The 63,559-nt window shown below is 39.0% G+C and overlaps 1 protein-coding gene across 1 annotated transcript; it reads left to right on the forward strand.

The window, feature by feature from the left end:
* The first annotated feature begins 42,935 nt into the window (after positions 1-42,935).
* On the forward strand, positions 42,936-59,269 carry TSLIG3A (tRNA splicing ligase complex subunit 3A). Its single transcript, XM_045809094.2, has 8 exons — positions 42,936-43,095; positions 46,138-46,286; positions 48,884-49,018; positions 52,339-52,523; positions 53,537-53,617; positions 54,161-54,277; positions 57,210-57,377; positions 57,466-59,269. The coding sequence occupies exons 1-8, from the start codon at positions 43,043-43,045 to the stop codon at positions 58,129-58,131; spliced, it is 1,554 nt and encodes a 517-aa protein (XP_045665050.1). The 5' UTR covers positions 42,936-43,042; the 3' UTR covers positions 58,132-59,269.
* Positions 59,270-63,559: the final 4,290 nt, after the last annotated feature.

The following is a 63,559-nucleotide window of genomic DNA, read 5'->3' on the forward strand; positions in this document are numbered from 1 at the left end:
TTAAATATAAAGTTACACATGACTTAGCAATTCTACTCCTAGTTATATGCCTAAGAGAAATGAAAACACATGTCCACACAAAAATTTGTTTACAAATGTGCTGTTGAGCATTATTCCTAAAAGCCAAGAAAGTGGAAACAATTCAAATGTCTATCAACTGTTGAATGGATAAACAAAATGTGGTAAATGAATTAATACCTGCTATTAATGTCGATGAAACCAGAAAAGATGATGCTAAGTGAAAGATGAACCCAGAAAGGATCATGCTAAATGAAAGAAGACAGTCACAAAAGATATATCACTTGATTACAGTCATATGAAATGTCCACAATAGGCAAACCCAGAGAGACAGAAAGTAGAGTAATGGTGCCTAGAGCTGGCGGGCTGGAGGTGAGACTGCTAATGGGGCAGAGTTCCTTTTGGGGGGGTGATAAATACTCTAAAATTAAACAGTAGTGATAGTTATACAACACGGTAAACATACTAAAATCCATTGAATTACATACTCTATTCGGGTGACCTTTATGGTAGATAAATTATACCTCAATAAAGCTATTTTTGAAAATGAAAGCATGATAGAAAGATGCACAAGACTCTAAAGGAAATATAGATAAGGAGTATGATAGGTATCAGTAAGGATGATTTCAGCTACAAATAACAAGAAACTCGATCTAAACTGGATTAAACAATAAGGAGATTTATTATCTTCTATATCAAGGAATCTGGCAGGAGGACAGTTCCAGGGTGGTTAAGTCAGCGCCTCAGTTGCATTTTCAGGATTCTAATTGTTTCCATCTTTCTGTTCGTCCATTCTCAAACTATTGGCCTTTGCTCTCAGGCTTGTGCCCTCATGATCACAACATGGTTGCCACAGCCCCACATGTCACTTTCTCACCAGCAACACACTAGAGGAGAGAATATCCCTTTGCTTCCCTTTTGAAAAGTGAGATACATTTTCCCAGAAGCTACAATCAGACTTTCCCTCCTGTGTTACTTGCATCAAGTAATTGCATTACTTGATTATTTCTAAAACAGTCACTGGTAAGATTATTTCTAAAACAGTCACTGGTAAGAATAAAATTATTGCTATTGGCTTAAACCAGTAAAGATTCAACCCCTGGGTCCAGGAAGAAGCCAGCCACCCCTGATGCTAAAAGTAATCAGGGTGTTGCTCAATGGAAAGAAGGGAGGATGTGTAGAAGGAACCAGCATGTGCCACAGTGTGAACCAAGGAAGACATCCTGGAAAAGGCAATGTCTGAGCTAAGTTTTCACATGCTAGCAGAGATGGGGCAGACTGGGTGGGCTCAGCAAGAGTGGCTTAAAGAGCAGGCAGGGGAGAGAGGGCATTCCAGAGAAAGGGGACAGAATGAGAATGAAGACCAAGAAGATGATGGAAAACCACAAGCTAGTCACTGAAATATAAAATGATGAAAGATGGGGTCACGAGCCAGCATGTAAACTAGGTTTGTCTGTCTATGAGCAAGTGTTTATGAAACTAGAAGAGACAGGTCAAACCTGTGTTGGATTTCTCTGTCAGACAGATGTTCAATAAATGGCCATTGCTTCCCTAAGACATCAAAATGAAAAGTGAAACAAAGAAAAAACTCACAAGTTGAGACTGTAACTTTAAATTAATCCTCCTGCTTTTGCAAAACATCCTGCCTGTCTCTATCTCTGTCTCCCTTCCTCCTCTCCCTCTCTCTTTTAGGCACAAAGGCCTGCAAGCTAGGACCAGACCTTTTGGTAGCCTGTGTCCACTGGACTACCCACTCCATGAAGTGGTCTGGGATGGAGTGGAGGCTCTTGCCATAAGAAATCCATTGAATGTGAGCCTCTTCTCCTCTAGAGCATTTTTGACGTAAGGTGTCCTGCATGGATCTATGTTTTTTTCACTCCGAGTGAGTGCTTTGAATGGGAAGGTGGCTTAGAGAAATTCAGAAGGGAGAGATGTGACTACATTCCTAATGGGTAACGTCTGGATTCACAATGCTCCTGTGAAACGTCATCTGTCCTACAATTCATGAATTCAGGGGTGGTCTCCAACTCCCCTCTCCCAACACCTACACAATCTAATAATGTGAGCTGTAACTGGAACCCCACAACTGAACCCAGGGAGGCATCTCTAGCCAACTGTAGCATGCTTCGTATTGAGTCTGGATGTGGCCTCATCACCTTTTAGGCTCAATGCGCCACAAAACCAAAAATAATCTCTCAGACTTAGTATGAAAAATAAAATCAATTTTCTGCCCCACACTAGTCAAAATTAGGCAGTGCCACCTTCAGGAATAGAAAAGATAAAGAGGGCGGAAATCAGCCATGCTTTTATACAGGCCTCCCAGGTAAAAGGAATTTTATTTACTAAGTGCAGACAAAGAGTGATACATTAGTGCCAATGTGGAAGAGCTCTCTTCTGGTTGGGGTGATGAGGAATCACTGCTTTGACAATGATGAAGATGGCTAATCTTTGGATTCTAAGCCAAAAATGCCATTTATACTGATGTAGTAATATGCTGAAACTAATTAATATTATATCCCAGGTCACTCTGGGATATCACCATTGCATCTGAAAAAATAGATATAAAAAGTCATTTCCAAATTCCCCACAAGAGAAGTAAAAACCTATAATCACTGAAAATTTCTAATTTAATAAGGAGAGAAAGCAGATGAAAACATGTTTATAGCTCATATCTGCCAAACAGAATTAACTACTATGCACTTTAAAATTCTTCTTCCAGTGGGGGATTAGGTGCAATAAAGCCCAGCACATTTTGTCTCAACCATGAAATAAAATGATCATCTGCTTATCTATCATTTATTTCACACAGAGGGCTCACACCAATAAAACTCTGATTTTATAGAGCTAGGAAGGAAGATAAAACCCATAAAACATACTGTACACTTTTATAGCTTAAAGATATGTCCCTCAGAAAGGTGAACCAAATATTTACAAACAAGCTTATCTCATTATCTTTTTTTTTTTTCCCAGACTGATTTTTTTCACTATATGGTAATTCCCTGGGTATCTGGAGGTCAGGTTCCAGCAATCCTTTAGGTATCTGAGCATGATCAGTGTAACTAGAATTTCCTTATTAGGAGGAAAATGTTTCTGGCACTATTGTTTAATACCTGTTGGGTGGAGGTGACCCTGAGGTGACAAGGGAAAAAAATTTTAGCTCCTTCCCCTATTCACTGAAGCAGGAAGAAAGGAGGGGACCAGAGGTCATAATCAGGGAGGGAGATGTCAAACAGACAAACAGCCTCTCTTCTGGAATCAGCCCTCATTTAGGGGGATTCTTGCTGAATCTTTGGTCTTTTACCATCTGAATTCTGTCTGTTCAATCTGATAGAAATGTATAGAATAACCTATAATCTGGGCACATGAGAAATAATGAGGCCCCTCAAGGAGCTTATTGTCTACGAGGGAAACAGACAAACAAAACAGATTCTAATATAGTCTGTTATGAGAAAAACAGAAGGAGGCACAAGCAAAGATACAGGATGAGAATGAGGTCAACCCTGTTGGAGACAGGTGGGATACCATGCAAGGGCTCTCAGAAGGTGCTTAAACATAACTGAAATGATATGACTGCATGAAATACTACCATTTTATGTCTGTTAATGAGGCTGTAAAACATATAACCTCATTTAGAAAATAATAGCTAGTATAAGAAACCATATACCTTGGCCCTATTGTCATTATAGACAGGTCTCTGATTCCTTCTCTATTTGCAGGATTCCTACGCTGGAGGAGATAGAGATCAGGAACTGTGCTTCGAATGAGGGCACAGAAAGAATAAAAGTGTCAGGTATAAAGAGAAAAGAAGCAGGCTGTACTCTCCCTTTTCTGACTCACACTTCACATCTCCAGCAGCCTAAGCTGGAGAAAATGAGATTTAACTTTAAGTCAAGATTAAGTATTTAACTATGACATGCAACTGGAAAGCATCTTTGGTTATCTGAAAATGTGAGAAAAGTTATAGGTGTTAAGTTTCATTCAAGGGCAAAGAAAGAACCAGCCCCACAAAATAACAAAAGGAGAGTAGTAGACAAAAATAAACCCCTCATGATTTAACTCCAAAGCAATGCTTGTTCAACATAAGAGATATAGCTGAAGTCCAAGAAGGAAAGAGAAGGATAAGAAGGGAAGGAGGGAGGAAGGGAGGGAGGGAAACAAGGAAGGAAGGGAGGAAGGAAAGAAGAAAATTAGCATGGGAAACGAGTTGAAAACCACAGTAAAGGAAAACTTCCAAAAAGTAGAATAAAAAAGAAAGTCACATGAGAGAAGATAAAAGGTAAGAAAATTAGAGAATCAATCTAAAAATTTTAAGATCCAACTAATAGGATTTCAAAATGAAAAACAAATGAGAGCCATGTGACTCAGAAATCCCACTTCTGGGTATATACACCAAAGCACTGTAAACAAGGACTTCAAGACATAGTTGCACACACAGGTACATGGCAGCATTATTCACAATAGCCAACAGGTGGAAGTAACCCAAATGTCCATAGACAGATGAACAGATAAACAAAAAGTAGTGTGTACACACAATGGAATATTACTGAGCCTTAAAAAGAAAGGAAATTCTGACACATGCCACAACATGGAGGAACCTTGATAATATTATGTTATGTAAAATAAGCCAGTCAGAAAAGGACAAATACTGTATGATTCTATTTATATGACAGTAATGATTAATTTTATAGGTCCACTTAGCTAGGCACAATCCCCAGATACCTGATCAAACATCAGTTTAGATGTTGCTATGAAGGTATTTTTTTTTTTTTAAAGATTTTATTTATTTATTTATTTATTTATTTATTTATTTATTTATTTATTTATTTGACAGAGAGAGAGACAGCCAGCGAGAGAGGCAACACAAGCAGGGTGAGTGGGAAAGGAAGAAGCAGGCTCCCAGCAGAGCAGGGAGCCCAATGCAGGGCTCGATCCCAGAACACTGGGATCACGCCCTGAGCCAAAGACTTAATGACTGAGCCACCCAGGCGCCCCTATGAAGGTATTTTTTAGATGAGATTAACGATTAAATCAGTAGACTTTGAGGAAAGCAGATTACCCTCCAAAATGTGGGTGGGCCTCATCCAATCAGTTGAAGGCCTGAACAGTACACTTAAAAATGGTTAAGAAGGTAAATTTTATGTTAGGAGTCTTTTACCACAATTAAACAAATACACAAAAAAATATGAAAGAACACAGTCACTCATGAAGAACAGGAATCTAGGGATGGGAAAAGGCTACCAAGAACCAGACAAGAAAATGAGGAAAGACCCACAATCAAGGCATACTATCGTGAAATTTCAGAACACCAAGGTTAAAGAGAAGATTATAAAAGCTTTCAGAAAGAACAAAACATATAAAAGGTCACTCATAAAAGGAAACTAGAATAACTAAATTAGACTTCTCAAAAACCACAATGGAATCTGGAAGCAATTTTTTTAAAATTCTGAGAGAAAATCACTTTCAACCTAGATTTCTATACTTAGCCAAAGTATTAATCAAGTACAAGAGTAAATTTAAGGGGCGCCTGTGTGGCTCAGCCGTTAAGCGTCTGCCTTTGGCTCAGGTCATGATCCCAGGGCCCTGGGATGGAGCCCCAGACATCAGGCTCCCTGCTGAGCGGGAAGCCTGCTTCTCCCTCTCTCACTTCCCTTGCTTGTGTTCCCTCTCTCACTGTCTCTCTCTGTCAAATAAATAAAATCCTTAAAAAAAAAAGAGTAAATTTAAGATATTAGACACGTTGAAGAATGTTCTTCATCAAAATAATAACTAAATCAAGAAACAAAGTACCCATGAATTGAATCTAAAATGGTGACAAAGAATATTCCTAGAAGACGACTATGCAATAGGCCTAGAAATAGAGACTGGAAATTTGTGGGTTCAAGAAAAGTCTTCAAAGAAAAAGAGGTCCTGATAAAATATCTGATAAGCCTGTCTATATGTGCAAAATTATATTGAGAAGTTCTCTCTTTCTCCCTCCCTCCCTCCCTTCTCACTCCCTCCTTTACTCTCTTTCTGCTTATTCATATGTATATGTGTATTTATATCTTATTCATATGTATATAAATATGTTTGCATAAATATTTTAATATATTTGTATGTACATATGAAACAAAGCAAATGAAAAAAGCTAGGCAATTATTAACTTCAGGATACACAAAAAACAGTGTACAAAAAATAAACACAAGTAGAGAAAGTGAGCGATGAAGTTAGGCTGAGGAAAAGTATCAGTGTTAAATTATCATCCCTCATAATACGAAATGAACAGGTAATGTATAGAATTAATAAATTAAGACAATACAGTGTTACTTTGAAATATGGAGGCAGATAGCAAAAGAAAAAGGTGAGAGTTAAATGGGAAACAAGACTGGGGATTGGGAAGAAGTGAATACAATAGGTTGATTTTTTTTTCTTAAAAGCCTTCTATTTCATTTAAATGTTAAAACCGTATTAGAAAAAAAAAACCTTAAAAATTATAAGGAACTGTACATCTATTAGATAAATGCATCTATTAGACACCGCCAAATGATAACAAGGATGTGGAACAAGAACTCTCATTCTTTACTGGTGGAAATACAAAGTGGTACAGCCACTTTGGAAGACAGTCTGGCAGTTTCTCACAAAACTAAACATACTCTTCCCATAAATTCCAGCAATTGTACTCCTTGGCATTTATTCAAATGCATTGAAAACTTACTTTCACACAAAATTCTGCACGCGAATATTTGTAGCAGCTTTATTCGTAACTGCCAAATATTGGAAGCAACCAAGATACCCTTCAGCAGGTGAATAAATTTTGAAAACTATGGTACATTCAGATAATGAACTATTATTCAGAGCTAAAAGGAGATGAGTTATCAAGCCATGAAAAGACATGGAAGAACATTAAATGGATAGTACTAAGCAAAAGAAGCCAGCCTGAAAAGACTATGAAGGGTAGCAGAATATCCCATCCAAAGTATGTTACTTTGGCCTAAGGATTATTTTGAGCTAAAGATAACTGAATAGAAGTAGATTCAAGAAAAGTTCTCTGCGAGGAGGAGTTAAGATGGCGGAGGAGTAGGGGACCCCTTTTTCAGCCGGTCCCCTGAGTCGAGCTGGATAGGTACCAGACCAGCCTAAATAACCACGGAATCAGCCTGAGACGCAGGATGATGCATCTGGATCTCTACAAATGAACATCTCCAGCGCTGAGTATTGAGGTACGAAGAGGGGAGCTGTAAACCGTGCATGGATATCAGAAGATAAACGGAAGGGGGAGGGAGCCGCCACGTTTGGGCGCCGGGAAGCGGCAGCCACCTGCACGGGGGAGCGGGCGGACTCACAGAGGGCACCCGCGAGAGAGCGGACTGAGACCGGTGAGCCGTGAATGCGCGCGCCACCAGGCATCTCCCGGAACACCGGAATCCCGGTGTGCTCAGGGGATCCAGACTGAGACCGGGAACTCCCGGAGCGCGCGCGGGGCGGCTGGCGGCTGGCGGGCCACCTGCACGGGTGAGCGGGCGGACTCGCGGTCAGCACCTGCGGAACAGCAGACTGAGACCCTGAACCGGGTGCGCGCGCCACCAGGCTTCTCCCGAAACTCCGGAATCGAGGTGTGCTCACCGGGCATAGACTGAGACCGGGAGACCCAGGAGCCTGCGGGGCGGCCGGTGGCTGGCGGCATTAGAAACACAAAGGACAGAGACGGGGCGGCCGGTGGCTGGCGGCATTAGAAACACAAAGGACAGAGATGAGCCGGCCCTGGAAGTGAGGGCAGGGACGCCGGGTGTGGGGCGCACATCCCGGGACGCTGCAGGGTTGAGCAGCACCAACAGTAACAGAGTTAAAGTGGCCAGAACATCAGTGGAGAACGGGCCGCAATCCCTCTGTTCTGCGACAATGCAGCCTCTGCTGCTCTGACCCTCAGAAGAGGCATAGCCGGCCGCCAGGGAAAGCCGCCAGAGAACAAAAGCCTGGAAATACCGGCTCAGAGAGTGCCCATCCCCATCCTCCCTCGCAGGGGACACGGAGACTCTAACCAAACAGGGTTGCCTGAGTATCGGCGCGGCAGGCCCCTCCCCCAGAACACAGAAGGCAGGCTGAAAAATCAAGAAGCCCACAACCCGGGCGCCTGGGTGGCGCAGTCATTGAGCTCCTGTCTCCGGCTTAGGGCGTGATCCCAGCGTTCCGGAAAGGAGTCCCTCACCGGGCTCCTCCGCTGGGAGCCTGCTTCTTCCTCTCTCACTCCCCTGCTTCTGTTTCGTTCTTGCTGACTGTATGTCTCCCTCTCTCAGATAAGTAAATAAATAAAATCTTTAAAGAAGAAGCCCACATCTCTAAGATCCCTATAAAACAAGGGGCACGGCCTGGGACCCAGTCAATAATTTTGGGCTCTGGAAACCCCGCAACCTCTCTTCATCAGAATGACAAGAAGGAGAAGCCCCCCCCAGCGAAGAAAAGACAGTGAGTCAGTGGCCTCTGCCACAGAAGTAACGGATATGGATGTAACCAAATTATCAGAAATGGAATTCAGAGTAACAATGGTCAAGATAATGAGTAGACTTGAAAAAAGTATTCAGGAAAATATTACTGAGAATATAGAATCCCTAAGGGTGGAAATGAGAGCGAATTTGACAGAAATTAAAAATTCTATGAGCCAAATGCAGGCAAAACTAGAGGCTCTGACGGCCAGGGTCACGGAAGCGGAGGAAAGGGTTAGTGAATTGGAGGATGGGTTAATAGAGGAAAAAATAAAAATAGAAGAAGGTCTTAAAAAAATCCACGCCCACGAATGTTGGCTACGGGAGATTACTGACTCAACGAAACGATCCAATGTTAGAATCATCGGCATCCCCGAGGGGGTGGAGAAAAACAGAGGCCTAGAAGAGATATTTGAACAAATTGTAGCTGAAAACTACCCTAATCTAGCAAGGGAAACAAAAATTCGTGTCCAAGAGGCAGAGAGGACCCCTCCCAAGCTCAACCATGACAGACCTACACCACGTCACGTCATAGTACAATTTGCAAATATGAGATCCAAGGATACAGTATTGAAAGCGGCCAGGGCAAAGAAATTTCTCACGTACCAAGGCAAAGGCATCAGAATTACGTCAGACCTGTCTACACAGACCTGGAATGAGAGAAAGGGTTGGGGGAGCATTTTTAAAGCTCTTTCAGAGAAAAACATGCAGCCAAGGATCCTTTATCCAGCAAGGCTGTCATTCAGAATTGATGGAGAAATAAAGACATTTCAGAATCGACAGTCACTAGCCAATTTCGTAACCACGAAACCAGCCCTACAGGAGGTATTACGGGGGGTTCTATAAAAGTAAAAAGGCCCCAAGAGTGATACAAAACAGAAAGTCACAGCCAATACAAACAAAGACTTTACTGACAACATGGCAGAATTAAAAGCATATCTCTCAGTACTCAGCCTGAACATTAATGGTTTAAATTCTTGCTTTAAACGCCACAGGGTTGCAGATTGGATAAAAAGACATGACCCATCCATTTGCTGTCTACAAGAGACTCATTTCGAACCCAAAGATGCATTCAGACTGAGAGTAAGGGGATGGAGTACCATCTTTCACGCAAATGGACCTCAAAAGAAAGCTGGGGTAGCAATTCTCATATCAGATAAATTGGATTTTAAACTACAGACTATAGTTAGAGATGCAGAAGGGCACTATATTATTCTTAAAGGAAGTATTCAACAAGTGGATATGACAATTATAAATATATATGCCCCCAACAGGGGAGCAGCAAGATACACAAGCCAACTCTTAACCAGAATAAAGAGACATATAGATAAAAATACATTAATAGTAGGGGACCTCAACACTCCACTCTCAGAAATAGACAGAACACCCTGGCAAAAACTAAGCAAAGAATCAAAGGCTTTGAATGCCATACTCGACGAGTTGGACCTCTTAGATATATATAGAACACTACACCCCAGAACCAAAGAATACTCATTCTATTCTAATGCCCATGGAACATTTTCAAGAATAGACCATGTTCTGGGACACAAAACAGGTCTCAGCCGATACCAAAAGATTGAAATTATCCCCTGCATATTCTCAGACCACAACGCTCTGAAATTGGAACTCAACCACAAGGAAAAATTTGGAAGAAACTCAAACACTTGGAGACTAAGAACCATCCTGCTCAGGAATGACTCGATAAACCAGGAAATCAAAAATCAAATTAAACAATTTATGGAGACCAATGAGAATGAAAATACAACAGTCCAAAACCTATGGGATACTGCAAAGGCAGTCCTAAGGGGGAAATACATAGCCATCCAAGCCTCACTCAAAAGAATAGAAAAATCTAAAATGCAGTTTTTATATTCTCACCTCAAGAAGCTGGAACAGCAACAGAGGGACAGGCCTAATCCACGCACAAGGAAGCAGTTGACCAAAATTAAAGCTGAAATCAATCAAGCAGAAACCAGAAGTACAGTAGAGCAGATCAACAGGACTAGAAGCTGGTTCTTGGAGAGAATCAATAAAATTGACAGACCACTGGCAAGACTTATCCAAAAGAAAAGAGAAAGGACCCAGATTATTAAAATTATGAATGAAAAAGGAGAGGTCACGACGAACACCATTGAAATTGGAAGGATTATTAGAAATTTTTATCAACAGCTATATGCCAATAAACTAAGCAATCTGGAAGAGATGGAATCCTTCCTGGAAACCTATAAACTACCAAGATTGAAAAAGGAAGAAATTGATTTCTTAAACAGGCCAATTAATTATGAAGAAATTGAGTCAGTGATAAACAACCTTCCAAATAACAAAACTCCAGGCCCGGACGGTTTTCCTGGGGAATTCTACCAAACATTCAAAGAAGAAATAATACCTATTCTCCTAAAGCTATTTCAAAAAATAGAAACAGAAGGAAAGCTACCAAACTCATTCTATGAGGCCAATATTACCTTGATCCCCAAACCAGGCAAAGACCCCCTCAAAAAGGAGAATTACAGACCGATTTCCCTAATGAATATGGATGCCAAAATCCTCAACAAGATACTTGCTAATAGAATCCAACAGTTCATTAAAAGGATTATCCACCACGATCAAGTGGGATTCATACCTGGGATGCAAGCGTGGTTCAATATTCGCAAATCAATCAGCGTGATACATCATATCAACAAGAAAAGACTCAAGAACCATATGATCCTCTCAATCGATGCCGAAAAAGCATTTGACAAAATACAGCATCCTTTCCTGATTAAAACCCTTCAGAGTGTAGGAATAGAAGGTACATTTCTCAATCTCATAAAAGCCATCTATGAAAAGCCTACTGCAAATATTATTCTCAATGGGGAAAAGCTGGAAGCCTTTCCCTTAAGATCAGGAACACTACAAGGATGCCCACTCTCGCCACTATTATTCAACATAGTACTAGAAGTCCTTGCAACAGCAATCAGACAACAAAAAGGGATCAAAGGTATTCAAATCGGCAAAGAAGAAGTCAAAATGTCTCTCTTCGCAGACGACATGATACTCTATATGGAAAACCCAAAAGAAGCCACTCCCAAACTATTAGAAGTTATAGAGCAATTCAGTAACGTGGCGGGATACAAAATCAATGCTCAGAAATCAGTTGCATTTCTGTACACGAATAACGAGAACGAAGAAAGAGAAATCAGGGAATCCATCCCATTTACAATAGCACCAAAAACCATACGTTACCTTGGAATTAACTTAACCAGAGACGTAAAGGACCTTTATTCTAGAAACTATAAATCACTCTTAAAAGACATTGAGGAAGACATAAAAAGATGGAAAGATATTCCATGCTCATGGATCGGAAGAATTAACATAGTTAAAATGTCCATGCTACCCAGAGCAATCTACACTTTCAATGCTATCCCGATCAAAATACCGAGAATGTTTTTCAAAGAACTGGAACAAATAGTCCTTAAATTTGTATGGAACCAGAAAAGACCCCGAATCTCCAAGGAACTGTTGAAAAGGAAAAACAAAGCTGGGGGCATCACAATGCCGGATTTCGAGCTGTACTACAAAGCTGTGATCACAAAGACAGCATGGTACTGGCACAAAAACAGACACATAGACCAATGGAACAGAATAGAGAGCCCAGAAATGGACCCTCAGCTCTTTGGGCAACTAATATTTGATAAAGCAGGAAAAAACATCCGGTGGGAAAAAGACAGTCTCTTCAATAAATGGTGCTGGGAAAATTGGACAGCTACATGCAAAAGAATGAAACTTGACCACTATCTCACACCACACACAAAAATAAACTCCAAATGGATGAAAGACCTCGATGTGAGACAGGAATCCATCAAAATTCTAGAGGAGAACATAGGCAGCAACCTCTACGACATCGGCCAAAGCAACCTTTTTCATGACACATCCCCAAAGGCAAGAGAAACAAAAGATAAAATGAATTTATGGGACTTCATCAAGATTAAAAGTTTCTGCACATCCAAGGAAACAGTCAGAAAAACTAAGAGGCAGCCCACGGAATGGGAGAATATATTTGCAAATGACACTACAGATTAAGGACTGGTATCCAAGATCTACAAAGAACTTCTCAAACTCAATACACGAGAAACAAATAAACAAATCAAAAAATGGGCAGAAGATATGAACAGACACTTTTCCAATGAAGACATACAAATGGCTAACAGACACATGAAAAAATGTTCAAAATCATTAGCCATCAAGGAAATTCAAATCAAAACCACACTGAGATACCACCTTACGCCAGTTAGAATGGCAAAAATAGACAAGGCAAGAAACAACAATTGTTGGAGAGGATGTGGAGAAAGGGGATCCCTCCTACATTGTTGGTGGGAATGCAAGTTGGTACAGCCACTCTGGAAAACCGTGTGGAGGTCCCTTAAAAAGTTAAAAATTGAGCTACCCTATGATCCAGCCATTGCACTACTGGGTGTTTACCCCAAAGATACAGACGTAGTGAAGAGAAGGGCCATATGCACCCCAATGTTCATAGCAGCAATGTCCACAATAGCTAAATCGTGGAAGGAGCCGAGATGCCCTGCAACAGATGACTGGATTAAGAAGTTGTGGTCCATATATACAATGGAATATTACTCAGCAATCAGAAAGAATGAGTTCTCAACATTTGCTACAACATGGACGGCACTGGAGGAGATAATGCTTAGTGAAATAAGTCAAGCAGAGAAAGACAACTATCATATGATTTCTCTCATCTATGGAACATAAGAACTAGAATGATCAGTAGGGGAAGAAAGGGATAAAGAAAGGGGGGGGTAATCAGAAGGGGGAATGAAACATGAGAGACTATGGACTATGAGAAACAAACTGAGGGCTACAGAGGGGAGGGGGGTGGGGGAATGGGATAGACCGGTGATGGGTAGTAAGGAGGGCACATATTGCATGGTGCACTGGGTGTTATACACAACTAATGAATCATCGAGCCTTACATCGAAAACCGGGGATGTACTGTATGGTGACTAACATAATATAATAAAAAATCATTATTAAAATAAAAAAAAATAAAAATAAAAAAATAAAACTGAGTTATCCACAAAAAAAAAAAAAAAAGAAAAGAAAAGTTCTCTGCCCTTTCCTTATGTGCTTAAAAATAGGACAGAAATTTATAAAGATGCTGTCACCTCCTCCCTAGGAGAAAAGACCCAGGTTAATCACCAGAGACAACTGTATTTGGCAACGAGGAATCTACATAACAAACCTTGCTAAGAGGAGCCTTTATCTTCCATTGATTTCCCCATACATTTGCCCTCCCACAGTTTGCCGCCCTAGAAACTCAAAGTCTTAGTCCTTTGTCTGGTCACTTCTCTTGTTAAGACGGCTGTATAAGCCCAAGTTCTAACCATCCTTTTGAATCACTCACCTCTGAGTGTTCCCTTGTGAATGCAGGATACGTGTATTAATATGCTTCTTTTTGTGTTTTTTTTTTCTTGCTAATTTATCTTTTGTCAGTCTCATTTATAGGTCCTTGCTAGAGAACTAGGAAGGCAGAGGGGGAAAAATTAAGTTTTTCCTCCCCTACAACTACATATCAATTGATTCCAACTATGTGACAATCTGGGCAAAGGCATAGCTATGGAGACAGTAAAGGACCAGTGGCTGCCAGGGTTGCGGGGAAGGAAGGATGAATGAGAAGAGCACAGACGATTTTTAGGGCAGGGAAACTACGCTGTATGATACTAGATGATGTATACATGTCCTTATACATTTATCAAAACCCACAGGATGTACAACACCAAGAGCGAATCCCAATGTAAACAATGGACTTTGGGTGATAACGATGTGTTAACGTGGGTTCATCCATTATAACAAATGTACCATTCTGGTGAGGGAAGTTGATAATAGGGTACGACGTTATACATGTGTGGAGGGGAGGGGGCATATGGGAAATCTCTGAACCATCTGCTCAATTTTGCTATAAACCTAAAACTGCTCTAAAAAATAAAGTTTATTTTAAATGTAGACTGCAAAAAAGCATGAAAAGCACACAGGACCTACTCTAAGAGTGGTCTTCACATAGGAAAGTAAAACCAGGTGGAGCCAGTGTGGAGTCATGGAAAGAACAAAGACATGGGGAGCTTGGTTCCAGCTCTGAGACAGCTCTTCACCATCTAGGTAATCTTAGGAATGCCACTTCTCTCTTCCTGATCCCACTTTCTTCTACTAAAGAACTAAGGAGCCACACTATAACAGCACTTTCCCATGTATGTTTGGCTAAACATGAGCCCCACAAAATGAGATGCTGGGGGAAAATAATTAAATTTGTAGTCAAATAACCTTGGGAAGCACAATAAAACATAATTGTCTCCTGGAGGCTCTAAACCACATTAACATCTTAAAGGAGATGTGAAATCTTAAAGAAAACTTTCCATTTTTTTAACCTGCTTCATAAATCTCTTAGACTGTTTTTTCCTCAAAGTGTTTTTTTCTTTAAAGTTATTGACAGTTCTCTAAACTGCTATTCTGTGGAAAACACAGGGAAACACCACTTGTGCTAGTCAGTTCAGGCTGCTTAACAAAGAACCATAGACTGGATATTTTACAGACAACAGAAATTTGTTTTTCGGAGTTCTGAAGACTAGAAGTCTGAGATCAGGGTTCCAGTGTGGTCAGGTTCTGGAGAGAGGCCTCTTCTGGGCTGCAACTCCTGTCTTGGTATAGCCTCACACAACAGATAAGGGGCAAAAGAGGCCACTCCGGGATCCCTTTTCTGAAGATACAAATGCCATTCATAAGGGTTCTACCCTTGTGACCTAATTACCTCCCAAAGGCCCTACCTTCTCATACCATCACATTAGAGGTTAGGATTTCAACATATGAATAGGGGTAGAGAGGAGACACAAATATTCAGTCTACAACACTACCCCAAGATAACTACTAAGTTGAATATTTTAAGATTTCTTCATTATATATAAAACTCCACGGCAATACCTATACCATGACCCTTGGATTAACGATAGATTTGGGTAAATGCATATATTTAAATCATTTCTTTCTCTGATTTTTCTTCAGTGCTGTGAGATAATTTCATAAGAAGTCATTTAATATCAGGTTATGAATGTCACTTCAGAAATAAAATTCCTATAAAATGATCATTTCAAAGCACAGCTTGGATCTACAGAATTGTTTTATCTAAAACTTTTTTATGTGGCATAAGCTACATAACAGATAAATGTCCTCTTATCTGAAATTGAATAAACACACACAGAGAGGCACTGCCAAAGTGTCATTCAGTGTTCTAGCAAAGAAGAGAACCAATTCAGTCCTTCGCAAGCAAATAGCAAATCTTCCTCTTTTGATAGAAACAAATCTGAATAGGAAAATGTACTGTATTATTTTATAACTGTAAACTAATTTTCTTATGAATTTATGAACAAAACCGATGAGGGCATCAATCTGTCAATGGAAGGATGCAGAAAACACCACTACTTAGAGGCAGGGAAAAGGGAACCTGCTTAAAATGCAGTCGATAAGAAGTGTCCGTCATAGATGATAGAATACCGAGAGGACTCTTGCTTTAATGCCCTGCAAACTGTGGGAGCAGATGCTGTTATTGGCTCAAGAGAGTCATCAAGGAAACATAAATATAAAATAGCATCTATGCAAGAATGTTTAGGGGCCTTGTGGTAGCACAGGGAGAAAGGTCTTCAAAGCGTATCTACCAGGATAAGGCACAAGAGAGAAGTCTGAATTTATAACAGTCATCAGCTACAGAAGAGGCTTGACATCATTAGCAACAATTCCAAGTAGATCTTTCCCCTGTGGGAAGTATTTATTGGCCAACTTACAGTCATGTTTCCTGATTCTTCCAATTAGGATTACATGAAAAATCTAACCTGCCAGAATTAACATTCTACGGAGGCTTGTCTTTCCAAAGTCATCACCACAGCCAAGGAAAAAAAAAAGTATTCCTGTCCAGGCCAATTCAAAATTAAACTGCCATCTGCTACCAGTAGGAAAACCTCATTGGCCACAGAACAAAGAGACTATTCCAAACCCATTGTTCAGTTCCTGCTGTAGCAAAGAGTAAAAACCAAGGGTCCCCACAGGCTCCAGGGCTCAGTTATTGAAACAAAATACAAATACTTTCCACTTCATTAGGGTTTAGTCAACTCATCTTTTGTCTTTTCCAGGTCCACAGGCACACAATTAACTTGAAAATACTTTCTCTATATTTATCTTTCAGATTAAAATATATATATATTGTACATCCAGCCCTCAGTAGAGACTAAACCAATCTGATAAGCAATCAAGTAGAAGTTAGTGACTACACACTTAACATAAAAAAGTAGAAAAATTAAAAGAAACCAAGCTTTTATTGTACACATTGATTGTACTCTCATTCCCTATTCCAGTGTGCCATGTGGGCCACCAGCACCCTCTCCCTTCCTATAGCAAGAGGCAGCATGGAACTGAACAGTGAGAGACACCAGTCAAGGTCCACCAACAATTTAGTCCTGCTACTGGCTGAGGTTTCACAGCAAAGGGAATTCCAAGATCACAGAGCTCCTTTGTCCAAGACCAATTGGAATGAAATATATTTGGTGTTAAAATTAATTATAGTTGTTGGCTTTCCAGGGAGATTAGTGGATATTTGGGTTCTTTTCTAAATTAAACTTTCTTAAAGTGAATTACAATTTTCTTCAAAAGGAACAGGCAACTATCCTTTGTACATTTTAAAAGTTTGTTATTCTTTGTAATGTTCAAATAATTTAGTCCTTTTTGAAGGGGATCAAGACATGCCACCCCAAAATATGCCACTATAGCATAAAAATTATTTTGAGCTGAAGACATTTGAGTTCCTGAAATCCCTCATCTTCCTAAAAGCAGAGTCTCTCAAAAGACTTCAATTGTTATTAATAAATCCTTTCCATGAGGACAACTCTAATTAATCTTCTTGGAGACTAGAACTCAAGAAGTAGGCACTGCATTCCAACAGACTCAAGACTCAAGGCTAGCCTATCTTCCATCTATTCTCCTGGGAGCCCATTTATCTTTCCGAAATGCCATTTATCTTCCATAAATGCCCTTTCTCCCACCCTCCCCCTTCTAAGAAGTCATTTGTTTCCCCACTGCCTTTTTCCCCTTCACCTTCACCATTTAAGATGGTAGATAATCCCCAAAGTCTAACCATGCCCTTTGAGTTACTCATCACTGGGGACCCTCATTTTGGATCCATGGATAAACTGGTTTTTTCTCTTTCTAATGTGTCTTTTGTCAGTTTAATCTGCAGAATCCCAGACACTGAACATGAGAGGGTAGAGAAAAAGTTTTTTCCTCCCCTACATTTTTCAGACAGAGGTCCAATTTGTTTTGGAATACACAAAGAGATTTCTACTCAACAACATGAATTCACGTTGATTCAAAAACTCATATCTCCTTCAGCATACCCTCAAATCACTCCTTTGTGGCTCTATTATTGGCAGCACAGGGCCTTGCATAGGTGTTTGAAGCCTCAGATGAGGAAAAATTTTAAATTATGGCTGCTGCTTCTGGGTCCAAAACTGAGGCACAATTTATTCAGGGGCAGATTGTCTTGTTAAATGAGAAATCACTGGAATGGTAACTGTTCCAGTGGTGCAAATAAAGGAAGACTTGGAGCCATGTTCTGGGGGGAAATGTTAACACAATCCCGTGAGTAAAGTCCCCCATCTAAGACCCCTTTGTATGCAGCACTCAGGAGGAAAGGATGATCACTTTGCTAAGGATCCCAAGATCCCTGGGAGGGAAGATAATTGAAGCCCCCACAGGACCTGGCTTGATCATGATAGCTTAGACAATAGTCCACTGACAGGAAAATTTGTCAGGAACCTCAAAGTAGAATCATAGAGGAATGGAGATTCTAGGCTAGTAGTCCAGGCTCACCCAAAGGTAAAGTGTGGGAACTGACCCTGGTTTAGAGTGGGCTTGAGTGTGGGGCCCCCTGAATCCACTGTGGCACAGTGTCAGAAAAAACAGCTGTGGCCCAACATGTCAACATAACCTCGGAGTATGACATCAGCCTTTGCAAGGATCTATGCCAGGAAGGGCATGACTAAAAGAATGGACATGAGTCCATCAGGCTGTACAACACAGCCAGCAGCTGAACTCAGTAGTACAATCTGAAGCAACAGACAGCTAACAGGCTGACTCGACAGCCCACCTCATTCTCTGCCTGGTGTGTGGAAGGAAGCTTTGGTCCAAACGTTCCTGGACAGTTGGGAAGGGCAGAAAAAACCACAATGGGATTATATTTATATTTTATTTCTTTTCAATTAAAGCATGTGAGGATGAAGTATGAAGTGATATTTTTCTTTAAGCTGGTGAAATGTCATATCAATTTCAGGAAGGTCATTCAAGTTATCTGAGTTAATAAGTGTATATCTAACAACTGCTAATTTAAATAAAACTATTAATAATTTTTAAATGATGGAAACTAGCAGACATAAATACTTCCCCATCCACATGAGGACAAAAGGGCCACTGATTTGAGAAAAGCATCTTACAAATATTTTTTTTTTCTTTTTAGGACTATAGACATGTCAATTTCAATATTATTACCAGGATAAAAATAAATAAATAACAAGTAATAAAAACAACCTGAATTACATGTTTCTTTCTGAAGGTTATTTTCAAAGAACATGGCACTATTTTAAAGTCCTTGGAATCTTACAAGACCCTTTGTTTCAATTTTGCTTCCAAGGCCAGATTTATATTAGTAGGAAACAAGTTAGCAACCATTATGAATATTCACAGAAATCTCTTTACTGCACAGAAAGGCGAGACTGAGAGTCTAATGAATGTTTCCAATGCTTTATCAAATGAGATTATTTGACTGCTTTCTATGGCACAGAAAGCTTCTCTCCCCCAGAAGCCACATGGCTCCTCTTTTTGTGCCTCCTTCATTAAACAGAAAGATTTCCACTCACTAGAATTATAAGCAAAAAGCGGGCTGTAGAGATCAATTTTACTGATAAAATTGGGGTGAGAAATGAATGGAGTCTTATTAATAGTGAAGTAAAAAGAATATAGCAATAATCTTTCATTTTACTAGGTTGGGGTTAGGTAACCCATAAAAATATGTGTTTATGGCCTCTAAGTATTTTGAAAGAAAGAGAAATTGTAGGCCATGAGAAATGGAGACTCTTTTAGAATTTTATTTATTTATTTATTTATTTATTTATTTATTTATTTATTTATTTTTGAGGTGAAAGCAAAGTTTATTGAAGATAGAGAGCAAATACACATAGCATGTCTGGGAGACTCAGAAAGGAAAAAAGGAACATGAGTCCCTTCTAGAATTTTATTTCATTGGTATCGTCCAAGTTGGGTTTTGGGGGGTGTGTTTGATTTAATTTTTATATGGAGAGGAAGATATGAGAAAGCTGTGAGTACAATATACCTTATTAGCTCTTCATGTTTGGATGACTTAACTCAAGCTCTCTGAGCTACAGTTTTATCTATAAAGTCATCTGGATGGCATCCTCACCTCTGCACCTAACTTCAGGCACGTGGCCATGCCACATCCCAGCAGCTCTCCACACATCCCCAGTGGTCATGTGGCTCAATCTCAGTTCCCTGATTTTCCAATTCCAGACTCACCACAAGAAAAATGCTTGGGCAAGTTCATCTTCTCACAGGAGGCTATAAATCTCCAGGAAGAGCATTCTTAAGTCACATATTCTCCTCTCACAGAGTCAACTACAGCTGAGGGGGGATGACACAAGGTCATTTTGTTATTGGTTTAGCAACAGCAGAGAAAATTTCAATAGAGGGGAAGGTGGGGAGAGGGGCAGGCAGTGATCTATAGCTCTGGAATAACAATATTTTTTTCTTAACAACAAAATATTTTAAATTTTCTATTAAAATATCTATCCACAGTGCATTTAGAATAAATGTTTCTGAAGTTTCTTTATCACTTTTCAATACTCAAAAATCTGTACGGTGAGGTGCCTGGGTGGCGGAATCAGTTGAGTGTCTGACTCTTGGTTTCAGCTCAGGTCACGATTTCAGGGTTGTGAGATCCAGCCCCACATTGGGCTTGTGCTCAGCTCGAAGTCTGCTTGAGATTCTCTCTCCCTCTCCCTCTGCCTCTGCCTCTCCCTCTTGCATATGCTTGCTCTCTCTCCCTCTTTCTCTCTCCCAAATAAACAAATAAATCTTTTTGAAAAATTTGTAAGGGATCTTTTTTGTTACAGTGAAATTTAAAAAAATGAAGTTTCATAAAATTAAAACACAAAAATAAAGTCAAGGCAACTCAAAATTTGAGAATTTTAGTCACTTCAGAATACTATAGTTTGAGATCTGATAAATAATATTATCATTGGATAAATAAATCACCAAGACATTTATTGGGACAGATTTTTTTTTTTCAATCTCAACCACCAAATGCTACCCAGTAATTTGTGAGTAATATTCGGTCTCCTTAGTAGACAGCTAGGGAGGGGAGCATGGGAGTAGCTCAGGCCCTGGATCTTCATTAAAAATGATACCACATAATGGGTACTCAGTAAATGTTCGTCAAATGCATTAATGAATCAATGCTTTTGGTTTTCTATTACTTTGGCAGAGTGAAGCAGTTAGGCAGTTTTAACTATGACGGACTCTTTTTCCTTTTTTAAAGATTTATTTATTTATTTTTAGAGAGAGAGAGTTAGCAAGGGGAGGGGCAGATGGCAAGGGAGAAAGGCACACTTCCTGCTGAGCCCAAAGCTGGATGCGGGCTTGATCCCACAACCCTGAGATCATGACCTGAGCCAAAACCAAGAGTCAACAGTTAACCAAATGAGCCACCCAGGTGCCTCTAAGATGGACTCTAATGCAAAGTATTTTTAAAAAAAATAGTTTATAATGCAAACAACAGAAGAGGTGACTTTAACGAGGCAAAATCTGGCCAAGGTGGGGAGAAGCATATGGCAAGCAAAGATCGGAGGTGTGGTCTTGCTAGGGTATTCCCTAGCGTGAATAAATTTACCAAAGACTGATACTTTCAAGGAGAAAGCATATGCCTCAGTTGCTTAGTAAGGTGGTTTCCAGGAACATGGAGCCCAGTTTTGCGGCATCTCTGCATAACCAGCAGAGACACCTAGGCCTTCCAGGCTATCTGCTCTCAACGACAAGAGAATGTCTAAGCAGATGCTGCATCTCAACACTCCCATCTTTTTCTCTTATTTTCACCTTACCCACACCTCCCTTCCCCTATCTCCAAAATTTCTCCTCTAGGACCATTCTGCCCATGGAAAGCAAGGCAGCAGTGTGCTTCTGGAGTCATCTGGCCATGGTTCTTAACACTGGCACTCTCATTTACTGGCTCTGCAAGAAGTTACTTACCTTCCCTATGTCTCAATGTTCTCATTAGTAAAATGTGATAATAATCGTACCAATCTCTTATAGTTGTTGCAGACATGAGTGAGATAATATTTGTAAGGCTCTAAGAAAAGTACCTGGAACACTGTACATGCTCAATACATTAGCTATTGGTATTCTGACATTTGGAACACAGGCTAGCATTGATTGTACAGAATGGAAAAGGCACTTGAGCACCAAGTGTTCATCTTTTTCTTGGCCCCTCAAACAAGGAGCCTCATAGCTCAAAGGTCCAAATTCAATGTATCAGCAGTTTTAACATCACAGACAGTTCACTCTGTGGATAATGAAAGACTGAAAGGCAAGTTTGAACATAATGCCTGTAAGAATAGGAGGTTGCACCTCCATCCATAGAATAAGCTGTCATCTTGAAAGACAACTATGCGTATTCAACCCCTTCCCTCTCCACTGCTATTATTTTTTCTGGCTTACCTCCATATAGCATTTTTATAGATAAAATGCCACCCAATGAGATACCCTATCAATGAACTCTTTCATTGGCCAATCTCTCTAACAAGAAAGTTGGCCAGATGAATTCTCCACACTATTCAAGAGAAATAACCCTTTTAAAAATTTCTATTTTTAGGAAGGCTTACTGATACACTCCGTATAAATTTAGAACAATATCTCTTTGAGCTTCAGTTTCTTAACTGTAAAAAGGAATATGGGGCTTTTTTCCCCCTTATTCAAATGCACTGTTCAACAGTTTACTAAAAAGAGCTGTAAGCTTTGTTTTACATTTCTGCAAAATAATAACAAAACCATTTACTGATAATGAAGGATAGTCAAAAGAAAGGAGACAGGGACAAGGGGCCCCTCTGCCCTAAGAGGAAACCACCCTTTAAAGGATTTTACATGATCCTGGAAGGAGTCCTCCACCCTTTCCTACATGATAGGCAGATGACAAAAACCTGATTGGGTGACAGGCTCGGAGAGGGTTAATCAGATTAAAACAGCCCACCAACAAGCCCATAAAAAACCCTAGATTTAGAAAGTCCAGTGGCGACCCTCTTGGTTCTCATCCCTCTTCAGGAGCTTTGTACTACCGCTCAATAAACTTTGGTTTACTATCACTGAATAAACTTTGATTTGCTGCCCACCACTCTGTCTAGTCAGCCTCTTCATTCTTTGAAGCGGTGTGACCCAGAACTGGGGCACTAAAGGAAAAGAAATCCTGTAACACTGATAGCTTCTATATGCCAGGCACTGTTCTAAACACGGCATAAACTGTGTCATTAAGCCTCAAAACAGGGTCTGAGTCCAAGATGGTGGGGGAGTAGGAGACCTAAGTTCCATCTGCTCCCAAGAATTCAGCTAGATAGCTATCAAATCACTCTGAACACCTGCAAACTCAACCTGAGATCTAAGAAAAGAATAGCTGCAACTCTACAAATAGAAAAGTAAGCACATTCTGCAATAACAACAAGATGAAAAAACTCACTTCAAAAGAGAGAACAAGAAGCAGCACTGACTACCAAAGACATAATCAGTACGGATGTCGGAATTAGAGTTCAGAATAATGATTATAAAGATACTAGCTGGGCTTGAAAAAAGCATAGAAGACACTAGAGAATCCCTTTCTGGAGAAATAAAAGAACTAAAACCTAATCAAGTCAAAATCAAAAGGCTATTAATGAGATATAATCAAAAATGGAGGCTCCAACTGCTAGGATACATGAGGCAGAAGAGAGAATTAGTGATATAGAAGACCAAATGATGGAGAATAAAGAAGCTGAGAAAAAAAGAGATAAATAACTAGTGGATCACAGGGGGAAAATTGGATAGATAAGTGACATCATAAAGTGAAACAATATTAGACATAATCGGAATCACAGAAGAAGAGGAAAAAGAGAAGCAGGGGGCAGAAAGCATATTGGAGCAAACCGTAGTGGACAACTTCCCTAATCTGAGGAAGGAAACAGGCATTCAAGTCCAGGAGGCAAAGAGAACCCCCCTCAAAATCAATAAAAATAGGTCAACACCTCAAGATATAACAGTGAAACTTACAAATCTCAGAGACAAAGAGAAAATCCTGAAAGCAGCTCAGGACAAGAAGTCCATAACCTACAAGGGTAGAAACATTAGACTGGCAGCAGACCTATCCAAAGAGACCTGGCAGGCCAGAAAGGACTGGCATGATATATTCAGGAAGCTAAATGAGAAAAATATGCTGCCAAGAATACTTTATCCAGCTAGGATGTCATTCAAAATAGAAGGAGAGAGAAAAAGCTTCCAGGACAAACAGAAACTAAAAGAATCTGTGATCACTAAATCAGCCCTACAAGAAATATTAAAAGGGATCTTTAAGCAAACAAAGAGCCCAAAAGTAAAACAGACCAGAAAGGAACAGAGACAATATACAGAAACAATGACTTTACAGGTAATACAATGGCACAAAATTCGTATCTTCCAACAGTTACCCTGAATGTAAGTGGGCTAAATGCCCCAATCAAAAGACACAGGGTATCAGGTTGGATAAAAAGCAAGACCCATCTATAAGCTGTCTGCAAGAGACTCATTTCAGACCTAAGATACCTCCAGATTTAAAGTGAGGGGGTGGAAAACCATTTATCATACTAATGGACATCAAAGGAAAGCTGAGGTGGCAATCTTTATATCAGACAAATTAGATTTTAAACCAAAGACTGTAATAAGAGATGAGGAAGGACACTATATCATAATTAAATGGTCTATCCAACAAGAAGATCTAACAATTGTAAATATTTATGCCCCTAAGGTGGAGACAGCCAATTATACAAACCAATTAATAACAAAATTAAAGAAACACATCAATAATAATACAATAATAGTAGGGGACTTTAACGTCCCCCCTCACTGCAATGGACAATCATCTAAAGGAAACAAGGGCTTTTAATGCCACATTGGGCCAGACGGACCTCACAGATATATTCAGCACATTCCATCCTAAAGCAAGAGAATACACATTCTTCTCAAGTGCACATGGAACATTCTCCAGAACAGATCACATACTGGGTCACAAATCAGTTCTCAGCCAGTACCAAAAGACTGGGATCATGCCCTGCATATTTTCAGACCACAATGCTTTGAAACTGGAATTCGATCACAAAATTTAGGAAGAACTCAAATGCACGGAGGCTAAAGAGCATCCTACAAAAGAATGAACGGGTCAATTAGGAAATTAAAGAATTAAAAAATTCATGGAAAGAAATGAAAATAAAAACACAACTGTTCAAAACCTTTGGGATGTAGCAAAGGTGGTCCTAAGAGGAAAGTATACAGCAATACAAGCCTTTCTCAAGAAATAAGAAAGGTCTCAAATACACAACCTAACCTTACACCTAAAGGAGCTGGAGAAAGAACAGCAAATAAAGCCTAACTAAACCCAGCAGGAGAAGGAAATAATAAAGATTAAAGCAGAAATCAATGAAATAGAAACCAAAAGAAACAGTAGAACAGATCAATGAAACTAGGAGTTGGCTCTTCAAAAGAATAAATAAGATTGATAAACCCCTGGCCAGACTTATCAAAAAGAAAAGAGAAAGGACTCACATAAATAAAATCATGAATGAAAGAGGAGAGATCACAACCAACACTGAAGAAATACAAACAATTATAAGAACATATTATGAGCAAATATATGCCAACAAACTGGGCAATCTGGAAGAAAAGGATGCATAAACTGTCAAAACTGAACCAGGAAGAAATAGAAAACCCGTACATACCCATAACCAGCAAGGAAACTGAAGCAGTAATCGAAAATTTCCCAAAAAGCAGGAGCCCAGGGCTGAATGGCTTCCAGTGGAATTCTACCAAACATTTAAAGAATAATACCTATTCTTCTGAAGCTGTTTCAAAAAATAAAAAAGGAAGGAAAACTTCCAAACTCTTTCTATGAGACCAGCATTACCCTGATCCCCAAACCAAAGACCCCACCGAAAAGGAGAATTACAGACCAATTTCCCTGATGAACATGGATGCAAAAATCCTCACCAAAATACTAGCCAGTAGGATCCAACAGTACATTAAAAGGATTATTCAACACAGCCAAGTGGAATTTATTCCTGGGCTGCCAGGGTGGTTCAACATTCTGCAAATCAATCAATGTGATACACTACATAAATAAAAGAAAGGACAAGAACCATACGATCCTCTCAATACATGCAGGAAAAGCATTTCACAACGTACAGCATCCTTTCTTGATTAAAACTCTTCACAGGGGCACCTGGGTGGCACAGCGGTTAAGCGTCTGCCTTCGGCTCAGGGCGTGATCCCGGCGTTCTGGGATTGAGCCCCACATCAGGCTCCTCTGCTATGAGCCTGCTTCTTCCTCTCCCACTCCCTCTACTTGTGTTCCCTCTCTCGCTGGCTGTCTCTATCTCTGTCAAATAAATAAATAAATAAAATCCTTAAAAAAAAAAAAAAACTCTTCACAGTGTAGGGATAGAGGGAACATACCTCAATATCATAAAAGCCATCTGTGAAAAGCCCAAAGTGAATATCATTCTCAATGAGGAAAAACTAAGAGCTTTTCCCCTAAGGTCAGGAACATGGCAGGAACGTCCACTATCACCACTGCTGTTCAGCATAATACTAGAAGCCCTAGCCTCAACAATCAGACCACAGAAAGAAATTAAAGGCATCTGAATCAGGAAAGAAGAAGTCAAACTCTCACTCTTCGTAGATGACATGATACTCCAAGTGGAAAACCCAAAGACTCCACCCCAAAATTGCTAGAATTCACACAGGAATTCAGCGAAGTCGCAGGTTATAAAATCGCTGCACAGAAACCATTTACGTTTCTATACACTAACAATGAGGCAGAAGAAAGAGAAATTAAGGAGTTGATCCCATGTACAATTGCACCAAAAACCATAAGATACCTAGGAATAAACCTAACCAAAGAGGTAAAGGATCTGTATTCTGAAAACTATAGAACACTCATGAAATTTCTTTCAAGACACAAAGAAATGGAAAAATGTTCCATGCTCATGGACTGGAAGAACAAATATTGTTAAAATGTCTATGCTACCCAGAGCAATCTATACATACAATGCAATCCCTATCAAAATACCATCCACTTTTTTCACAGAGCTGGAACAAATAATCCTAAAATTTGTATGGAACCAGAAAAGATCCCGAATAGCAAAGAAATGTTGAAAATGAAAACCAAAACTGGTGGTGTCACAATCCAAGACTTCAAGCTCTATGACAAAGTTGTAATCATCAAGACAGTATGGTACTGGCATAAAAACACACACACAGATCAATGGAACAGAATAGAAAACCCAGAAACATACCTTCAACTCTATGGTCAACTAATCTTTGACAGAGCAGGAAAGAGTATCTAATGGAAAGAAGTCTCTTCAACAAATGGTGTTGAGTAAACTGGACAGCGACATGCTGAAGAATGAAACTGGACCACTTTCTTACACCACAAACAAAAAAAACGTCAAAATGGATGAAAGACCTAAATGTAAGACAGGAGTCCATCAAAATCCTAGAAAAGAACCAGGCAGCAACCTCTGCGACCTTGGCCACAGCAACTTTTTGCTAGACACAGCTCCAAAGGCAAGGGAAACAAAGGCAAAAATGAACTACTGGGTCTTCATCAAGATAAAAAGCTTTTGGGGGCGCCTGGGTGGCTCAGTCGGTTAAGCATCTGCCTTCAGCTCAGATCATGATCCCAGGGTTCTGGAATCGAGACCCATGACAGGCTCCTTGCTCAGTGGGGAGCCTGCTCCTCCCTCTGTCTGCTGCTCCTCCAGCTTGTGCTCTCTCTCTCTCTGACAAATAAAATCTTAAAAAAAAGAAAAGAAAAGGTACAAATGGCCAACAGGCACATGAAAAAATGTTCCACATCACTTGACATCAGGGAAATACAAATCAAAACCACAATGAGATACCACGTCACACTGGCCAGAACAGCTAAAATGAACAAGTCAGAAAATGACGATGTTGGCGAGGATGCAGAGAAAGGGGAACCCTCCTACACTGTTGGTGGGAATGCAAGCTGGTGCAGCCACTCTAGAAAACAGTATGGAGGTTCCTCAAAAAGTTGAAAATAGAGCTACCCTACAACCCAGCAATTGCACTACTGGGTATTTACCCCAAAGATACAAATGTAGTCATCCGAAGGGACACCTGTAACCCAGTGTTTATAGCAGCAATGTCCACAACAGACAAACTATGGAAAGAGCCCAGATGTCCATTGACAGATGAATGGATAAAGAAGATGTAGTATGTATATATACAATGGAATACTACTCAGCCACCAAACAAATGAAATCTTGCCATTTGCAACAACATGGCTAGAACTAGAGGGTATTATGCTAAGTGAAAGAAGTCAATCAGAGAAAGACAATTATCATATGATCTCACCGATATGTGGAATTTAAGAAACAAAATAGAGGATCATAGGGGAAGAGAAGAAAAAATAAAACAAGAAAAATCAGAGAGGGATACAAACCGTAAGAGACTCTTAACTATAGGAAATAAACTGAGGGTTGCTGGAGGGGAGGGGGATGGGGGATAGAGTGACTGGGTGATGGACATTATGGAGGGCACGTGATGTAATGAGCACTGGGTATTATATAAGACTGATGAGTCACTGACCTCTACCTCTGAAAGTAATAATACATTATATGTTAATTAATTGAATTTAAATTTTTTAAAAAAATTTTGAGAGTATATTAGGTATTGTAAGTACAAAATCATTGTAAACATGAATGCAAATAAATGAACGAAGGTTTGGTTTTGAGCTGATCTAGATGATCAAAAATGCTTTATGATAAGTTTAAAAATTATCTTGGGAATGAAGCCAAAAAGTAAAAAAAAAAAAAAATTAATAAAAATTTTGTTGACTTCTGAGGGGAAAAAAAAATCCTTAAAACAGCACTTAAAAGTAGTTTCTATTATAATACCCACTGTGCAGAATGAGGAGACTGAAGGTTTATGATTTCCTAAATTCATGTAAGTAATAAGTGACAGAGCCAGAGCGTCTGTTACTAGAACCTAGGTATACAATACCATATATAGAAAGAGGACAGGAAAGACCATTTTTAGGAACTTTACATTTAAGAATGAAGAAGAGCCTTGGCATCTGGTCGGCTCCATCAGTTAAACCTCTGACTCTTGGTTTGGGCTCAGGTCATGATCTCAGCATCGTCAGATGGAGTCCCCCATTGAGCTTGTGCTCAGCACAGAGTCTGCTTATCCCTTTCCCTCGGCCACTCCCCCTGCTTGCTCGTGCTCTCTCTCTCTCTTTCTCATAAATAAATAAAATCTTTAAAAAAAGAATGAAGAAAAGCCATACGTTGCACAGTGCTTCAAGGTAGAAACATATTTAATAAGAAGCACGATGTTGAATCTTCTGATATCTAATTCCTTCATTCATTAAACATATATGTAAGGCTTACATTGTGCCAGACCATGTTTTAAATATTCACAATGGCAAACAGGTGCTTGATATCATTAGCCATGAAAGAAATGAAAATTAAACCACAACAAGATAAACCAGAAACACCCACCATAATGCTAAAGTAAAAAAGACAAACAATAATAAGGCTTGGCTATGACAAAGATGTGAAGCAACTGAAATTCTCACTTATTCCTGGTAAGAATGTAAAATGCCACAGTTTCTTTGGAAAACTTGGTAGTTAATAAAATTAAACAGACTACTCTATGACGTTATAATACTACTCCTAAGTATATATCTAAAAGAAATTAATACACACATATAGATCCAACCAAAGACTTATATAAGAATATTTATAGCATACATAAAGTACACAAGTCATAAGTGTACAGACTGATAAACCTTCAGAAAGGTCTCAAACCCATGTTTTTTCCCTCCTGTCACTAACTGCCCCCCCCCCCCCGCCAAAAGTTACCACATAAAAGCTACCACTTGAGATTAGTTTTGCCTGTTTATGATCTATATAAAGGGACTCATACACTATGTACTCTTTTGTGTCTTCCTTTTGTTACTCAATTTTGTTGACTCATTGATATAGTTGTGTGTAATTATGGTTTGTACATTCTCATTTCTGTATGGTATTCCAATGTACAGGTACACATTTGGCCATTTTCCAAAGTAACTATACACAGAGTAAATCCAGATCTGCTAGATACAGAGTCCAAACTGGCACCATATGAAGGGAATGGAGATGCTGTCATGCCCACTTCCCTGTAGGACAGGAGCAATGGAGTCATAGCTCAAGTCCATCCCCCAGGTGGTCAAACAGGCCCACCCTCCAGTCATTTCCCAGCTTATAATAGAGATAGTATACTCAGCAGCTGAAAGAATGCCCACACTTGCTCTCTGAACTATGGAATAAGAGCCACTATGGTGAGAAGTGTCCAGAAGAAGCCTCCTCCATGACTCCTGGTTCCACCCTCTGGGAGGTCCTTCTTAGTCATCATCCTCCTTAGCCAATCCTTAAGTAGGACTGGGTAATAAGCCCCTCCTGCATTCTGAGCAGCTTTTTCAAGAAATTCAGATCATTATGTATGAGTCTGTCACAGGCTTCTTTGACCAGACTCAGTTGCCAGATTAACTTTCCTAAACAAGTCTTTCATATTTTGATTCTTCTCAAATCTATGTCCTTAATTTTATTCTTCTTCTTTTGGGGGGGGGGAGCAGAGTTCTCAGGATCACTACATTCCCTTGCTTTCTTGACCTCAAGACTCCCCCAAATAAATTGATTGTGCATACCTTGTTTATAAGGTTTCTGTAGGAGTGCCTCACATTTCATCTCTTTTCCTTGAGGCACTGAAGGGATTTACTGGGCACAACACACTTAGGTGGACACCTACTCTGAAACATCTTAATTCCTTCCATTGTTTTAACATCTGTCAAGTTTGACTCTTGACACAAAATTGAGTTTTAATTGGCTTTTATTCCCCAAAAGCCTTGGGGAATAAGGCTTTTGTTAGTTGAGTTTGAAAGCAATGGTCTCTTCCAAGAGTAAATCCCAGAATTTGAAGACTTTCTCTACCCTTTTTCATTCCTGATTGCAAACATAGCAATTCTTTTCTGAGTTCATCTCTTCTAAATAATACCTTGCAAATTCAGCCACAAGAAACCTACATAAGCTTCTAATATTGTTTTCCCACATCATTCCCTAGAGCTAAACCTTATTAGCTATATGCCTCCCAAGTTATTGCGAGGAATAGTTTCATCAACTCTGTCACCACTGCATAACATGGATTACCATCCTTCCAACTTCAGGGCTCATTCATACCCTAGTAGTGTTAAAGAAAAAATTATTCATGACGCTTTAGACTTTATTTGAGAGAACTGCTACAATGGGGTCTTTGCAGGAAGGGAGAGAGATTGAGCTCAACTCCAAGTACATTAAGGACAGGTGGAGGTTTACAGCCTAGGAGCAGGAAGAGGGTCAGTGGATGGAAAATTACTAAGAGGGAACATCAGGGGTGAGGGGATACTGGGTAAACTGAAAGGATTTCTGCTGAAAGCAGACCAGGGTGATAAGACATCGAGGGCGGGGAATAAAAAGTTGAACAGATAGATATCAAGGGTAGGGGATATGTGTTAAACTGACTCAGCAAGATTCTTGCTAAAACTGGACTGGGGATGCCTGGGTGGCCCAGTCAGTTAAGCACCTGCCTTGGGCTCAGGTCATGATCCCAGGGTCCTGGGATGGAGTCCCGCATCCGGCTCCTTACTCAACGGGAAGCCTGCTTCTCTCTCTGCCTCTGCCTTCTGCTCCCCCTTCTTGCGCTCTATGACAAACACAATCTTGAAAACATAAAATAAAACTGGACTAAACGGGCAGGGCCTCTGGATAAGGATGGCATTCAGGGTCAGGGTCTAGTTAGAAAGAGGACTCAGGAGCCTGACTCAAGTTTGGTCAAAGGAAAGAGTCTTTGTCCATACTTTGGCTCCTCCCCACTCCCAAACTTTGAAAAATATTACCAATTTGGTCTTCTTCCACTTGTATATAATTACTTACTTTCAATTAGATCTTTTTCATTGGCCTTCAAATGTGTTCAGTGTAGGGGTGCCTGGGTGGCTCAGTTGGTTAAGCATCTGCCTTTGGCTCACATCATGATCCCAGGGTCCTGGGATCAAGCCCCAGAGCAGTGGCCTCCAGCTCCCACCTCAGCGGGGAGTCCACTTCTCCCTCTGCCCTTCCCTCTCTCCCTCTGCTTCCTCCCCTACCTCTGCTTCCCCCCTCCTCTACTTCCCCTCCTCCCTCTGCTTCCCCCGCCCCTCCCCCACCCCCTCATGCTCCCGTGCTCACTCTCGCTCTCAAATAAATAAAATCTTTGAAAAAAAAAAAAAAGTTCTCAACGTAAATGTAAACAACAAAGCTTTGTTGAGTCTACATATCTTTCTTGCAACGTCTCTATTGTTCTCACCTTGACACCTTCAAAATCAAACCTCTCAAAGTTTTTCTCTATGCTCACCATCCTCACTTTCTCAGCTCTCAATTACACAATAACATATTTCAATCTTACTTTAGCCTCCATTACTACACTGAAACAGCTCTTCCTGAGTCATTCATGACTCTATGTAACTAAATGCATTGGACATTTTCTGATCTTCATCCTACTGGACCTGTCTGCAACATTGAACACAAGCCATCACTACACTCCATCCTGAATCTATTCCTAACATACATTGTACAACACTCCTCTGATTTTCTTCCTCTCTGCTCTTAGCTTCTGTAGCTTCATCTCTTTTTACCTGGCATGAAATACTGGCGTTTCTCAAGGTCTCCCTTTTTTCTCTCACTCTACTCTCTTTAGGTAATTAATTGCATCCACACTTCACCTTCAAGTCCCATTCTTTCAGAGGTAACTCACAGAACTACATCTCCAGCCCAGACTCTCCACTCAACTCCGGACTCTTATCCAATTTCTTATTCAACAACTCCATCTGAATGTCCCAAAGGAATGTGTCAAAATGTCTCCACATGTCCAGAATTCATCTCATGTTCTTGTTCCACAAATCTGGTCTTTTTTCACGAGTCCCTGTAGCAGGTGAAAGCATCACCCTCCATTCAGTCACACAACAGTCATCCCCAATATTGCTCACCACCCTATCCAATTGATCTCAATATATCACGATGGTGTGCAAGTTTGTCAATGGCAAAAAGTAACCCAGAAGAATCTTTAGATAGTAAATGTATAAAAGGATTAAACTCAAACTTTGTGATCCTGCAGTTTTTTTAATGGGAAGAAATTCATGTGCATGTCATGTATTTTCCTTTCCCCAAAATCCATTGTTTTATTCAAAGATTTTTAAGTAATCTCTACACCTAACACGGGGCTCGAACTCGCAAACCAAATAATGAAGGATAGTCGGAAGAAAGGTAAGCAGGGACAAGGGGCTCCCACCCTCAAAGGAAACCACCCTGGATGGAGCCCTCCACCCTTTCCCACGTGAACAACTACCTGATAGGTAGATGAGCCGGTGGACAAACACCTGACTGAGTGACAGGCACGTGGAGGGTTAATCAGATTAAAACAACCTTCCAAGAAGCCATAAAAACCCCTAGATGTGACTACCAAAATGGGAACCCTCTCGGGTCCCCTCCCTCTTCGGGAGCTTTTTACTATTGCTCAATAAACTTTGCTTTGCTGCCCACTCCTCTTCCCCAGGTCTACCTCTTCGTTCTTCCAAGCAACAACCAAGAGCTGCAGGCACTAACTAAAGGAAAATCCTGAAACACGGAGATCAAGAGTCACATGCTTTACTGACTGAGCCAGCCAGGCACACCCCTCCAAATCTATTATATTGATAAAGTATCTCACAATAAATTGTACCTCACAAAGAAGTATTTTTACACAGGGAACACACTCTGGATTAAAAACAAGGATTGCCAGACAGGTCCCTATACCATTAGAACAGCAAAGTCATATGGGGTCTGATGGTAACCATCCTTCAAACCTTCTCATCAACGGTGTATTGAGGGGATCCACAACCCCAGGAGGATGGCCTGGAGGGAGAGGGCAGGCCCTGTTCAGTAGGCCTAGAAGGCCGAGCGCCCGAGGGCAGGTGTGCGGAGCAAACTGCGTTTTGCAGGCCACGTGAGCACCCAGGCACCCTGGGATCTGTCTGGGGTCTGAGCCGTGTAGGGATCAATCAGGCCACCAGCAGAAACGTCTGGAGGACACACCTCCACGCCAAGGTCCACCCGCCCCAAAACAGAGTTGTTTACTTCTTTCCCTGAAGCGGGATCTCACCAGAACTCCTTGGCCTGGCCATCCACTGGAAGTCCGCTGAGGAGAGACACCTGGAGGACCGGACGCCCACTGAGGCCCTGTGTATCTTCCCTGCTTATAGCCAGAGGGGATCTGACGCAAACCACCTTTCCTGCTCCAACTCCACATCTGCAGTGCAGCTCCGAGAACCGGGAGGTCTAAGAAGACGGGCTGCTGTGCTGGGACGCCCACATTCACACAGACCCAGTGGTCTGGGGCAAGGGCGAGCAGAGTGAACTGAGCATGCGCATGTAGCCCCAGCCACAGCAGTGTTCCGGCTCCCAAGAATCCATCCGCTCTTGGCTGTGGTGGAGGGGTAGTCACAGTCAGAGGCAGGCGCTAATGGTCACGCTGGGCTGCCAGGCTTCATACGCACAAAGTTGAGAATCAGAGAATATGGGTTTAGGTGTCGGTTCACCATTACGCGTGGCCTGGGACGGATCAGTTCACACAAACGGGAACTCTCTTTCCTAGGTAAATATATTGGCGCAGGTTACATCAGCCTGGTGAACAATCACAGATTGTGAATCTCCCTGAAAAATCCTCCGTCTTCAGACAGTCCGCAGTAAAATCCAGGTAGCAATCCATCCCTATCTGATAGCATAGTTCCTGACATCACTTCTGGTGCAGATGATGTTCCCATACTTCCGACATTGTCATCCATAGTTTTTCAAAATTTCCAAGGTCGCAATAATAAAATGGGCAAAGAAAAGAACAAACACCTTTCCTCTCCCCTGCCCCTCATCTTGTCTTTAAGCCATTCAACAATGCTTCCTTATAATGTAAATGTCTGTGATACTCCTATAATGTTTTGTTGTTTTTTAAAGATTACTTACAGTTCTCCTATAGCTCTCTTTTCCTACATTTGGAATGAGACACGGTTTTCCTTTGAGCCAAGTCAGAAGTCCACTTAAGTGTCAGTACCCTATATATGCTCAGAATCATTTCTCCTGGACAAGCTCTAGTCAGGGTCTTTGATTAAGTTTGTACAGTCATCCTCTCTGTTTAGGGTAAGTTCTTTAACCAATCTAATTGAGCACCTGGATGTTGGTTTTTCACTGCTAAAGGATGCTAAAGGCAAGCTTTGTCTCAGGTGTTTTCTCATTGGGCCCCAAATATCTTCCCATTGGCTTCCCCAGATGTGTCTGAATCCTTAGTGGGTGGCCCTCTTCTAGGCTCTTGTACTTGGAGCCTCTTGTACTTATCTGTAAAATGAGGGTAGTTAAGCCATTGGGTGAAAAAACTAAAGCTAAAGACACTGAGACTTCCTTATCTACTGTTTTTTAGACTGCTGCTCACAACCTGTTAGTGATCTAGAAGATCAATTTAGTGGCTTCCAATCGGCATTTTTTAATAAATAGAATAGAGTTTTAAAAACAAACCAGTGCACAGCACCTAACAAGGAGTCTTTATATCACAAAACTGTTTCAGCTGTGTGCGTGTGTGCACGCACCTGTGTGTACTGGGTCATGATATATATTTATTTGCTTACTGATTGACGTGAGTCTTTTTTTTAAATAAGATAAGAGTTGGTCTAGATCAGTGATTCTTAAGTTATGGTCTCTATACCAGCAGTGTCAGCTATTACCTGGGAACTCATTAGAAATACAAATTTTGGGGCCTCATCCTAGACCCACTGAGTCAAAACCTTTAGGGGTAGAGCCTGGCAATCTGTGTTTTAAAAATCCTCCCAGTAACTCTGATACACACAAAAGTTTGAAAAACATGGGCTCTACATAATTTAGCCTTTGTCAAAGCGATTAGAGGCCTAGACAAAATGATTTCAGTGACTCTTTTCTCATTCCTCCCAAGTATGATACATAGACAGAGGGTATTCTAGATGCATAGGAGAAAAGCTAATAATTACATATGCTGGATGCCTTAGGGCATTAGGGCTTAATTCTATCTTGGAAATAGTTGAGAATAATGTCCCAAGATTCCCACAGTGTCAAATATATGTTACTTCACCCAAATTTTCCAAAACATAAAGTGATCCAACACAAAAAATTAAATACAATTATTCCTGCTTAAAATGTATTTTATTCTTATTTTTATTGTGTTTGTAAACAATGATCCCATCTGATAATAAAGAAATTAACTCTTAACTATAGAGAACAAACTGATGGTTACCTGGGAGGAGGTGGGTGGGGGGGTTGAATGAAATAGGTGATGGGGATTAAGGGGTGCACTTGCTATGATGAGCACCAGGTGATGTATGGAAGTGTGGAATCACTTAATTGTACACCTGACACTAATATTACATTTTATGTTAACTAACTGGAACTTAAATAAAAACTTAAGAAAAAAAGAAATTAAGTAAATAACTGTTACAAAGAATTGGAAACTAAGATTTCTGAGGATATTCAAAATTAGTGTCATGTTCATTTATCTAATCATAATGGTCATATTGATAAGCTCTCCTTAGGACAGTGATTTACAGCCTTTATTCTGGTTTCACCCTGTTTTCTTCACAGCACACTCCCAATCAGCATCTCTTGTCACAAGCTGGGGTTCTCCTGGGGAGTCATGAGAGGGAGGGAGGCTTGAAAAATCTCCTTAAAGACTCTATTGCCTCACACCATAAAGAATCACTACACTAGGATAAGAGACAAAGTTGCTAATAACAATCTAAGTCAGCAGAGAACATATCCTACCAGAATAGCCTAGTTTTAAATAGGCATTGACTGAGTTCCAGGATGATACAAGAGCTCAGAGCATAATTCATCATTGTACACTTATTTATTCCCTGCAAAGAATCACTTTATTCTTTCAGAAGAAAACAAAATCTGGTCATGAGAAAGGAAAAATTTTCTTGTCAATCAAATAATCAACATTTTTATCCCTATCGTGTATGTATCAATGTACTAAACAATATGTAGGACATGTGTAGCTTTATAGCAACTGGATAGAAAAGATCAGAACATATTAAAGAAGCAACATAAAAATATAACATTAATATATGTTAAATTATGAAGGACTGATTATGAAATCATTTGAGGTGGTTTTAAGAAAAACAGATTTCTAAATCCACCCCAAAAATGCTGACATAAGATGCCTCGGAGGCAAGGCCCAGGAATCTGCATTTAAGTCCCCCAGATAGTTATGATAGCCAATCAAGTTAGGCACCCCCCACCACCTTAGAAATTCAAAGAGGAAAATTTATTTTAATTGGTGCAGTGAGAGAACACCTTCTTTGTGGGGCAGTAAAGCTGAACTAAACCTTGAGGATCTGGTAGAATGTGAGCAAAGTAGCAGAGAGAACAGAGGGGATCTATGTGCACCTGTCTAGAACAGGAATGTTACCTGGGATGAAGCACTAAGGGATCTCTGAGAGGTAGAGAATGAGTGCCTAAGGCAGTCAGGGAAGACTTCCCCCAAACCGAGTATTAAAGACTGAGCTGCCAGTCAGAGAATGAGGGAAAAGGGATTCCAGGCAGAAGCAACAACTTGTACAAAGTACAGAGGAATGGAAGGGTAAGGTGTGTTAAGTGAATAGTAGAAGTTCCATATGACTAGTGAAAAGAATCAAAGTATGCCACTTTGGCATTTGGATTATTTTTAACTGAAGGCAATTGAGACTCAACAGTTGAAGAAAGAAGTCTTCTCAGAGCTTCCACTAACTGACTACAAACAGAAACTTCTGAGAAACTAGGCCTGCCATTAACCCCACCCCAAGAGAGTTTTATGGCCATGAAGAAAGTTGGCACCGAGTCAAGTCTGCACAAACAAACCTTTCTAAAAATAACATTTATCTTCCATTAGTTTCCCCCATATACTTACCTTCCCACAGTTTACCACCCCAGGAGCTCAAATCCCTTCTCTTTGTAGTCACTTCTCCACAATTTATCACTCATTGTTAAAATGGTATATAAACTTTCAAGTCTAACTACCTTTTGGGGGTTTTCACTTCTTTCCTGTGAAGCACTATGAACATTAAAAAAAAAAGTAACAATAAAAATGTGTATGTCTTTTTGCCTGTTAATCTGTCTTTGTCTGTTTAATTTATAGGTGTCATTCATTAACTGAGAGGGCAGAGGAAAAATTTTTCTTCCCCTACCCTAGAAAAAGCAGAGGAGAAAGGAGAAGAGCCCTATGAGAGGTATGGTAGGGGAAGTGATCAACAGGATTAAGACATAAAGGAATAAAAATAATTGGAAATCTAATTCACAGGAAGGCAAGTAAATTGCTGGGTGTAAATGTATATTATATGTTGCATGAGTGATATGGGTTCCAAAAACCATATAGTACTATAAGGGGCAGCCTTCTCAACCCAAGCCAATAGTTGGCTTGATGGGCAATAGGAGCCCAGTGCTGCCAAGTTATCTGATTTATGTTTTCAAGAAAACACAAAAATCTGGATTTTTAGACACTATCTTTAAGCTTCTAAATGACTCAAAATTCTTTAAAATATTAGTCCAAACAAAAAACAACTCTTGGGCTGATTTGGATACTAGTTTATCACCTCTGGGCTAGAGTCTAAAAGACTTTACTGCACCCAAATTAGACCAGTGTCTGTCTGGTTCACCATGTGCCTGATTTACATGTTGGCAGAACATGACAACTAGCCTGAAGCATTGTTGGGTAGACAACGGAAATCAGGTTTGGAGCTTTTTTTCAGAAAGACCTAGAATGAATGAATGAATGAATGAATGAATGAATGAATGAATGAATGAATAAGGTGCCTGGGTGGCTTAGTCAGTTAAGTGTCAGACTCTTGATTTCAGCTCAGGTCATGATCTCAGGGTTGTGAGATCGAGCCCTGCATCAGGCTCTGTGCTGAGCATGGAGCCTGCTTAAGATTCTCTTGTGGTGAGCGCTGTGTCTTGTGTAGGACTGATGAATCACAGACCTGTACCTGAGACAAATAATGTATGTTAATTAAAAAAAAAAAAATTCTCTCTCGGGATGTCTGCCTTTGACCCGGTTCTTGATCCTGGGGTCCTGGGAATGAGCCCCATGTCTGGCTCCCTGCTCGGCAGGGAGTCTGCCTGTCCCTCTACCTCTGCCCCCAACTCATGCTCTCTCTCTCTCTAATAAATAAATAAAACCTTAAAAAAAAAAAGAAGAAGAAGAAGAGGATTCTCTCTCTTGGGGTGCCTGGATGGCTCAGTAAGTTAACCATCTGACTTTGGCTCAGGTCATGATCTCAGGGTCCTGATATCAAGCCCAGTGGTGGGCTTCACACTCAGCAGGAAGTCTGCTTATCCCTCTCCCTCTCTCTCCAATCATGCGTGCGCTCTCTCTCTCTCAAATAAATAAAAATCTTTAAAAGAAAAAAAGATTCTCTCTCTTCTTCTCCCTCTGCCTTCTCCCCGTATTCTCTCTCAATAAATAAATAAAATAAAAATTTAAAAAAAGAAAGACCCGGTTATATCTTAATCTATATCATCAACATCTATACTTCTTCCTCAGTTTAAACACAGACAACATACCGTTCTCAAACTTTGTAACATTCTCTTAGAATTGCCCAACAATATGCTAACATGGTCAGAAATATACAATAACATATACCATATACTAACATACTACCTGAAAATATACTAACATAGCCAGAGGCATGATTTGAAAACAAGCATTCTTTATCAAAGTAAGAGTATTTGAGGGGCCCCTGGCTGGCTCAGTTGGTAGAGCATACAACTCTTCATCTTGGGGTTGTGAATTCAAGCCCCATGCTGGATGTGGAGCCTACTTTAAACAAATAAATAAAATACTTAAAAAATAATAAAGGAGTACTTGAGACCCTATAAGATTAATTTTAAATGCTAATATTTAGAGGAGAAGAATACTGTTCTGTGCAGGCTGAAAAGGACTTTATTTAGTGCATATACAAACTCTCATTTCATGAGCAACATGAACAAATCTATGGTCTTTCTTATTTCCTCCTTGTTGGAAGGTTATTCTAAAGGCGATTTCATTAAAACTGGAAAATGCTGTTACTTTTCAAACCCTTTTGAGAAAGAAAAATAATTGTAGATGCCTGTTTGACATTTACTCTTAGACCATTCTTTGACAAATGACAAACCTACTTCATTGCCATTATACAAATTACCCTTTTATAGATTTTAGCAGTAACTTTCTTAAGAATCTCAGCTGCATAAATTTTTAACTACTACCTAATTCAAAACTTCCCTTATAATAATCTTTAAGATTATGACATAAAAAGATTTTCCTCTGAAAACCGAAATCAGTTTTCATTTCAATTTTCCCCTCTGTATTTTTTTTCACAAGTAGGAAATATGATTTCTCTTTACTCTTTTCAAGAAAGTCTGGAAAGCCTGGTCTTTAAAGATCATTCAAGATTTCTACTCTCTAGGAAAGGCAGTGTGGTAGGCAGAATGATGAACCCCCCCTGAAGTTATCTGTGTCCTAATTCTCGGAATTTATTAGTATGTAACTTTAGATGGAAAAAGGGACTCTGTAGGTGTGTTTAATTAAAGATCTTGAAATGGGGAGATGATTCTGGATTATCTGGGTTGGCCCAATATAACGACAAGGGTCCTTACAAGTGAAAGATGGGGAGGAGAGTAAGAGAGAAGTTGTAACATCAAGGAAGCAGAGATTGGAGTGATGTGATTGTTGAAGAAGGAGAGGGGTCACAAGCCAAGGTATGAGGACAGCTCCCAGAAGCTAGAAAAGGGAAGAAAATAGATTTTCCCCTAAAGATTCCACAAGGAATGCAGCCTTGCTGATTTTAGGCCTGTGAGATCCCTTTCGGACATCTGACCTTCAGAACTAAAAGGTAATCAATTTGTCTTGTTGTAAGCCACTAAATTTGTGGTCACCTGTTACAGCAGCCCTAGGAAACTAAAACAGCAACCAGCCCTCCCCAGGGATAGATACTAGGAGGGGTTTAAACTGGTATTTTATATTCTTTTGTGGTAGGAGTCTAATCAAAGTTTACCAGGGTTAGTAAATAGTCCCGTGCCTCCTCACAAGAGCACCCCCAGCAAGTCTTCATCCAGCCTCCAGCTGAACAACTTCTACACAGAAAACTCATCATCTCTCATAGGTACCTGATGGACTTCAGATACCTTTAAGTATTAGAAAATTCATTCTTGTACTGAGCTGAGGCCAAAACCAGGGCTCCTTAACTCCCAGATCAGTGTTCTTTTCATTCTATTAAATTCAGCTTGAATGAGGTCTTTAGATATCAAGTTTACAATATAAACAATTTCAAAATAATATGCACAAGATTCCTAGATCTTATAGAAATGACAATATTTACTTTTCATTGGTTTTATTGCAGCGAAAATCATTATAAAATTATTTTAAAAATTATGTTGGCTACCCTCCATTTAAATTAACAATTTGCATTAGAGAGAGAAGAAGAAATTTAGGGGAATTAGCACTTGTTCACTCACGAATATTATGTGTTACATGAAGAAGTGACTCAAAAATGATACCCTTTATTTTCCCCAACTGATTTTGCATTAAGCATTATTTTTTGTTAGCACCTTCAATAACCCTATGAGAACAAATAATAATTCCATTTTCATTGTAATTAGGTAATTATGTACAACATATCCAGGCTTCAACAAATTCCACTAGCTACATCTTCCTATTTTTTCATATCGTACATATAAATCCTTATTTAACTAGTCATATCAGGAATATGGATTCAGATATGACTCAGTCTCAAAATCCAGTTCGTTAATGGCCTTATGATTTTTGACAGATCGTTAAGCTACTGAACCTTAGTGTCATTATTTTAAAATGGGAGTAATACACAGGCTTATGATTGCATAAAATAATATGGATCAAAGGAGTAATACCATGTCAAACCCAGCATAGGTACATAATAAATATTAATTCCTTTCCCCACTCCAGATAATGCAAAATAAGGAACTAAAAAAGAAGTACTGTTAAGGATAGGGGCATTTAGCCATAAGACACAAAAATGTTTGAGAACTACAAAATAAAATTTACTGGTAGAGTGTGAAAATTCTTTAAATGCTTACACGATTCAACATTATGCCAACTCATGGTTAAATGTAATTTTCTAAATGTGCCATCACTTTGAAACAATTTTCCTCACTTATCAATAATTTCTAAGTTCATACCCAATCAATAACTGACAAGGAATCATAAGCAATCGTGAGTTGAATGTCACAGGGAGCCAAATGTCAAAAACAAAAAAGTTTACTCGCGGTTTAAATTGTGTGGATTTAAATATAAGCGATTCAATCTAATATGGAAGGAAGCCCCCCCCTCCCCAGCCCCTCCCGCCTCTTTATAACAGGACGCCTGGGAATAAAACGTCTGGAACGGGCTTAAGAAATCAGGGACAGAAAGCAACAGGGGAATGGAACAACTTTGCGAACACATCCATGTCAAAGGAAAGTTGATACCTCTCTAACCCTGAAATAAAGCTACTGCAGCCACAAGTAAATCAAAAGGCATGTTATCTGCCGTTCTCGACGCTGGCCAGTCCACGCCTGTCCTACGGAATTAGACAGGAGTTTTCCCTTTCTGCACGACCCACAGCTCAGGCGAAAACACGGCAGCATACTGCGGAGATCCACTCGGTAACTCCTTGGGATTCCGAGACTCCTTTTTCACAGACAACACCCACCACGTCTTGAGACACCCCTCTCCAAGCTCCTCCCGCGCCCGCCTCGCCCCAAGATTCGCACATGCGTATACCCAATTAAGAGAGGTTAGAGCGCTCCCCCTCGTGGGTCCCCACGCCCAGCTGCCACGCAGCCAGTCCTCCTGCCCTTCTTCGGGCCGCCGGCTTCACTATTTAATAATACGCATGTGTAAGACGGTGCCGCCCGGCAACCCTTTAGCCGGCCGGGGTGGGGCAGCGGGCGAGACCGAGTTTCTTGCGCACGCTCAGGACATGCGCAGTGCAGCGGCTGAGGCGCCAGCTGTCGACTTGGAAGTTCCGGGGAGGCAGCGCATGCGCGAGTGTACGCGTTGCCGGCGAAGAGGGGAGCCTGACGACTCGGAAATTTGAATACCACAGTAGCATGGAGTGTGACCTCATGGAGACTGACATCTTGGAGTCGTTGGAAGATCTAGGGTAAGACTGCCAGGGTACGGGTCTCCTAAACCTCACACTGCCGGCCCCCGGGAACACCACCTCCGCCCCAGTCGGGGACACCTGCCTCTGCACGCCGCACCCGGTGGCTCCTGACTGTCGCCTCCTTATGGCTCCGGGACCCCAATGCCACGTCCACTGTCTGCTCTGCCGGGTCGGGGCCCTCCTAACGCGACGACCCTAGGCCTGCCCTGTGCTCCCTGCCGCCGAGTTACCCGCAGCGTTTGTCAGTCATGCGTGTCATTGTCTGGGCTCTGGGTTCTCGCCACCCCCCTCCCGGAGCTTCTCTTCTTGCTCCCCATCCTCTTGCCCTACCCCCTCACTCTAGAGGTTGCCAAAGTTGATTCTCTTTTTTTCCAGTTGTCCTCCAAACTTCCTGCTCCTCTCTTGAGCCCCTATTTCTACCCCACCCCATTTCTCTCAAAAAAATCTCCTTTGCCCAGTCATCTCTGCATGCACTCAGGCTTCCCTAAGCCACATGCCTGCGTCCGTTCCACTAGCCAGCTCACTTATGCACCTCACCTGTCACCACCTTCATGGGAACCACTCAGTAGCTCTTCTCTTGACAGTGACACTACTTCGTTGAGCCACCATTAGCGCTTACGCTTAGAGGCATCTTCAGCCACCAAGTCCCTACATGTTTGTTGTGCCTTTCATCTCTTCTGACAGCTACCGAACCATAATTTAGTACCTAGAAGCTGGAAATAGGGCTTCTTACCTCACTGGGTCACTGAGATTAGTGTACTCCTTAAAACTTGAAAATTTAGAACCTCTTGGGCTAAGTGTGGTTCCAGAAACAAATTGCATGATTAAATATTTGCAGGTAAATCGTGTCCAATAGATAGATAAGTAGGTAAATGGTGTCCAATAGATAGGTAAATGGTGTCCAATAGATAGATAGATAAATGGTGTCCAATAGATAGATAGATTGATTGATTGATTTAGCTAGCTGTATTTATAAAGTAACAAGTCCTTTGTCAAAACCTTCATCAAAGGTTTTTCCATGACATGGAAACCTTTGGGGGAACCTTTCTTTAAGAAAGGATACCGTGAGGTTCTCAGAGTCTGCCCATTTAAGTGGTGGACATTTTTGGGAAAAGAAGTGGTAGTGCTTATCATCTCTTTTGTTAAAGTGAATTAACCATTGTTCTTTTCTTTAGAACTTGCTCTGTATTTTCATGAATATTCCAGACTTTAGGGGACTTATTTTTTGATTAGAGCACAGGCAAAAGTCACATTTAGCAAAATGGTCTCTTTGGTGGACGTCTCAGACTAAATTGCTTGCTCACATAGGAATCCATTCATTCAGGAACATTTTCTTGAGGAACACTTGCTCTGTGGGAGTGTTGGGCTGATCATTCATGGGCAATGAATGTGAAAAAGTGAGGTGAAAAAGAAGTTCACACTGAGAATATGCTGTGAGGAGAACTGAGGAAGGTCCCTTTACTTGGAAAGGAAATGAAGTCCTAAAAGCTTCCTAGAAGAAATGACGCGTAGGGTTAGCATTGAAGGAGTAGTAAAATGAGAGGAGAAGGGAGTCTTATTTAATTGTAGTCATGCTGCTTGGTAGATGTTGCCTAACAATTGGTGGTGGATGCTATTTCTTCCCATTATTCTTCTTCTACCCTTTTAACTATATATTTTTTCTTTTCTGGAGTACTAAAAAAGTAATTTTTACTATAATAATTGTAAATCAAGTAAATATTCAAGATGGGTTGTAATGTAAACCATCAGATTTTTTAAAACTTTGCTGTAAATTTTAAGCCTAACCTCTCAGTTTGGTGGCATTCAATCATTAAAATTCAGGCTTAATTAATTGACATGTACTTTTAAAGGATTCACTGAGAAATACCAGAATTTAAATTACTATCTTTTATCTTTAATGTGGCACACAATAGGAATTCAACAACTACTTGTAGAATAAACTAACAAATTATAAATGTGTAACCCAAGGAGAGATATCTAGGCTTAGTCTCTTTTTTGCAGTGTCTAATAATACCTGGTTTTGAATCTAGATGCCAGACTATATATAATCTCACTTTTTGTGTAAGATTTTTTTCCATTCCATTCAGTGTATAAACGCATAGGCGCATTTTAAAAGAATCAAGTATTATCATTTCTGTAACGTCTTTATACTTCCAAACATCAGATTATCTTAAGTATATTTAATGTTTCATCTTTAAAACTTTTTATCAATATTTCACCTAAGAGATAAGATAATCTTCTGGAGAATATATATTTTAAAAATACCCTGAAAATGACAGGATCTTTAGTTCTAGCTATATTCTAGGTTGGGGTTCATTATTACTGTTGTCTTTTATGAATGTTTGGACGTTTAATACTTTAAAATGATGCTTGAAACCCTTTCAAAGAATTAGGATTCAGATGCACCAGTTCACCTAGACATCAACTTGCCAGCAATTATTAATCTTTTAAATTAATCCAGACATTTCTGTGGTACTAGTATGTCTTAATAGCCTTAACTGTCGTTAAATATGGAAAAAGGAAATAAATGATTAACTGGAAAGTTTTTGCTTTTAAAAAATGTAAAAAAAAAAAAACTAACCTAATTGATTTCTGGAAAAATTTCTAGAAAAGATAACTTAAATTTTATTTCTGAAATCGTAAACTCTAGTATAATCAGCTATCACTTGTTAACGTGGTTTTAATATTCAATTCAGTTAAAGTAAGAAATTCTTTGCACAGCAAGAGCTTTCAGTATAATGTATATAAGTTGACATAATTTAGTAGTATATGTGATTCTCTTAAATATTTATATATATTTTGAAGGGTTGAAATGCAGTTATCCTGTAACTTATTTTTCTAATAGATTTTATTAGATTAAAATTAAAATTTTAGATTTAGTTCTCTGTAAATTTTATTTACATTTGTAAGTTTGCAAAGTGATCATCATAACTTATGAAACTATTGTTTAATCATACAAATTATACATAGATATAGTGTTTGTATAAAATATTAGGTGTGATTTTATATTCTTCTGAAGTATAATCTTTTACTCACCAGTTACAAGGGTCCATTGTTGGAAGATGGCGCTCTGTCTCAGGCAGTCTCTGCTGGAGCCAGTTCCCCTGAGTTTACCAAACTCTGTGCTTGGCTGGTGTCTGAATTAAGAGTGTTCTGTAAATTAGAGGAAAATGTGCAAGCAACTAACAGTAAGTAAACATTCAGTTTTAGGTACAAAATATAAAAATAAAAGTGGGGTATTGTCAGTTGAACATTATTAGTACTAAACCTGAAGTTTTAAGTTCTTTGTAAATTAAAAAAAAAAAAAAAAGATTTATAAAGAAACCCAAATACTTTTTTTCCTCCATTGTTTTTAGAGTTAAAGTGATTTTGGAAGTTGAGAAAACAGATTATAGTTGTGCAACTACTAAAACATTGTGATAGTTGGAAAGATCTTATTACTGAGATACAGAAATGGGAGACAAGTATAACATATATGAACTTTCCATTCTTTTTTTTTTTTTTTTAAAGATTTATTTATTTATTTATTTATTTATTTATTTATTTATTTGACAGAGATAGAGACAGCCAGCGAGAGAGGGAACATAAGCAGGGGGAGTGGGAGAGGGAGAGCTGGTTCCCAGCAGAGGAGCCTGATGTGGGGCTCGATCCCATAACGCCGGGATCACACCCTGAGCCGAAGGCAGGCGCTTAACCGCTGTGCCACCCAGGCTCCCCGAAGAACTTCCCATTCTTTGTGAAACATGACTTGTTAGTCCTTAAATCGGTGGCTGGAACTGGAAATTGGGATTTTTTTTTTTTTTTTTTTTTTACACATTCCAGAAGTACACATAGCATGTAAAGTAAGTGCTTTATGATTCTGTTATACATGGGGAGAAAGAGAACACTTTCTTAAGTTAGGAATGTATCACCAGATCCATCACAACCAGATGCAGCACCATCAGATTTACGGCATTGAGAACTGTTTTGTATTTACCAATTTTGTTATTGTATTAGCACTAGTTTATTGACTCTGCAAAAGAGACAAAAGCTTGGAACCCAACACTCCACCATCTGGTTCCCTCCTACTATAGGTAAACCTACAATAGGAGACAAAGAAAAATGCTCTCTTGTTAACCTCCCCTCATGGAGAACTATACACATAATCCCTTCCCTCCCCACCCAGAATCCTGTTTTGAAGAGCTCACTTTCTTGCATGTTCAGTACATCTAATGTGCATATGTTAGTTGCAGCCAGTTCCAATTACTAAGGATACTGTCAAGTAACAGTAATGATAGCAGCAGCTTACATTTATTGAACAATAGGTTGTAAGCAGTTTCCATGTGTTAAGTCATTTAAAAACTGAGGCAGGGTTTTATTACTCTTTTATATATTAAACAAGGAAGCACAGCTAGGTTAAATGCACTGCCTGAGGTCACACAACCAGTTCGTGATCTAGCCAGAATTCAACCCCAACAGTCAAGTTTGGGAACCAGTACTCTTTAACACTGCCTCTTGACCTAACATTTCAGAGATTATAAGAACTTGTGAAAACACCTATAGTAGATGATAACTATAACCTGGAACCCCTTTGTTCAGATGAAAACATAGAAGCCAACATACAAAACAGGTAACAGTGTACCTGTTTGGTTGAAGTTAAGAGAGAGTACTTTTGCACAACTCTCTCCTTCTCCTCTGCAGCTGTTTCTAAAGGAGTTCTGTGGAATTTGAGTTCACAGAACAGTTTGCAAAACATTGATAATATAGCCTTCCCATATTACAGGTGAGAAAATCCACTCAGGGTGACCGGGTGGCTCAGTCGGTTAAGTGCCTTCAGCTCAGGTCATGATCCCAGGGTCCTGGGATTGAGTCCCGCATCAGGCTCCTCCTCAGCGGGGAGTCTCCTCCCTCTGCCTCTCCCTCTTCCCTTCCCTCCTGCTCGTGCTCACTCTCTCTCTAGCACTCGCCCCTCCCTCGCAAATAAATAAAATCTTAAAAAAAAAAAAGAAGGAAAGAAAGAAAGAAAATGGACCCAGGTCAAGTGACTCCCAAAATTTGTTAATTTTTGCCATTGTGTGATAGAGATCCATCAGAATAGTAAGGAAGAAGGAGCATTGTTTCTCCTTGTTCACAAGATGAACTCTGTACTTAACATGTTTGGGAATACAGAACTACAAGTCATGTTTAGTAACTTCAGATTTAATCTCACTGGGAATATTAGGCACAAATGAAACTGGAGATTAGTACAGTAATTAAATGCTTCACTTTGTGGTTCACAGGGGGAGGAAATCAGTGAGTGCAGTAGGACTTGGGAAAGGTCTTATCAAGGAGCCAGTGGGATTTGATAAATGAAGGGAAAGTAGAGGGTATATCAATCACAAGGAATAACTTAAGGCACAGAAGTGGAAATGACAGTGTTCTTGGGGCAGTGAGGAGACTGGCCTGGCACAAATAGAATATTTGTGGAGGTAAAGTGTAGCTACTACATACATGTCATAGGTACTACCATAGCAATATGCAAGGGAAGGCGAAGCATAGAGGCGATGAAGAAATCTTTAAAGGCAGACAAATAATTACATTAGATGGGGTAGAAATTAGGAAACCATTAAAGATTCTCAAATAAGGGACTAACATAATGAAAACTTCTTAAGAAAGAAAATTGGCAGTGATGTGAGAAAGGATGAATGAGAAGTCAAAGTAACCTGTGCTAGGAAAATCCTATTAAAACTTTCCATTTATGTATAACTTTTATGCTATTGGAAAAACAGTCATTTTTGTTAAATAAGGTTATTTTAATTCTTAAAAGGCCCGAGTGAAGCTGAAGAATTCCAGCTTGAGGTGAGTGGGCTACTAGGGGAGATGAACTGTCCATATCTATCACTGACATCTGGGGATGTGACCAAGCGCCTTCTCGTTCAGAAGAACTGCCTCCTTTTGCTCAGTAAGTTCATGGCTACTAGAATGTAGCTATTATTTTTTTATTCATGTTTTCCTTGATTAATAAACTGGCTATTGTACTATTTCATTACAGATTTAATTCAGAGTGCTACTTAAAATTATTACATTTCCAACTTAGAAGCTAATGGTGGCCCTGTGCACTGGTAGCAGCACTGTTATATAATTACTACTCTTTTATCATGTAACTTTGGTGGTCTATTGTGCTTCACCTACTGTGACCAAAGTTAGTGCCAAGTGTTCAAGTGTGTGATCATTAAACCTTAGCATTCTAGACTGAAAGCACATTAAAAATAGACTAGGAAGGTAGTGTGGAAATAATGAAGGTTTTTTAATAAAATTAAAGTGTTTTATATTGTGGATATTTCTTTGTGGTTGGGTAATCGGGGGTTTGGTTTTGTTTGTAAATACATCAAATTACAGTGTAAAATTTTCTGGAATAGTATTTGAATTGTTCCTGTGCTTCCTGATCATTCTAGGAAATAAATTGTTATGAAAATTCTTTCCTTCCATGTTTTTTATATACTAACTGCTATTTTTTTTTCTTCACCCTGAAAAACAGTAATTTTTGTAGTAGTCTGAGACACATTTAGATTAGGCTTTGGTTAACTTAATATTATAGTTCTTATTAGGACACAGTTTGGAGGATTTTTAAAATACTCTTTACCACCGTACTGGTTTCTGAAAAATGAGACAACTCCAATTTTGAAGGTTTGGTTTTTTAAAAAATGTATTCATTGCCATTATACCCAGGCACTGAGTTATTCCAGAATCACTTACATAATTTCCCCTTTGTTGAATGATTGTGGGGGATGGGAGGTAGGCACATAAGGTCAGATACTGCTTCAAATACTAATATTGCTGCATGTTGTTCTTATGCATGCATTCAGTATCCTTCAGATTGCATGATTTCTAGAACTGGCTCAGCCACAGTGTACTCACTTATTTTTCCTTTTAACACTGCTTACCAAAACCTAGTATTTGGCCCTCAGGATATGTTATCTTATATAGGAAAATAAGAACTTCATGGAAAACTTAATAATGACCATAAATAACTAATTCTTTCAGAGCTCAGAGTTTGGCCTTTTTAGTGTTCCTACTTACAAAAACCACTTTGAATATAAATCTTTATAAAATGCCTTTGACTCCTTACTGTTACTTAAGAAGACTGCACTGAATATTATTTTGGACTCAGGGTTACAATTTATAGACTTTATTTTAATATGCTATCACCTCAGAAGCTCTTCAGTAAAACACCAACTATTTGCTTCTCAACTAAATGACTAAAACCAACTAAAGGTTATGCTGCTCTTGGAATTCATGCACACATACACTATTCACTCTTTATTTTTGCTTCTGCTGTTTCCCATTTAAAATATTCCCCTCAGTTTGCATTCTGTCATGCTAGTATTTATGTGTTCATTCTCTATTCACTCTGTATAAATATTTCTCATCTTTCTAAGTATCAGTTGTCACCTCCTGATGCTGTAATTTTACTTATTTCTCCAGCTCCCTTTGCCTTACTGATTTGAATCTTTTAATATGTTGTGTTCCTAGGGGGAAGGTAACCAATCTCATTAGAATTGTTAGTAAAATAGAATAGTCTTTGAATGAGTGGCTAAAAAACACTCCTGTGTCTGGTTAAGAAGTTTTGGCTATTCATTGCCTCTCTGGTTGTCAGATTATTTCCCTTAGGTTAAAAAAAAAAAAAAAAAAAAAAAAAGGTCAGATATCTGAGTTCCTAATAGGTAAATTATTCACTGTGAATGCATATATTCTTTATTCCTAACAAGATTGTCAGTAGAGATCATCTGTTTTGTTTGTTTTATAATATATTTCCAGTGCCCTTCCTAGTACTTTGAACACATCAGTAACAATGTTTTTTCATGGTAATTGTATTGGTGAACTAATTTTGTGGATGCCTGAGTTAATGTTGTCCCAAATTTAGAGAACCAGTGTATTAAATCATATGATTTTCTAGAACAAGGGTTGGCAAACATTTTCTTTAAAGGATGAGACAGTAAATATTTTCAACTTTGTGAGCCATAAGGTCTTGTCACAAATGCTTAACCTCCGCTGTTGTAGCATGTACCAGCCATAGAGATTATGGAAATGAGTGTGGTAGTGTTCCAGTAAAACCTTATTTAAAAAAAACAGTGGTTATTTTCATGATGGTGGAATTTTACTTTTTTGATCTTTTAACTCCTACAGTTTGCTATATGGAACACATTAAGATTTTATCAAAGCCATTTAGAATGACCTTTCCAGAAACTTAGCTGTATTTATTGTTCTAGCATTACACCTTGCATATAGGAAATGAGATATTCAAGCTGATCGTTCTTTTGAACTTTTAATAGGACTTAAGAGCCCAGAAAATGTCTTTTTCCAAGAAGGTTCTCACTTTGTCACATACCCCGAAATCCTGAGATCCCAATGGTTATTAATCATCTTTCATAAAAATTTAAATGTCCTTGGGAAAGTTAAAGGAATAAGATTGAATATTTATACCTTCAATTACCTGAAGCAGATTGCAGCCCACATTATGCCTGGCTGAAATCAACACACGAGGGGATGATTTTGATACAAAAGAACTCTGTCAGGAAAAGATTAGAAAGTTTTGTTGATGTTGTTTTTCAGGAGTGGAGGGGGGAGAGAATGAGGAAGGTAGGGGAAAAGGGAATACTGAGAAGAATATAAATGGAAGAGGGTTTTCTTTAAACAGAGAGAGTGGTGTTAGGCTACTGGAAGTCGTGAGAAAGGAACTTTGGGGAGTTTCTTGTCTTTCCCCTTTTGTAAGTTAAGTTTTGACCACTTGAAAACGTTTCGTGCCGGTTCTGAACAGACTACCTGAGTATGGGAAGGTAAGAGAGCAAGAGAATTATATCACTGGTGCATGTCAGTGGTGAGAAGTAAAAAAATAATACAACTGGTTCCAACTGTTGCTGAAGATTGGCCACCTTTTGTAAATTTGTTAACCGATGCCAACCCCTGTTCTGGAGTTCCTAAATAGTGGGATATTAAGAATCCAGATTTTTAGATGTGATCTACCTTGATAATTTGGTTTCAAAGAAGAATCACTTATTTATAAATTACCCTTTAAACATATATTGATTAAATACCTGAATTACAGAACCAGTTTATATGTTATGTCATTTGCAGGTAAAAATGGTTTTCTTTTCTTGTTTTTATCCATTCTTGCAGCTTTAAAAGTTACGTTATCATTAGGTCTATAGAGTTGTGACTCCAGACTTATGACTATTAACTGTAGCTGTATCTCATTTTGAAATCTTATTTTGTTTACTTCAGCATACCTCATCTCAGAACTAGAAGCTGCCAGAATGCTCTGTGTGAATACTCCTCCAAAAAAAGCTCAAGAAGGAGGCGGTAGTGAGGTCTTTCAAGAGTTGAAAGGCATATGTATTGCTCTAGGAATGTCCAAACCTCCAGCCAATATAACTATGTTCCAATTCTTCAGCGGGATTGAAAAAAAAGTAAGACCTTTAGTACCAGATTGTAGTGTATTAAAGGCATAGTCCTACATTTGTTTGAAATGAAGCAAGTTAATTTCTCTTAATGGGAAGCTAATGTGCATATTATTAATTGTTACTAAATGAATTTTGGGTTTTAAATCCTAGATACCTTAAAGAGAAATTAGTATTTTACTATTTTTTTTAACTTGTTAGCATGTTTCTTTTTCAAAAAGGAAACTTTACACTTTGAGGTATAAGCTGAAATAAGTTAGGTATAATGTAAAAAGAAGACTTAAGTCCTTTTAAAATTTTGTCATTGAACTTTGACACAATTAATTTTTAAGTTCTTGATCACTAACTGTTACCACCCTCCCTTCAGATTGACTGGACAGAAAAGGATGGAAATGTTTTTGGTTTTTAATCCAGTCATTTTGAATCTTATGTTTCAATTGGCAAACTAGGTTTGTTGACTGCTGACATAATCTAGTATGTGAAAATAAGTCAGAATTACTTTTATGCCACACATTATTAACAGTCAAGAGGTTTTTTAAATAAAATTGACGAGGAATAAGCAATTTTAATAAATTAATGAATATAAGAGAATGATATTTGTTATAGCAGAGTTATTCTCTGTATGCATATCTGCCGGACTCCAAGAATTGGTACATTTGCATTGTGGGGTAAATGGACACCATGATGCACAAATTTGGCTGAACTCTACAGGGGAGCAGCACTGTATCCATAGTCCATATTTTTCTGTGTGTTCATTCTTCCATTCAGCAAATACACATTGAGTGCCTACTGTTGTCAGGCACTGTTCTAGGTACAGTGAAGGAATCATGCTTCCATAGGCACATGAGGAGTGGGACAAGTGAGTGTCTTTATCGTGTGGGTCCTGCACATTTCAAAACATCCTCCACCTTTGCCTCTGTCAGGAATCTTCTTTTGATGGCAAGATATGATGGGAATTGGGAAGATGAGGAAGATATGTTGTACTTTTTAGGTTTATTCATTCATTTATGTGTTTGTGTCAGTTAAAGGAGACATTAGCAAAAGTTCCACCTAACCACGTGGGAAAGCCTTTATTGAAGAAGCCAATGGGACCAGCCCACTGGGTGAGTAGCAGTCATCTTGAATAGTCTTGGTAAAGAACCACTTATCTATCTCATGATGTTGACACTTAGAGTTTGTGCTGTTTAGGTTATGTTTTCCAATATGTAGTTTCCTAGGTGGACATTCTTGGAATCCATTTTTGTGAATCTGAAGATTTCTTCAGAATAATTTTATTTGTGTAAGATTAGAAACACTTATCTCAAATTTGTAAATATTTCACATAGCTGGTCAAAATAAATTGAAGTTCAGTGGGTTTTTAATTGCCAAATGGGTTGCCTTCAAGCCAAAAATGTCATTGGGCTAAACTTCACACAGCAAATTATGGGAAGGCTAAATGAGAATTCTCTACTTAATCTTTATTATGTTTTGAGACATTATTTAGTCTATTATTTCATCAACTTAAAATGACTTTTAGTAGTATATTAAGTAATTTGTGCTAAGTGCTGGGGAATCAGTTATGAGTGAAACAGACACAGTCTCTGCCCTTTTGGAATAGGGGTCAAGTACATTTAAATTCTAACTGGTCTTTTAAATTTCCTTTTTAGGAAAAGATAGAAGCAATTAACCAAGCCATAGCCAACGAATATGAAGTTAGGAGAAAGCTGCTAATAAAACGTTTGGATGTCACTGTCCAGTCTTTTGGCTGGTCCGACAGAGCTAAGGTACATATTAAATTAAATTTCTTTCTTTCTTTCTTTCTTTCTTTCTTTCTTTCTTTCTTTCTTTCTTTCTTCTTTTCTTTCTTTTCTTTCTTTTCTTTCTTTTCTTTCTTTTCTTTCTTAGATTTTATTTATTTATTTGAGAGAAAGTACGCAGGCTGGGGGCGAGGGAGAGGGCGAAGTAGACTCCCCCTGAGCAGGGAGCCCGATGACTTGGGGCCCAATCCCAGGATCCTGAGATCATGACTTGAGCTGAAGGCATCCGCTTAGCCCACTGAGCCACCCAGGCACCCCATTTTAAATATTTTAAAAGAGCAGAGTATTCATTGACATGAGACTTAAACATTCCTAGCACAGTTTAGATACAGTGGGGACTATAAGAGAAATGCATATGAGACACACATAGGAATTTTTCTTTAGTGAAAATTGAGTAACAATTCTTTCAGCCTTTTAACAATAATGAAAACATTTTTTTTCAGCTTTTTAATATTTTTTAACAAAACTATATGTTTTAGACCCTATTGGGAGTACTTACTTGTAAGAGAAACAGAGAGTATTTGAAAATCACTAAAAGACCAAATATCACTAAAATAATTTTTAAATTACTCATTTATTGTACTTTAATAATTTCATTTGCTAATTAAAATTAGAAATACTGGATTTAGCAAGACCAGATATTGCTAAGTATTTATAGAGAATTGGAGAATCTGCTAAGACTTCAGTTTTACTTCAGATTAAATGAGATGATCCAGGTAAAGATCTTGGCCATTCAGCAGTTATTAATTAAATATCTACTATATGATCTGTGAGTGGAAAGTAATTGGCACACATGACTTCACGTCCTTAGGACCTTGAAATGGAACTAATCCTTGAATTTATGGAGGAGGTTGGTCCAGATGTATATTACGTGTTCCCTTAATAGTGCACTTACGTTTGAAAACAGATTTTTTTTTCTCAGTTTTAGTTAATTGACTCCAAAAAAAATTTTATGTAAATCTCCTAAATAATGTTATTTTCACCTAAAATCTTTAAACCTTGGCACAGCCCAGTTTGGCTGCTAAATTGTTGGGGTAGGTATTTATTGAGTTATACTATTTCATTGTTGGAAAGGGGTGTTAGAGATCAGTCTTAACTCCCCTCATTTTGCAACTGAAAAAAAAACAAAAACGGAGACCCAGTAAATGGGAGGCTTTGTCTGAGATCTCACGGCTAGTCAGTAGGAATACCAGAAGCAAATCATTCTTTCCTATGGCTGTTGTGTAGGAAATGCCAGTCCTTTCCTACGTTATCTTTGATAGAAACAATCATTCAAAAACAAGAACCGGCACCTCTTAGCTAGAAAACTATTCACTGACGACGTCGTGCACCTACTGAGGCAGTAATACTGTGCTTCTGATTTTGGCCCTGTCTTTACAGACTTGTACCACTGGCATCCTGACCCACTGTGTCTGAGATTCCATTTCTCTCCCCATTTCTGACATCTTTAAAATGCCATGTTTATTCTAGGTATTTAAGATTCTTCTGAACCATAATACACAATGATTTTATGAACTACATAAATATATTGGAGAGGATAAGGAAGGACTGTACAAATTACACAAATCTATGTTTTCATCTGGTGGAATTTAAATACTGATAATCTCATTTTGAAACTTGGTTTTAAATCACTTTATAGAAATAACTTTGTGTGCAGAAAACTAGTTTCACATAATGAAATTTATGTACTTATATCACTTTGAAGTTGCATTTTAAATCAGTTTTATTTGAAACATTAAGCTACCTTCTCAAAGGTGTTTGTTTCCATTCAACAAACATTGATTGAGCGCTTATTGTTGGTACAAGTGACTCTAAGAAAGAAGTAAAAGACCTCTTCAGGCAACTTTCCTACAGACAAGCTATAGAATGACAATCTCTTTATCCTTTCAGTTATTAAAGAAAATTTTTTCAAATAGTCATTGATCATTCCATTGTCTTGACCACAATAGCTATTTTCATTTTTAGTATTATCTTCCTTACTTTGTCTGTACAATCATAATAAACATACCTTTTTACATCCTTTTTTTCACATAATTTAAACATTTACTATTGATGTTTGAGTACCTGCATATGACTGACAGACTTACCAAATATTTTTTCTTTGTACTACTTTACTGTGTATTATAGCTGTTGTTTCCAAAATTTAGTAGATAGGAGATTATTGTTTCTCACGATTTAGGTTAATTAACATTTATTGATTCCTGTCTGGAAAACATTTCTTATATTTGCTCGAACTTTATTTTCTCGTGTGAAATTTCTCTTTATGTCCTTTGCTCATTTATCTTTAGCCGTCTTGTTTTCACACATTAAAGTGACGTGCCAAAGTGTCCCAGATTCCCAGTGGCTTGTCTGTCTCTCAGGAGCTGACAGTCTTAATCATTAACTTATACTAAATGGTTAAAGTAGACCTTTCTTCCTTACTTATTACTTATAATAGAGGAAAGTATTACACAAGGGGGATCACTTTGGAAGAAATATATCCTGTTCATTAGTACAAATTAAACCATACCTAACATTTTTTATCTCGTTGTAAGCAAAGATGGGAAAATTCAAAAGCAAAATTATTGAAATGAGTTTACATCCTTATATTTAAATAGATAAAATGAATATATTTGATCTGAGACCAGTGTCAGGGGGACCTTTTTTACCCCCACAGTCCTAACACCCTGTATGCTCGCCTTCCAACATTATTCCTTGCTGTATCAGCAAGTCAGACAGCTGTGTCTTAGGGTGGTTCTTGACTAGGTAGGAGCAATGGTGAGTATAACTTTTTTCCTCCCATCTTAAACCTAGTAACTATTATTATCAGACATTTTAGAAGTCTTTAACTTATTTAATATCAGTGTTTCTATGTCATTTTGAGAATTGACTTTTGTCTTTGAACTCTTTGTTTCAACAGAGTCAGACAGAAAAATTAGCAAAGGTTTATCAGCCGAAACGCTCAGTTTTATCTCCTAAAAGTACTATTTCTGTTGCCCACCTTTTGGCTGCAAGACAAGACTTGTCGAAGATTTTAAGGACAAGCAGTGGCTCTATAAGAGAAAAGACTGCCTGTGCCATCAATAAGGTGATTAAAGTTCCTTTAATTTTCTTTTAAATACATTTATTTCTATTTATAAAATACAGTAATTTAGAATATCTTTCTTATGCCGTAGGTGTTGATGGGAAGGGTGCCTGACAGAGGAGGTAGACCCAATGAAATTGAACCTCCACCTCCAGAGATGCCACCATGGCAGAAAAGGCAAGATGGCCCTCAGCAGCAAACAGGAGGCCGAGGAGGAGGGAGAGGTGGTTATGAACATTCCTCATATGGAGGACGAGGAGGTCATGAACAAGGAGGAGGGAGAGGTGGACGTGGTGGCTATGACCATGGTAGCCGAGGGGGAGGAAGAGGAAATAAGCATCAAGGAGGCTGGACGGATGGAGGGAGTGGAGGAGGAGGTGGCTACCAAGATGGTGGTTATCGAGATTCGGGTTTCCAGCCAGGTGGCTATCATGGTGGTGGCCACAGTGGTAGCTATCAAGGCGGTGGTTATGGTGGCTTCCAAACATCTACATATACAGGAAGTGGATACCAGGGTGGTGGATACCAGCAGGACAATAGATACCAAGATGGTGGGCACCATAATGATCGAGGCAGTGGTCGTGGAGGGAGAGGTGGTCGCGGAGGTCGAGGTGGACGTGGAGGCCAGGGAGGAGGTTGGGGAGGAAGGGGGAGCCAGAATTATCACCAAGGGGGACAATTTGAACAGCACTTCCAGCATGGAGGTTATCAGTATAATCATTCTGGATTTGGACAGGGAAGACATTATACTAGTTGAGGCTACAGAACCTTACACTTTGCTAGAGCTCAAGTAATAGAAACTTAGTTTCAGAATCCTGGAATTGAGTCCAGCATCAATTTTGAATTAATGTGAGACCACAGGTGGCAGGCAGATTCCTGCTTGGCATAAGTATTTGTAGGTCTTCATTCAATTCTTTTGGTTTGGTTTTTTTTTTTTTTTTATAGGACTTACATAACGCAGTTTGTTCGAGAAACATGTACAACATCTCTCCTTTATATAAAGAACTTTTTAAAAGGTAATTAAAATTGCCTTTAATTGACCAGTAGACTAATTCCACAGTCAGAATCTGCATACTTTTTTTGGGAAGAAATTACTTGAATAAGTTAGTTTTCAAAAAGTGGTTTTGGAAATGAGGATTCTCCTAGATTTTTTTAGATTTACAACTAGGAAGCTTTCCTCATATTAACAGTCCATTTATATGTGTTTTCCTTAAAGTATTCTAATGCCTATTTTCCAAGCACAGTTCTGCCCTGATTGGCTTTTTATTCAGAGAGATTATGCCACATTTGCTTCATGATAGACTTTTAGGTCAGTTCCTATTAAATGAGCTCTTCTGCAGATAGCACATTCAGTAGCCTTATCCTTTTGATGGAATACTGTACCATCTGCTCAACTCTGAAAACCTTGAACACGGCCAAAATTCGTAAAGATTACAAAAGCAAACTAAGTTGTGAACCTATAGTACATGTAGGCATTTATATAGTATAGCAATTCAAACTGACCTGCATCCATTCAAAACAAGTTCCTCCTTAAACCTTATTTTTACTTGAAATCTGTTAGAAGAAACAGCAAACTGAAATTTGTTTTATGCACGAGTTAATACCACTGGCTCAGCAAATACAAGTTAGTTTGCTTTGGGCAGGAGACTTTTTTTGTAATGGAAGAAATGCACTACCAAGTAAGAGGACAGATTTTTGCTTAGTGCAGGAGGCCCTTTATTATTGCTGCAGAAAACAAAAGCCTGGCTGAGTTGATGTTTTACATTCTCCTTTACTGAAATCAACATGAAGCTTCTTGCTGGGTTTTTGTATACGTAAACATTGTCAAGCTGTGAAAGAAAATGGCTGGAGGTGTGCTTTGTGTGAAAGGTGAGCAATAAAGTATCTTTATGTTCTCTCTCTGGTTTGAGTTTTATTTTAGCTACTTTTAAAAACTGAATTAATGTGGCTACTTGTTTCAAGCTTATGAGATAAGGCACCTGTTCCCCCCAGAATTCGTGAGTGTTTCTTTAAAACATAATTTGTAATGAAAGAGAACCCTTACCCTAAAACCGTAAATAATTTGAAAAATACCTATTTCCAAATTTACCTTTTCCTATTAACATTGTAGCTACAAAACTTCACTACTCATTTCTGGCCACTGGGTGTAGCTGTTGTTATACAATGTATTAGGCGAGGATAAATTAAGGGCCCTAATCTTTCAGGGTTTTTTTGGTTTGTTTTATTTTGTTTCTCCATTCTTCCTAAGAATGAGGGACATGTTTCTTAAAAGGAGGTGAATTGAAAATATATGTTTGTAAAAACAAATAGTGTTTCCTTTTCCTACTAATTTGGCCTTTTTAGAGTAAAGAACTTATGTCTTAACCATAGAATAGCAATATTCTATTTGCAATTGAGATAAGCATGTTCTTTTGGTACCTAAAAACCATTTTGAAAGCCTACCTTGATCCATTTTGTTAATTTTACCTGTATATTAGATTTTTTTGGCTAGCCTTTACCATTCTAAAATGTTCAAACTTGAAGACAATTTAAAATACTTTTATTTATCATTAAAAAATTTAAGGTCTGTCTTGAAAGTTGTATTAGTTTCTTTATGCTGTTAAATATGTTTAGTATGTATAGGAGTTTCCTATTAGAGATAAAATTGTGAAGGTTTCTTAAGACTGTATTCACATTTACCTAAGCATTTGCTTTAATCCATTTTGTAACCAAAGAATCCACAATATATCTAATGAATTTGTTTCATTCTTTTAATATAATTGATTTATTTTTATGGTTAATAGATTGCTTTTCAAATTTGAGCATATAAACAAGCAAATTATACATTCTCCATGATGGCTTTAAAATTTGCATTTTCATTTTCTGCTTCAAAGTAGAATTCCCCCCCCCATTATAAACCCAAAAAAGAATTGTCTGTCTTTTAGTTTCTCCTCTTTTGACACAAATTTTCTCAGATAGGATTTCAAACCACCAGTTAGTTTGTTATTATATCAAAATAAAGTTCTTAGATTTTGTGTGGAATGTGTCTTTTGATTTTACACGCATCTTTAACTTTAACATGTAAGTAAGAACTTACTGGAATGTGGGAATGTCTTGGAGAAACAGAACAAAATTTTTAGGAGGGCATTTTTTTATTTTTTAAGATTTTATTTATTTGACAGAGATAGAGACAGCCAGCAAGAGAGGGAACACAAGCAGGGGGAGTGGGAGAGGAAGAAGCAGTCTCATAGCGGAGGAGCCTGATGTGGGGCTCCATCCCATAACGCCGGGATCATGCCCTCAGCCGAAGGCAGACGCTTAACCGCTGTGCCACCCAGGCGCCCCTAGGAGGGCATTTTTGATACATGAAATTTTAAAATGCAGAAAGACAGTACCTTTTGTTAGTGCTTTGCTTTCCTAAACCAGGAACTAAAACATGTTGTCAACTTCTCTATGAAAATTATCAAAGATATGCCACTATCATTTTCATTTCTTGCTCTAGATCCAAACTGAGCTAGTGTCCAACTATGCTGGACATAGAAGAGTTAAATTCTTGATAAGGGAAAGCATTTGAGATCATGTCCATGTATACTTACCTGTTTCCCACCACCCAAATCACTTATATTCTTACACTTAGGTATTTTAGGTAGTGCCCATCCTACCTTTTTGGTAGGTAAAATATTAAATATAAAGTATTATTTACCTGTATTATATCCTTTCGAAAATAGGTTTTGAATGTATGCATATCATTTAACTATCTCTTAAGTACTTTGGGTGGTATTTGATTCATTTTATTTTAATAGGGCCACTGGGTTTACTTAAAAAATACATCACAGGGGACACCTGGGTGGCTCAGTCAGTTAAACGTCTGTGTTCAGCTCAGGTCATGATCCCAGGGTCCTGGGATGGAGTCCCATGTCAGGCTCCCTGCTCAGTGGGGAGCCTGCTTCTCCCTCTCCTCCCCACCTGTGTGCTCTCCTCTCAGAGTCTCTCTCTCAAATAAACAAAATCTTTAAAAAAAAAAAAAAAAGTACATCACAGGGTTACCTAATGTTACATATAAAATGTCTTTTCCCCCCCATTCTTGTTTCTCTCATCCTAATTAACATAATTATAATATTAGAAATGCTCTTTTTTTCAGTACTCCATTTCCACATTTGGCTACATTAATGTATTCCCACAGTTCAAACCGCTCATGGAAGCAGGTATGCATGTCAGTGTTTGAACTCATTTATCTCGGGTACTTTCAGTCACCTGTAAAAATATGTTGGTAAAGATGTTGCATAAACACAACTGTAGGCATGAGAACTTCCCCAGTACATCATTTACTTCCCACTAGATGTAAATGAAGAAGCCTGGGGTGGAACTAGAATAAAATGTTTTTTTAACATGTTCCCCAGGAATTTGAAGGAAAACCTTAAAAAAATGACAAAGGTAAGTTAGAAAGTCTTGCCTTGGAAAATGGCCAGTGGCAGACCCGGAAACAAATAATTATAGCATAAAATTAAAAATGAAAGTTATGCCAGGGACCTAGGATAGCAATGTTCAGTATTGCTCATATGAGATGGAAATTGGCAGAAGTTGGAAAGGTGGTAGAGGCCAGTTAATAGAGGGCTCTACACATCTTCCTGAGTAACTTGGATCTGGTTTACATACTTCAGTATACCAGGGTGTGCAACGTGGTCAGATTCGTGTTCTATATAAATCACTGGCTAGAGGAGAAAATACATTTAAGAAGGGGCAAGGACTGGAATCAGAAGCATAGATCTTAAACTAATGTATATGATAATAGGGATGGGAGATGATTTCAATCTGAAACTTTGGAAAATGTCTGGGGCAGATTTGGGAATGATCAGCATCCCGTGATTTTTGCATTGGAATATTCAGTTAGAATAATGATTCTGTATTAAATCACTCAAGAGGGGGAAAGAGCATTAGACCAGGGATAGGATCTTGAGGAATCATTTTAAGAGGTGATGGAGCAGGGTCACAGAAACAAGAGGAAAACAAGAGCAGCATGGGAATCTAGGTTTAGCAGTAAGGGCGGTAGTCTGTTATACTTCATCAAGAGCATTGTGTTACCCCAGTTCCACACATAGAATGAAGCCCAGGATGGTTGTGTAGACTGCACACATCCACGTAGCTAGTAACAGGGAGCTGAAATCAAGCCTAGGCCATCCGGCTCTAGAGCTCAGTAATCAACAATTCCAGGTGCTATAGGGATTCAGCAAAATATCCATTACATCTTGTGACCTTTTCAATAAAACTTTCAGAATAAATAAATAAAGCCAACTTACTGGAGTTTAAGGAAGGAAAGACATGAAAGTAAGTTTAGACTTTCTAGAAGCTTCAGTGGAGGAGAAGGACACAGTAAAATAATAATGTAAAACTTAATGGGGTGAAGTGTATTCTGAGAGGTTACAAAAAGCCAAGGAAATCTTCAAGAAAATCTAAGTGAATATAAGAACCCAAGAGGGTCAACTGCAGAATTCTCTAGGAATTCAAAGCAAACCTATCTTATTGACTGTAGTTAATGCTACATTTTTATGAGGCATTTACAAGACGGTTGAGATAAATCAGGTTTTCTTGGGAAAAGGTGTGAAAAGTACAAACAATTCCTCAGGACAGATGGGTTTACTCCCAGTTTTACAACATTTCCAGCACTTACCACAGCCTTAGCCAGCACTGGCTCTAATGTCTTCTAAGGCATACCTGCTTCAGAATCCTCCCTCTCAATGGACACCAGTTATGGGGTATAGAAGACCAATCACAAGTCAACCTCATTAATGTGAAACTATAGATAAATTTGTTTCATTCTAACTAATCTTCAATTATCAGGAATTAGTGAAAAAAATTCTAATGAAACAAGTAGAAAATGATCCCAAACTAAAGGGATGAGAGGAAGGGCTATTTAGTAATTTACAATGATGATGAGATATAATAGTTTTAAATCTGGCAGTGCTGCTAACAGTCACCTTCTTACCCTGTTATTTAAGTGCCTACCATGGAAAAACAAAAGTAGTAGAAAGCATGTTTCCCCCAGAGGCACTTATCTGTAACAAACTAGGGCAATGAAATGTGTACCCATATTAAAATTAAAAAGCAATGTGTGGATCCATGAATACTTGCCTAACAATTCATTTAGAGCACCAGGAGACAGGTGATCTGGATTCAGAACTCTAGCGCACACGCCATTATCTCCCAGT

The sequence above is a fragment of the Ursus americanus genome, chromosome 7, assembly GCF_024610735.1.
Source record: "Ursus americanus isolate L20-20 chromosome 7, mUrsAme1.1.p, whole genome shotgun sequence".
Lineage (NCBI taxonomy): Eukaryota > Metazoa > Chordata > Mammalia > Carnivora > Ursidae > Ursus > Ursus americanus.

Bases quoted from the DNA above. Each gene is read 5' to 3' on its own strand.
- TSLIG3A (XM_045809094.2), top strand. From the start codon at position 43,043: ATGGAGTGTGACCTCATGGAGACTGACATCTTGGAGTCGTTGGAAGAT. The intron at 52,524-53,536 runs GTAAGACCTTTA...TGTTTGTGTCAG, and splicing joins TCAGCGGGATTGAAAAAAAA to TTAAAGGAGACATTAGCAAA. The intron at 54,278-57,209 runs GTACATATTAAA...TTGTTTCAACAG, and splicing joins GCTGGTCCGACAGAGCTAAG to AGTCAGACAGAAAAATTAGC.